The following is a 72,089-nucleotide window of genomic DNA, read 5'->3' as shown; positions in this document are numbered from 1 at the left end:
TATGCAGGATTACAGAAGAAGCCACTTATGCTGAAATACCATTACCAACATATTTAAAAAAAAAAACAAATTGGTGACAGAGTAGTAACAGTTGTTCATCTTTATTAAACATTAAATAAGATCCAGTGGTGGGTGTGAGAACTTAGAGTTATGGAAGTAATGAATATTTTAAGATGTCTACAACAATATCTAGATGATATGAAAATGTACTATCTAGCGGAACGGTTAATTCTACTGTGGTTTTCCGACCTACATTTATCACCAAAAGAAGAGCAAAGCTTCATTTCTATGTTAGTGAAAATAAATGTTTTTTTCACCCAAGTTAATAAATCGCTGCATTCTCTCCATGTGCCTTAGGTTAAGAACTTCTGCTGTAAGTGGGAATTTGAAATGACCATGACCCTCTCCAGTCACTGTGAGTGCTATAAGAAAGCATGCATTCACCTTCTAATTTAAATGTCCTATAAAAATCCCCCAGACCCTAGCCCTATCTGGAATGAAGTGACAGGAAAGGCATCAGATAGTGACAACAACTCCTGCCATCCCCAAATCCATCCAAACGAATGGTCATTCCCCCTTTCCCGGATGCCACACAGAAACCCAGAGCACACGGCTTTCTGCCTTCATTTCCTGAGCTTTCTAGCAATGTCCCCATTTAGGGGTCGGAAAGAGATGGTCACTAAGTCCACGGAGCTCACCAGTTGGACTGTGGACAACCTGTGGCTTTGGCCCGGCTTCTCTCTGTGATGTGATCAGATTGGTATTTCGGGGCAGAAACTTGGCCTTCAGAACTGAGACCAGCACTTCCATCCACCTGCTGTACTCTTGCCACAGCCACCACCCTCACCCAGGCCACCACCTGCTCCGTCTTTTCTTGTTCCCTCCCAGCTGTTATTCTCAGCGCAGTAGCCCGAGTGTTTTCTTTCTTTCTTATTTTTTGGCTGCTCTGGGTCTTCACTGATGCACTAGGGCTTTCTCAGGTTGTGGTGAGCAAGGGCTCCTCTCCAGCTGTGGTGCACAGGCTTCTCATTGCAGGGGCTTCTCTTCTTGCTGAGCACAGGCTTTAGGGTGGGCGGGCACAGTAGCTGTGGTGCACAAGCTGAGCTGCCCTGCAGCATGTGGGATCCAGTTCCATGACCAGAGATTGAACCCATGTCCCTTGCATTGGCAGGCAGATTCTTAACTACTGGACCATCAGGGAGGTCCCAGAGTAATTTTCTTAAAAGTTATCCCATCTTGTCACTCTCTTCCTGAGAATGGCTCAGTGGTTTTCCACATCACTTAAAATACGTTTCCATCTCCTCGCCACACTGCAGGGCTGGGAACCTATTTGTCTCTGGCTGAATCCACCCAGCACCTGCTTTTGTATGGCAATCATCTGCAGAAATTTGTTTTTTGTTATTACATAAATACCTACATACAAGTACCTTGATTTTTGTCTCTTGTCTCACAAGCCCTAAAATAGTTACTATCTGGCCCTTTATAGAAAAAGTTTGCTAGTTTCTGCCAGCCAGGAAATCAGAAACTAGTCTAGGCCATTCAAATGATGGGGGAGGTGTAGGTGAAGGGGGATTAATGCAGAGAAATGGTTGTTCAAGAAGCTGTAAGAGCTGAGGGCAATGCAGAGATTCCCAGCAGCCAGAAGCGGCCGTGCCCTGCAGGGGGAGGGGCCAGGGAGGAGGGATGTGACGGATCGGAGCTGGGAGCTGGAGGCATCCCGGGGGGCCCAAGGGGACACAGCTGTGCCAAGGGTGCTGCCCAAGGTAGGGCAGAGGGTGAGGCAGAAGACCTGGATTCTACTTGTCGTTTCACAACAGTACCTTCCACCGTCTAAAGCCACCTGGAGGGCTTTTGACTAAGGGTCTTGGGAAATGTAGTTCCCTAAAAGCCAAGGAAGAGAAGGAAAGTTCAGGATGTGGGTATGAGAGCTAAAAGGCACAGGAGCAGCTCCCCTGGAAAGTGAGCGTGGCACCCGGCCTGCGGAATAGCCATACGAGCTGAGGATGTCATATGCCTGGTTGTTGTTGCTGCTCACTCAGTCTTGGCTGACTCTTCGCGATCCTGTGGACTGCAGCATGCCAGGCTTCCCTGTCCTCCACCATCTCCCAGAGTTTGCTCAAACTCATGTCCATTGAGTCAGTGATGCTGCCAACCATCTCATCCTCTGTCGTCCCCTTCTCCTCTCACCCTCAATCCTTCTCAGCATCAGGGTCTTTTCCAGTGAGTCAGATCTTCGCATCAGGTGGCCAAAGTATTGTAGCTTCAGCTTCAGCATAGCTAGTATTATCCTCATTATTACTATTTTTAACTTTTCTTTTACACTTGGATTCCCGTCTTCGGTTATCCAAGCTGAGTATGCAGGTGTAGACAGGAAATAGGACCATAATTGACTTGACTTACCCCAAAATTGTGGGGAATAGGATGAAATTAGACCACATCTGGGGGTCCCGAATACACCATGGAGGTGAGCCAAGAACCCGCACCAAAACCCCCTTCTCCCAGGCAATGAAATCATTTCAAACCTCCCATTGCCAGCCAGAGCACTGGCAAGACCAGGAGTTTGCTATTGCAGAATGTACTCAGAGAGACTTAGTGCTAGTGGGGACTTTTTTTTTTCCTAGAAGTGTATATGCTGTTAGTAGAAATGCTTTTCTATCCATTCATGCGCACATCTTCCTTCCCTAGAACTGTCTACCATTGCCAACCTCTGAAACCACAAGCATAACAGCTTAGTTTAACAAGCTTCCTCTTTGAAAATGCCAGCCAGTGAGATCAACAGTGGGTGTAACAAGACAAAGTGTGTTTGTTGCCAGTAGGGAAAGTTTTGCCACCTGACACATCAGAGACGGGGATGAAAAGGTGCACAGGCTGAGTATGCATCTCTGCCTCCGGAAGGTCTTCCAAGTGAAGCAGCCAGCTCCCCCACCAGCCCTGAGGAGATGCCTGCAGTCTTCTGCAGACCTCCCTCCTCTCTTTGTCCAGCAATGGTCACCCCCACAGCCCTTCTCTGCCAGGCATGCTCATCCTCACTGGATGTTGAGGATATAGGGACACATAGAGTTAAAGGGAAAGAAGGACAAGCCAGGATGATCCCCTACCCAGGTGCCACAGGGAGGCCCCCATCCTGCTCCCCAGCAGGCCCCAAATCATTTCCAGGGAAAGCCATGGCTGGACTGACAGTCCCACCGCCAAGAAGAGCCTCCTAGAAGGAGCATCTGACTTTCACCAAAACTGCTGGATAAAGCTTCCGCCATTCAACCCCGTGACTCTCTCCAAGAAAAGCTGCTTTCACTGAGCTCCTCTTCCTGCCTCCTGAAAGCTCTCCTCCTGCTGTTTCAGTTTCCAGGGGACAGTCTGCAGTGAACATCTGCTGAGCTTGGGGGCCACGCTTTCCCCGTCCATTGAGGAGGCTGAACCAGTTTGCTTCCTGAAGTTCTTCTCTTACCAGGGACCCTCTCTGATGACCTCACCTGAATGTGATGGTTCACTAGCAGATGATTCAGGAGGAATGAATCCTTTTAAGCTTCTAAGAAGAACATACCTGGGCTTCCCAGGTAGCACTAGTGGTAAAGAACCACCTGCTGATGCAGGAGATGTAAGAGACCCAGGCTCCATCCCTGGGTTGGGAAGGTCCCCTGGAGGAGAGCATGGCAACCCACTCCAGTATTCTTGCCTAGAGAATTCCATGGACAGGAGCCTGGTGAGCTACAGTCTATAGAGTCTCAAAGAGTTGGACACGACTGAAGCCACGTAGCACGCACAAGAAGGATGAAGCCTTGGGAGAGAGGCCAGGGACATGCACGGTTCTCCCACAAGAGAGTGTCCTGGAGGGATCAAAAGAATCTAGAGGGAGATGTCAATAAACCCACTTGGTAACCAGGAGGATTCAACAATCCGGCTCTAGTTCACTGAACACGGATTGTTACGCACCTGGCTCTCCCACAATTATTAACTCTTACAACTGAGGAGGTAGGCAGTCTTCTTAGCCTTGCTGTGTACACAGGGAGACCAAGGTGGACAAAGCTGAGAGGACCTTGGTGAAGGCTCCTCGACATCAAGGGATGATTTTGGAAGAAAAAAAATAGGTGAATAATGCCCTCAAGGCTGTTAGAAAGGGAATAGATTTTCCTAGTATGGGTTCTTCCCAAAGATATAACCTAAGACAGGAAGGTGGGTGCAGGCGGTTTCTTTCTAAGGTGATCCCCAGGAACAGAGGAGGCTTGTATGGGAAAAGAGATAGAAGCAAAAAAAAAAAAAAAAAAAGTTTCTAATTGGCTGTGGACAGCAGGGCTCGAGTACACAGAATTTCTGGAGAATCCTTCCAGAGGAGCTCCCATGGGAAGGGTGTTGCAGAAACCAGTAATCGAGAAACCAAGTACCACACTCAGAGAGTTGGAGAACTCAGATTTATTATGCCGGCAGGCCCAGAGGAGTTAACACTCCAAGCTCTGAGCCCCGAACAAAGGGGTTACAGAGTTTTCATAGACAGACTATAGTGGGTAACACTAACTGTTAATAGGCTGGTTTAAACTAAGGGGTTTCACGCACACGGGAAGAGCACTCAAGATGGGGAGGGGGGTGCCTGATCTTTACACAAACAGGCATGATTAAGCAGGTTTGCAGGGGCTGGGCAGTTGCAAAGAGCAGGACAAGGGTGAGTGAGATAAGCTCCAGTTCCTAGTATTGTAAGTGCCCGATTTGGGAGACTATGTGACCTACATGATCCAGACTTTGCCAGGGAGCAAGCTGAGTTACAGAGGCAGAAAGAGCAGGGGGTTATGTAAAATTTTAACTTTTCCTCTTCGAGGGAGGGAGAAACCTGCCCCTGCTCCCTGTCCTAGGTATGTGGGCCGGCTGGGTGCCCTCAGCCATGGTTGCAACCCCAGCGGAGCCCGGGGGTGGAAAGCACAGACAGAAGACAGAAGACGTGGGTGAATGCAGATTCCGTGGGCAGAAGTGAACAGAAAGCAGGTTCTGAGCTGTCTGGTCACAGCTATCTTATCACAATAAAATCCCAGGTGATGCCATGAGGATGTGAGTCCAGGTCCCAGGTGTGCCTGCCTTCCAGGGCACAGGAGGTGGGAGGGGACACTTCAGACAGCAATCAGCAGGACCCAGACAAGCGACTGAGTGCCCACACCCTGTGTGACCCACCGAACACCTGCAAAACTTTCCACCCCTCCCGGGCCACCTCCCCAACCTGGAGCTCACAGCTCTCCCACTGCAATGAGAGAAACAAATTCTCGGTTGATGGATGAGGTAAACTGGAGTGGAACCGCCCGTGATGCAAGAGGCCAGAGGCAGCATCTCATTTTCTCTATTCCACCCGTGAAAAGCCAGCCCTCTGCCCCGGGCAGGTCTGTCACTGGGCTCTCGGTGTTTGGCAGTGGAGAACTGCAGTGGCGTGCCTAGACCTTCTCTGTGTCCTTGGGCAAGTTATTCACTTCTCTGGACCTCGGTTTGTTTCCTCTCATGAGGAGGACAAAGATGCCTGCCCAGTAGAGCAAAGTGAGGATGAGATGTTATCCTACCTGCCCTCACCCAGCACAGTATGCTGCGTGTAGGGAGCGTTTCATCAAGGATGGAAGGGCAGAGTGTATTTTTGAGTTGTTTCAATTCACTATCAAAGTGGAGAGAACCAGAGACAGTTATTTATCATTTAAGGACACAGAGTAATGTAATAGAGAGTGCTGGGCTGGCCAGGCAAAAGATTTCATTTCCCTGTTGTATAATCTTAGGTCTAGGACCCTCTCCAAATTCAGGTTTTTCTATCATTAATAGAGATCATCATGTTTGCCCAGCTCAAAATACTGCCAAGACTCCACGGAGTTCCCAGATGTAAGGATGCTCTGTGAATCCCAATGCATATAAAAATGTTGTTGTGGTGATGATATTCATGATAAAGATCCAACCTTCTCCCTTGTCATCAGGGGCACAAATGCGCCCTGCTAGGAGCAGAGGAGGCATCTCATGTTAAGGGCAATGCCATGAGGGGGACCGTGTGATTAATGTCAGAGTCTGTAACAGCTGCTTGGGGTGAGCCATTCAGACCATCCGTGTCGAGGACTCGGCTGCTAATTTATTTACATCTGAGGATGACAACCAGGGAAAGCAATTAGGACTTGGGCATCTGCCCTTTGGGGATCCTGATGGCTGGAGCTGAAGCTGTGGTGCTGCAGAAACCTTCACAGAGTCTGCTAACTGCTAACGAACTTCCTTTCGCATTGGCTCAGTCTCACCGTCTCTTAATATGTCAAACAAGTCAGGTCTGTCTCCCAGTCCGTCATCTGTTCCCAAACTGCACAGCTGCAGTGCTGAAGGGGATAAAGGTACAGGGGGCCAGGGGTCTCAAGGACTGATATTTTCAGAGTTCTTTACAGCTATCAATTAATGAGACCTGGCAACAACCTGGAAAGTAGGGCAATATTATTATCCCTGCTTTGTGGATGAGAAAGCAGGCTTCAAAAGAATGGCTCGCCCAAGGCTAAGTCATCCATCAGAAGAGCTGATGCAGCATTAGACGGAAGAGTTCCTGACTCCAAGTCCTTGGCCAAGTGTGTGCTTCCTCAGTGAGCTGATCAGTAAATGAAGGAGACTTACTGACTGCGCTCTAAAATGACGCATGAACCCCCTCCCACATGCAGTGGCAGATGCTAGGTTCAATTTAGATCCCAAAGCTGGGAGAGCTTTTAAACACAGATCCTAAAACCTGAATAGTCCAAGAAAATACCTTTGGATGCACTGCTTCCTTTGGAATACAAAGAGGTAGGTGTGTCTTAGAGTGGATGTTGTTTTGACTGCCTAGCATCTGAATAGCTTCTCGTCCAGAGGCGAAGAGAGGTTGGCAGGGCTCCCTTCCTTTCCCCACCTCCCCAGGCTACCGTACCCCAGTGTGTACAGGCTGTCACCTCAGTCTTGTCAGGTTCTTTGCAACCCTATGGATTGTAACCCACCAGGCTCCTCCATCCATGGGATTCTCCAGGTAAGAACACTGGAGTGGGTTGCCATGCCCTCCTTCAGGAGATCTTCCCAACCCAGGGATCGAGCAGGGGTCTCTTACGTCTGTCTCCTGTGTTGGCAGGAGGGTTCTGTACTATCACTCATACCTGGGAAGCCCAAAAGAAGCTTAATTAGAGCCAGTGTGTGGTACTGGGAGAGCAAAGCTGGGGGCTGGGGGCCCTGACTCCGCAGAGGTGCCCGGTGGTGCAGCGGGGTGGTTTTTCACCTCCCTCATCTTCCCAAAGCCTGTGCTCCAGTTTTCCAATCAATTCCAATAGACTTTCCTGCCTCAAGTTAACTGGACCCTCTTTCTGTTATTTGAAACCCTGGCTATAGTTTTTCACCTGGAAATGTAAGCGCTTGCCAAGGGTATGAAAACTGCCAGCTGCAGATCCCATTCATTGCTGGTGGAAGGACAAACAGGCAATAATACCAGGGAGGGCAACCTGGCAAAGCTGTCATGAATTCCTTGACCCAGCTCTCCACCTTCGAGAATTTATCCAACGTGTGTGTGCGCATGCTTAGTCGCGTTCATGGAATTTTTCAGGCAAGAATACTGGAGTGAGTTGTCATTTCCTCCTCCAGAGGATCTTCCCAACTCAGGAATTGAACCTGCATCTTCTGTGTCTCCGGCATTGCAGGCAGATTCTTTATCCACTGAACCAGTGGGGAGTCCGCATGAATACTTACACAATTGCAAAGCTACTTACGAAGTTGTTTTGCACTTGTATACCTGTGAGCAAGATTAGTCACTGTAGTAGCATTTGTAATAGCAAAATATTTGAAAGGATCTAAAGGTCCATTTCTAGCAGACTGATTAGATAAATTATGGTATATACATAGGATGGAAAGCTGCCCAACTCTTTTTTTAATGGGATATTTTTTATGTGTTGATATGAAGAATCCCCCCAATAAGCCAGTAAGTTAAAAAAGATTCATAACAGTGTATATAATATGATACCTTTTATAGTAGTAGGGCGGAGAAGGCGATGGCACCCCACTCCAGTACTCTTGCCTGGAAAATCCCATGGACAGAGGAGCCTGGTAGGCTGCAGTCCACGGGGTCGAGAAGAGTTGGACAGGACTGAGCTACTTCACTTTCACTTTTCACCTTCATGCATTGGAGATGGAAATGGCAACCCAATTCAGTGTTCTTGCCTGGAGAATCCCAGAGACAAGGGAGCCTGGTGGGCTGCCATCTATGGGGTCGCACAGAGTCGGACACGACTGAAGCAACTTAGCAGCAGCAGCAGCAGCAGCAGCATAGTAGTAGGGAAAAAATAAGAATCTGTATATGTTCTTGCTTCCATACACATAAGGAAACTCCAGAAGGAAACAAGAGAAACTAAAACCAGTAGTTTCCTGTTGGGAGGGGAGGGGGGCAAATATGAAAACAAAACGGGGGCTGAATATTTTTCACTGGGTGCCTTTTTATGTTAAGTTTTTTAGTCATGTCAATAGGAATCTATTCAAACAGCTACTTTTTAAAAGGCCACCCCAGAGAGTGAAATTCAGCAGACAAAAGACTCATTTGACGGTCTCTGCCTTCTCACCAACCTACCCGTCACCCTCAGCATGTGGACAAAGCACACCGGTAAACAGTGCCTGCGGGCTTGTCAGATTCCAGGCAGTGACTCCCTGGTGGTCCAGGAGCTAAGACTTCTCCCTCCCAGTGCAGGGGCCAGGGTTCAATCCCTGGTCAGGGAACTAGATCCCACATGCCACAGTTAAGAGTTTCATGCCACAGCTAAACCATCCAGAATGCCACAATGAAGAACGAACACCGTATGTGCATGAGCTAAGACCTGACGCAGCGAAATAAACAAATAAATGTTTTTTAGAAAAATAGTCCAGGGTATGCAGAAGCCTGCCTCTGAGACTTTTCATTGGAGGATGAATGGGAACAGAATCTGCTCCAGAGTGTTGAGGTTAAAAGGCAAAATAGGTTGCTGAAAAGCAAGAAGATGGTTTCTAGTGCAAAAGAAAAAGAAGATTCACAGCATCCTTTGATTTGTAGAATCCAGAGAAATTACATTTCAGAGACGTCCACGCTCCTAAGAAGGGTGTCTCCAAGACATACAATGCACTGGACCCTGCTGTCAAGGGACCCCCTCAGACACAGGGCAGTAGCTCATCCCCCACCAGCTGTTGGGAAATATGGGGTCCTGGCAAATTACCTGCATCAGTGGAGTATGTCTGGGGTGATGATTTTACAGATACTGCCTAATGAAGGCGTTTGAGCTTTCTCTCCTGCAGGTCCACGGATCAAACTCAAATGAAGGTCCCCAAGATAAAATGTACTTATTTATCCTCTAAGCCATCTACTTGAAAATCAATAATATTTCAAATTTAATGAGTTGTAAGACAAGTAAATTAGAGTCTGGAGTAAGCCATATTGATTAGATGGTTCTGTCAACTGGAACCCATAACTTTCCTCTGTAATTAAGTATTCCATGGCAGTGTATGATGCACTCAATACTGGTTGCTTTCATGAGGCGATCACAACTCTGGCCATTCTTGTATTGAGAGCATTGCCATGGCTAGGGAAACACCCGCGCCCACCCTGCCCGACTCTGCCACTGCCCTCTTCCCCAGCAGCAGCAGGCTTCAGTGACAAGTGGCTTTCCCAGGCACTAATCACCCTTTGCTTCAGTCACAGGGCCTCCACAAATTTGAACATCAAAGTGAAGAACAGCAATTTTTTAAAAAATTAAAAAAATAAAAAGCGTCATGGAAGAAACTGCCTTCAGTAAGAGAACATCTGTGGAATGATGTGTAACTGTTGGAAGCTCTTTCAAGCTCCCCTAGCAGTTTGCATTTCACAGAAGCTTGAGGATGGGCAGAGTCGATTTCTCACCAAGTTGACTACAGAAGGGACAGAAGGGCAGAATTTAAAACATCCACTGTCACCGTTCAACATCAAACTTCCTACTTTTCAACACTAAATCACCTTGCCTACATCAATCTTTCCTGCCCTTTCTGAAGGGAACCTTATTTCTTAGATCTGAGTAATGGTAGCTTTTCAATTAATTAATTTCATTAATGTGAGGTGGAATCTCTGACCTGGTAGGAGTCCTGGATCTTTGAAGGGAAGGGCCCCCTCACCCCCAGCCCATTTGGCTCAAGAAGAAAAATTCAGAGATTGTGTGAGACATTGAACCACAAGGCAAAGCCTCACTGGTTTGAATAGGAAAAACAGAAACATAAGCAGCACTCTCTAGGTTCTGTTACTGAGAGTATGGACCATGGTGTGGTGTGGGCGTCAACCTGGGAGCTTGTCACAGATGCAAGCTCTCCAGTCCCTCACCCAAAGCAGCAGACTCTGAATCTGCATTGCGGTAAGATTCCCAGGTGATTTTTATACTCATTTGGGTTTGCATAGCGCACCTAGATTTGCACTGTAGCTCTGCTCTTACTAATCATATGATCTTAGCCAAGTTACACAGCCTCTGTGTGTTTTTTGGCCCCATATGCAATATATGGGGCTTTCCTCGTAGCTCAGTCCATAAAGAATCTGCCTGTGGATGCCTGCAATGCCGGAGACCTGGGTTTGATTCCTGGGTTGGGAAGATCCCTTGGAGAAGGAAATGGAAATCCACTCCAGTATTCCTGCCTGGAAAATTCCATGAACAGAGGAGGCTGGTGGACTACAGTCCATGGGGTCGCAAGAATCGGACACGACTAAGTGACTAAACCACTACCATGCAATATATAATCTTGAGTGGCAAAAGCAGATTAGCAGGAGAGAAAGAAAAGAGATCTGGAGCCTGATGAGAGAGAAAGAAGCACCTTACGCTGTGCTAGAATATCTGAAGCTCAAGCAGCAGAAATGATTAGGCATCTTATTCAAGAATACAGAAATCCAGTATTATTGGTGTCGTCTATCCCATGACAAATCTCTGCTTAAAGCAATCGCACAGTTCATATGGGGGATATCTAGGGAAATAACAGAGAGAAAGACACTCAAAGAGAAAGAGCCATCAACTCTCATTTGGGTGGATACTGATATAGAAAAAGAATGTAAGCAGAGAATAAAGATTCGGTAAAAGCCAGAGATGACCGGGAGAAACACAAAGCTGTTGGAAATGGTAGAAATCGTGGGGAGAACACGGACTTCCTGAACCAGCAGTCCCCAGTCTTTTTGGCACCAGGGACCAGTTTGGTGGAAGAATTTTTCCATGGATGGTGGGAGGGGGGTGGTTTGGGGATGATCCAAAAGCATGGCATTTATTATGTTAATCATAATCGGTATTTGCAGCCACTCCCCACGCTAGCATCAGCACTTCAGCTCCACCTCAAATCATCAGGCATTCGATTCCTATAAGGAGCATGCAACCTAGATCCCTTGCACACACCGTTCACAGTCGGGTTCGGGCTCCTGTGAGAATCTAATGCTGCTGCTGTTCTGACAGGAGGTGGAGCTTGGGTGGTAATGCCAGCCATGGGGAGCAGCTGTCAATACAGATGAAGCTTCACTCATGTGCCCTCCACTCATCTCCTACTGTGCGGTCCAGTTCCTAGAGGCCACAAAACAGCACCAGTTTGTGGCCCAGGAGTTGGGGACCCCCTTCCAACCCATGAGAAATAAGGATGGGGGTCTATTTTCTCCAGAGTCTCAGAGCAAAGGTGAACTCAGCTGGTTTCAGAGTGCACATTCAGTACATGGTGAGATTATTATTAGCCCTGACAGCCTGGCATCTCAACCCCAACCACATATCTACTCTTCCCCCATGGTGGAGCCTTCGGAGTGGAAACCCCACCAACAATGGGGAAATTTCAGAGAAGCCAAGGGGCAGTCTGATACCCACCAGGTTTGCAAACAGACTTTTGCCTTAGAGGATTTCCAGCTTTTATGTTAATAAAGAAGCCTCAGCTCATGGGTCTTGAAGAGCATTTCTAAAATATAAAAGGAAAAACATGGCCTCTATCTAACACGATTGTATTAAAACCCCCAATTTTCAGAATCCTAATATGTGTGACCCAAGAGTCAAGGGATTGAAGAAGATTGTGGGCTTAGGGGGAGCCTGGAGGTGTGAGCTTGAGGCTCACACATGTGCACGTATTAATGACTCCCTCCAGCCCCTTTCAGGATTCCACAGAGCTATCAGTCAGGAGAACCTAGAGAGAACTCCAATTAAACCAAATGACTGCATCACACAACATTTAAGAATGCACAGATTTTCTCTTTTTTAGATGGCCTCTTAGAGGCGTGATGGCCGTTAACACAAAGAGTGAAATCAATTACAAAGAACCAGCACCATCCAATGTTCAGTTTTCTGGCCCCCCAGGAAAATCTTAAGCTTTCAAAGCTTAAAATGAAGGAAACATTCTTGAGAGAGACCATCAAAGTTCATTTGTCCCATTAAATATCCCTGGTTCTCTTGGCATGATTACTTTCTATAAATGTTTAAGACTCCTAATGTGTCCTCTTTTTCCATGAAATAGAGGAAAATTACTTAAGAGCCGAGAACTTATTTATCTGGCTGACTCATGTTCTTTCTTGTAGTCTCAGCTCAAGTATTTTATCCTTGGAGAAGCTTCTCCTGACACACACCCGCCCCTCCACCTGGCTGGAGGAAGTTGTCTTACTTCTGAATGCCTTTAGCAGTGTCCTCACATCACTACCTTATAACTTCTTGTTTTTTTAATTTATTACTATTTGCTAAAAATATTTACTTATTTGGCTGCATTGGGTCTTAGTTGCATGATGCGGAATCTTTCACTGAGGCGCCTGGGCACTAGAGTTGTGGCACATGGGCTTAGCTGCCCTGAGGTGTGTGGAATCTTAGTTCTCGGACCAGGGATCAAACTCGTGTCCTGTTCATTAGAAGGTGGATTCTTGACCACTGGACCACCAGGTAAGTCCCCATAACTTCTTATTTTATGTTGAGGTTATCTTTACCTGTCTGTCTCTCCTACAAGACTGTATACTGTTCACCACTGTACCCCTAACACCTGACACTGTGCCTGGCACAGGACAGAAAATCAGTATTCGTGGAACTGTTAAAATCAGCAGAAAACTAATGGAAAAGGATTCCAGTAGCCCAGAGACTGTGTTACGATAATTAGAGACTTCTGTTGCTTTCTTCCTAGGAACATTAGACTCTTCTTCCAGCTTCATGGACAATCAATCTAAAGAAGATGGTTTCCTTGAAATATGGAGACAACTAAAAATTCTCAAAAGCAGCCTATGCTGTAAGCTAAGCTGGGTGAGGGGTCTTGTCTTTCCTATTTGGCAAGCCCAGGTCTGGGTGCAGGGTCTGCCCATGGCAGCCACCAGCAGTGGAGAGAAGGACATGTCACCCAGACCGCCTTCAAGGAAGAACCTGCTGTCCTCTGCACACAGCCTTCAGTCATTGACACCTTCAGAAATTGCTTCAGCTGTGCCTTCTCTTGCCTGAGGTCATGGTCTTCCCAGGACAGCCTTCATTCCATGGATGAGCAAGGCAAGGAGACAGAGGCACAGCCATTCTGACCAAATGTGCCCACAGGACAACCCCAACAGACATCATCTGCTCCAAGTCCCCCCAGAGACTTCTGGTTTGATCATGCCATGGTGTGACTCCTCCCTCTGTCCAATAAATATTGGTTCCTAATAAATACTTTGCTGCTCAAACTCCAACTCAGTGTCTGCTCCAAGAGAACCTGACCAACAACCAACAAATGTTTGAATGAATGAATGATCAAAAAAAAAAAAAAAAGAATCTATAAATAGATTAGGGCTTCCTTGGTGGCTCAGTGGTTAAGAATATGCCTGCAACGCAGGAGAGATGTGTAGGAGATTCAATTCCTAGGTCATAAAGATCCCCTGGATAAGAAAATGGCCACTCACTCCAGTATTCTTGCCTGGGAAATCCCATAGACAGAGAAGCCTGATGGGCTACAGTCCATGGGGCTGCAAAAGAGTCGGATACAACTTAGTGACTAGAACAACAACATAAATAAATGTACAAACAAAGAAGTAAAAGATGTAACTAGAAAATATTTCAACTGCGGTAAGTGACTCCAACTGTCACCTAAAGATACAGTTGGACTACTGGGGACTGACTTCCCAGGCAGCCCCACCTGGACAGTGGAACCCAGCATCTATGCCTGACTGTGTCTTTGGTCAATTGCCATAACATCTCACATCACCCTTCCAGTATTCCTGTTGGATGGAAATTCATCAGCCTCGCATTTAAAAAAAGGAAAGGAGGCTCTCAGAGGAGAAGGAACTTGCTCAGCTATCACACAGCTAAGTGAGTTGCAAAGTTGGGATACAAAGCCTTCTGCCTGGTTCCCAGGAAAGTTACTCTGCAGTTCCTATCATCTTCCACCATTAATAGCAAATGTACTCTTTGCAATATGGTCAAACAGACTGGCTGAAAGCAAATATTCGGCTGAACATTACCTTCTATCCAGCTGGCTGCTCCAATAAGAAACTGTTACCCTTGTTCCAGACACACCAGCTCATCCCTGTGTGGGCAAACAGATGCTGCCTGGACAGTTCCAGTTTCCTTTCTGGTCACAGTGACATATGCAATGCTGCTTTTCTATGTGATGAATAATAGCAAAAGTAATATTTAATACCAGTAATGATAAAATAGTTTAAAAACCACCTTTATTAGCTTAAGAATCACAAGGAAATTTCTTATAACATTTATCTAAAATGAGGATGGAATGTCATCTAATAATTATGCAATGACATAGCATGATTTCAAACATTAAAAAATAGACTGAGGAGAAAGACTATCAGAAACCCTCATTTGCTCTGATCTTTTTGAAAAAGAAAAATCGCCGTTACCATCCTTGCATTCCTGAAATAAATTCCACCTGACCATTACAAGATTATGAGTCAGGAATGAAATGGATCACTTATAGAGACGTGGATGGACCTAGAGACTGTCATACAGAATGAAGTAGGTCAGAAAGAGAAAAACAAATATCGTGTATTAATACATATATGTGGAATCTAGAAAAACGGTGTAAGTTGATTTTATTTGCAAAACAGAAATTGAGACAAGACGCAGATATAGAGAACAAACGTATGGACACCAAGTGGGGAAAAGGAGGAGAGGGGTGAATTGGGAGCCTGGGACTGACACATACACACTGCTATGTGTAAAATAGCTAACTAGTGAGAACCTAGTGTGCAGCACAGGGAACTCCACTCAGTGCTCTGTGGTGACCTACATGGAAAGGAAATCCAAACACGAGGGCATGTAAGTATGCATATAGCTGATTCACTCTGCTGTATAGTAGAAACAGGTGGCTCAGTGGTAAAAAATCTGCCTGCCAATATAGGAGACCTAGGTTCGATCCCTGGGTCAGGAAGATCCCCTGGAGAAGAAAATGGTGACTCACTCCAGTATTCTTGCCTGGAGAATCCCATGAACAGAGGAGCCTGGTGGGCTACAACCCATGGAGTCACAAAGAGTCAGACACAACTGAGTGACTAAACCACCATCACCAGAAACTAACACTACATTGTAAAGCAACTATATGCCAATAAAAATTAATTTAAAAAAATACCAAGATGATGAGTGCAGTTCTGATCTGAGCTAGGCTACCTCCTGTGTCTGCGGCTGGGTCCACCTGACCGATCTCCACAGAGTTCACCGTCCATCGTGCCAGCTCTATCTATTGGCAATAGCTGGGTTTGAAAGAGAGAGTGGACACATGTGCGCTTGCCAGCCTGTGCTGGCATCGAGTTAGCCACTGTCGCATGGATCAACACAATTCACGTGACTGAGCCAGAGCCCAGAGGGAGAGGACCTTCCAGTTACTGGGCAAGAAAGGTGGACACAGGAGGCCAGTTAGTGAAGCCATCGTGTGACCATTCTGGTCAACACCTTCCAGCCACAGAGCACCAGGAATACAACGGAACAAGTTGGGATTATTACCCATTTCGATGAGGATGAGCCCAGCCTGGAAACCCTTGAGGCATCTTAGTAAAGGAGTATCAGAAAGGGGTTGTGATAGGATTTGAGCTCGTCTTAGTGATCTGGGGATACAGGGCTTTGCTTGGAATTAATGCTCCCAGAAAGCAGAGGTAATGCTAAGCTTGGGCATCTTAATACATCTTATCTAGAAGGAGGGAAGACTAGACAAAGGCTAACGCTGTCCCTGACACACACACTGCTACATTTAAGATAGATAATCAATAAGGACCTACAGCATAGCACAGGGAACTCTACTCAGCATTCTGTGATGATCTTTATGGAAAAAGAATCTGAAAAAGAAGAGATATATGCACGTGTGCTCAGTTGCTCAGTCGTGTCTGACTCTTTGTGGCCCCTGGACTGTAGCCCATGACACTCCTCTGCTCATGGAATTTCCTAGGCAAGAATACTGGAGTGGGCTGCCATTTTCTTCTCCAGGGATCTTACCCATCCAGGGATTGAACCCGTGTGTCTTGCGTCTCCTGCATCGGCAGGTGGATCCTTTATCACTAGCACCACCGGGGAAGCCCCAGATATACGCATAAGTATGACTGAATCACTCTGCTGCACACCTGAAACTAACACAACATTGTAAATCCACTCGCCAACAATAAAATTAAGTTTTTTGAAAAGCAGGGGTCATTCATATTAGCCACGGTATGCAGATGCTCAGTCACTGTAGTTTGGACAGTGGCCACGTTTGGTCAGCATTCAGACATGGTCATGCAGTGGTCTCGTTTGTCATGAGCTATCACAGTCGCTGAGCAGCCGGGGCTGATACTGATCTACACAGTCATCTACGACCAACAGGAGGGCACTAAAGTCCCCTCTGATGCTGGCTGGGTCAGGGAGGTCACGGTGCCTTTTCTTCTTATATCACACACACAACCAGTTATCATTGGACTTAATGCTTTCACCATTCATCCCAGGAGGTGATCAAAATAACTCAATACAGAAAAAAAGCTTTGATATAAAAGCACCAATAGTAAGCACTGAAGAATAGAACACCGAGCTCTCTCCAAATACATGTTATAAATGTGCTTCCACAATATCAAAAACAATTACCAAATGAGACATATAAGCAATATAACAAGGACCTATTCATAATAAATATAAGAATAGAAAACCTCATATTAGCAAAAGTCAAGAAGGAAAAAATAGAGGGTGGGAAGGAGTTAAAATGTATGACCTTTTTCATTTTAAAGAAGTCAAAACTCAGCAGTTCTTTTTGTTGTTGTTGTTTGGACAAATAGACATGCCAAAGATTGTTGCTAAACTTAATGAAAACTACTTACAGTGTGAACAAAAGCAGAATATTTACCTTCCACATGATTGGGGGAAAGAAAAGCCAAAAAAGAAAATTGTAGCCTAAAATGGAAAACAAAATAAGCAAATATTTTGCTTATTTGCTCACAAATTTGCTAGCAACTATTTGGCTTATTTGCCAGTGCAGGAGATGCAAGAGACATGGATTCAGTCCCTGGATGGGTAACAGCCCTGGAGAAGAAAACGGCGTTTTTGTCATAAACAAAATGCCTGCAGACCAGACACCCCTCCTTTTTGCACCCCACCCCTGCCTCCAGGGTGCCCGGGTTTACCCACTATTTCTCACAGCATCACAAGCAGTCCACTGCTTGGTCTTGGCCCCTCTGAGTGACTCTCTGCAGAGCGGAGGGCTCCACCTGGGTGGGTCTCAGCACCAGAGATTATTTCTAAGAACAAAACTATGGAGTTGTGCCTGGGTTTGGGGCTTCCCAGGTGGCACTAGTGGTAAAGAACCCAACTGCCAGTGCAGGAGACATAAGAGACTCAGGCTCGACCCTTGGGTTGGGGAACATCCCTGGAGGAGGGCATGACAACTCACTCCAGTATTCTTGCCTGGAGAATCCCATGGACAGAGGATCTTGGCAGGTTACAGCCCATAGGGTCGCATAGAGTCGGACATGACTGAAGCAACTTAACAGCAGCAGTAGCATGGGTTTATCTATAAAATTATTAAATTCATAGTAACGAGAGGCTGGTTAAATAATTAAGTTCCACCCTTACAATAGAATAATATATAGCTATTAAAAATGATGAACTAAATAACATTGAAATAGGTTTTCAGGACACTATGGAATATACAAGTGGACTGTAAAACAAGATGTATGGGCATATCAGGGGATGATATTGTTATTAAAATACCGATAGACATGAGCATAATATGAACCCAGGTTCACATAAAGGTGTAGACATAGGTGGAGTCAGGTACAAAGATACTCATAGATGTGGACACAGACCAAATGTTAAGAATGGTTACCTCTGTGTTGTGGAGTTATACACTGTCTTTATTTTTCTTTTTTCCTATCTCTATTTTATTTTTACCAGAAACATAATTTTTTCAATAAGGAAGGATTAATTGTCGCCCAGGTGTGTTGCCATGGAGCTCTGCACCTCTATGAGTGGATGCCCAGCTCACCTCTGATTGTCTGCTGAGTGGGCTGTCTCTGGATCATGGTCCTGGGAGGCAGGACCACCCTCTGCTCAGTACAGACGCAGTGCCACATGCTGAGCTGTCAGTGAGGACATATTTGCAGAGCTCAACTGAATGCACTGAATTGTCAAAAGACAGACGCTGAGCAAATAGACATCTAAGCCATTCCCCGGGAAAGAGAAAATGTAATTGATTCTAATTGACCGTAGTTGTTAAGGGCTTCCCCAATGGCTCAGTGGTAAAGAATCCACTTGGCAAAGCAGGAGACCCTGTTCCATTCTGGGGTTGGGAAGATCCCCTGGAGAAAAAAATGGCAACCCAATCTAGTATTCTTGCCTGGGAAATCCCATGGACAGAACAGCCTGGCAAGCTACAGACCATGGGGTGGCAAAGAGTCAGACACGACTAAGCACATATTCACATATAATTGACCAGCTTTCAATCTGACCGGAGGACAGAGACTTCAGAACTCATTTGTCCAATGAAGCAGGAATTGCGGGTGTTAAGGAAAAGATGAACAAACCCTTGGAAGCGTTCATGAGGCTTGATGGCCACTTCTCCAGGAGGTCCTCCTAGCCTATTGGTGCAGGTGTAGCCCTGATGCTTTATCCAGCTGGCATCAATTCCTTTCAGGCAATTCAGAGGGAGGGTTTTTCATGAAACTGTTTGGGGAATGGAGCAAGTCCCCAGATGGGCATATCAGCAGAATTTATTTTTCATTTTATCCCCACGTGTTCGTGTCTTTCTATAATACTACTACTCTCTGAAACGTATGCACTGGTTTTTCCCTGAAGACACATAGTTCTTTCACACATACTGAGCCTAGTTTTCCCATTTTTCAAGTTTCTCTCTGAGAGTGAGATCTTTGAAAGACATGTTAGTTCTGTAAAGCGTCTAGACGTTTATTTACTTACAGATGGCTATTGCTGAAGGAACGAAGGCACCTTAGCACCATCTGACTGTTTGGGCTTCCAGAAGCACACAGCCTCCCGGTGACTCACCTCATCCTTATAAAACATGTGCGAAAGAGCAAGTAGCAAGTGGAGCATCACCCCGATGTAGAAACTGAGGGTTGTGAACTGCAATTCCTGCCTAGCACCATAAGCTTAGGTAGTGTGTTGAATGGTGACCTCCAAAACGTACCTCCACCCGAACCTCCCATGTGTCCTCATTAGGAATAAGGTCTTTGCCAATGGAATTCAGGTAAGAATTTCAAGACCAGACTGCCTTGGATTCGAGTGGGCACTAAATCCAATGACAAGCTCTTAGATGAGAAGGGAAAGGGAGATTGACCGAGAAACACTCCGGAAGAAAGTCGTGGGAAGATAGAGGCAGAGACTGGAGATGCGCTGCCACAAGCCAAGGGATGAAGGAGCCACCAGAAGCCAGAAGAGGCCAGGAAGGATTCTCCCCAGAGAACCCTGGAAGGAGCAGGGCCCTGCTGACAACTAGATTCTGGTCTCCAAAATTGTGAGAGAATCAATTCTGTTATTTTAAGCTACCAAGTTTATGGTAATTTGTTGTAGCAGCCCTGGGAAATGAATATTTTCCTAAAATCACAATTCTAGGACACAGCAGACAGATTTGAACCAGTCATAGGAGCTGACGGGACTGTGTGTTTGTTCACAAGCAAGTATGCGCTTAAGTTTTCTGCCCTGGCTTTTCCCTGTGTAGCCCCCAAATTGGTGACATGTGCAAGACAAGGCTGAAAATGTGAAAAGCAGGGTTTAAGTTTGGAAAGCATGCTTCTTTCTCTTCTAACCCATCTCACCCTGAGACACTACCCAATATTTAACCACATCACCAATCTCGGAAGATAGGAATGTATAAGAGTTAAGAACGTGGGCTACAGAGTGGACCAGACCTATCATCTTAGAACTGCGTGACTTTGGCCAAGTTGCTTCACTTCCCTGAGCTTCAGTTTGTCTGTAAATTTGAACAGTACATGAAATAAACTTAGCAGAGGGCCAGGCACACAGTACTCAAGGTTGAAAGTGTTTAGTCAGCGTTGAAGTGGATATATAAAGACCAAGAGGTAAATACAGGGATTGAAAGCAATAAGTAGCAGATAGAAGAAAAGTACAATGCAACTTTGACCACCACTCTCCATTTCCCATTTTATTCATCATTGAGGCTGAAGGTGAGTGATCAAATTAGGGAAGATAAAAATTAGGACTTCCTTGACAATCCAGTGGTTAAGACTCTGTGTTTCCAATGCAGAGGGGGAGGGTTCGAGCCCTGATTGGAAGTTAAGATCCCACATGCCACACAGTGTGGCAAAAAAATTTTTGTACATTTTTTTAAAAATTGGAAAGTTGGAAGAGTGGATAAATTTGATGGGAAAAACAGGAAGAACCACTACCAAGAAGAGAATCCCAAGGAAAGGCATCTAATGATCCTTAGCTATTATCATTGGTGCTGTTGAATCAAGATATACCATTGCTGACCTTGGCTTCAACAAAGAAACTCTGGCACAACTCAATAAGCAGCTCGGTCCAGAGACAGAGCTATGAAAAGGGAATAAATTGAAGAGCAAACGAAACTTATTTTTAACATAGTATCTTAAAGATGATGACAGAAAGGACTAGACTTTGAGAGCCACCCTTGGTGCCAGTTAGTAATATGACCTTGGACAAAGTCATAGCTCCTGATTTAGTTCTGTCTGTGAAAGGGGGGGAATTTATTCTCTCCCTCCCTCTCTCCCTGGAGGGATGGGAGCAGATCCGAGACAGAACTTTGTGTGACAGGAGCTCTCTTTGAGAGGAAAATGCTCTCACAATGGCAGGTAATCTGCACCTTTCTGATGGCGCATCTTCTCCACAATGAGAAAGCCTCCCTCTAAAGTGCTGCCGGCTGCGGATTATCACAGAGCTGGGTTTTCAGGTCATTTCTCCCTCCTGGTATCAGGCGCTGATCAGCAAATGGGTTTATGAAGAGGGACTGCTTGCCTGCTACTGTTCATAATTTCCCAGGCAGGAACGGCAGCCAGAAGTGACAGCCAAGCCTCCCAGGAGAATTGCTGAATTTGCCAAGGAGCTAAAATGCACTTCATAGTTTACGGATTAAACCATTATGCTCCCTGCTATCACTGTCTCCATTTACAGACCCTCAGAGCCACTGAATGTTAAGATCTTCTGAGGATCCTGCAGGCTCTAAACCCTCAGCAGCCCCTCCCCTCCCTCCTTCCCCTCCACCCACAGTGTAACCACCATCAATACATGGAAAATTTACAGTGGGGCAGTCACTCTAGCTCTTCCCCTTTCAAATGTGGGCCCCAGGGTCCGGAGACGTGAAAACCTCCAGCAAGATCACAGGGAAGATTAAAGGCAACAGTGGGTCCTAGGACCCCTCAGCCGATGCCTTCCTTCCCTTGGACACTCACAGAAAACGACGTGTGTTATTGAGTCTGATCTCCCATCCCCACCCCACTCACACTCACAACCTGAATCCATGCAAGGAACTCCGAGCTCCAGGAAAGACCAAGACTTCACAGACACCTGGGTGATCCCAAAGAGAGGCTGCTTTCCTGTGACTGATTATTTGGTTCTGGCTTCTGGTTGCGCAGCAAAATTCATCTTAATTACATTCCCTTCAGCCTTCCCTCTCCCCTGGAGTGAAGGTGAACGTACAGACCTTCCATAGCTCCTTCCTCATGAAATATGCTCATGGGCAGCAAGGGTACAATGATATACTCTGGTGAAGTATTATTTGTTGAAGAAATATCAAACTGAACTGGAAGAAATGAGGGCCATCTGTGACCCCAAACTTTTTCCCCAGTGGGCTCTTCCACAAGAGTGGAGGTTATGGTATCTTTCTGGGGTCTACTTCCCGGTAACCCTACCAGTCACCACCTCCACCCTCTCTTCTAGCATCTGTCTTGTGTTCCGTGGAGCTTAGTCCTTCACCTTGAAACGCACAGGCCTGCCACCTGCTTTAAGGCCAACAAGAGGACTGTGTTCTGCCTTGCTTTACCCACAGCCTCTCTCTGGATTCCTCTGTCCTGTTCTTCCCAATCAGCCTCTCAACCTCCTCCTGCTCCCAAAGCTCCCACCCCTAGGGCACTAATGCCAGCATTGTGATTCACTCTGAGATTCACCTCAAACATCTTTTATTCAAGTAACCAAGAAACAGCGATCGTTTGCTATATTAGGTGTTCAACTAGAGAGTATTCAAGGGCAAGCAAAATAGACATGGTCCCCATAACCTCTTTCTGCGCCTCCACTTCCTCATCTGTAAAACAGGGGCAGAGGACAATTATATCAATCGCACCCAGTCCCTGAGATGATCATATGAGTTAATTTGGCCTTAAAAGAGGGCCCGGCACAAAGAAAGTGTCTAATATATGTCAGCTGTCATTGTGATTGTTCTTATTGTTGTCTATAAGGACAGAGGTTTATCAAGGCATCATAGAAGCAAAGGTAAAATTCTAAGTGATTCTACACCATGCTAGGAGGGTGTCTGCCAGGGGAGGTAAGCTGCTCAGGGACATCAGAGTAGACTGTCTGGAGAAAGTGACCTGTAAGCTAAGATCCGAAGGAAGAACGGAAAATGGTGAGCACAGAGAGGGGAGGAAAGGCCTTGAGACAATAGATGATGCAAAGGTCCTGACATGGGAAAGTACATGATGAGTTCAAAGGCCTCCAGGAAGGCACGTGGGGCTACTAGAGACAGGATGCAACGTGCAATAGGGGAGTCACACAGGGTCAGAGCAAGCAGAGGCCCTTGGAACATCTTTACCCCAAGTAACACTAGGACATATTGTGATATTTAAGGGGTAGGGGTGACACGGTCAGATTTGCACGTTGGAGAAAAATCAGTCTGTTAGGACTCCTTTCCAGCATCGATCTTAGAGGCTCTCCTCAACCATGACTTCTCCTGGCCAAGGCTGCTATGGACGATTATGCAGGCTGGCCCCTGTACCATTTCAGACTGCCGGGGAGACACCACGCTCACAGACACTTCCGCAGACCTAGACGTGTGCAGTGTCCACTCTGTGCGTCATGTGCAGCAGCCTTCCATTTATGCTCTTGGATTTAGTTTCTCCCCAGAGTTCTAGTTACACCTTGCAGCCATCAGACCTGGGGTGGGAAACGCTGTTCAACACCTGGGTGAGGGACTTTAAATGAAGGAGCTGTTTACAGAGGTGCTGGCGGGCTGGCAAGCCCACGTGTGGCGCTGCGGTTCTCGGAGACCAGCATCAGCTGGGTGGGGTTGGTCATCGCACCAGCCTTGCTCTCAGGGCTCCGACACCCCGTGAGAAACTCTGCCTGCACCCTCCCTTCATGCTCTCCTCCCTGTCTCCTCCTCCCTACCAAGAGCCAGCATTTTGATCTCATTTCACGAAGGCAAGATTCTCTGATGCCCTACCCCGTATCCTTTCATACTCCAGTGTTAATTCTCAGATCTGAGTCCTCTGGCTCAAACTAAGCGTATTTCAAGCTGTGCCTTTTTGGAGACACAGAATAAAAGTCCTTTTTATCTCAAGTGCCTGGTTCACAGCAATCAAAATCAACTAGGCTTTCGGACTATTGTTGCAGGCGTGGACTCGCAAAACCCTTAAAAGTCAGAAATAACAATGATCTCTTTGTTCTATCCTGTATCCAGCCGTCCTCCTAAAGCAAAGAATACTATTCACTTGGATGGAGAGTGCGGGGAGAAGTGAAGGATAACCAGAAGCATCTGGGGATTCCTGAAGTGAAAATACCTCCTTTAAAAAACCCCAACTTGCTCTGTTTGCAAGTCTGAAAGGCGCCACTTGATAGGGAAGCAGGAGGGGCTGAGAGGCTCACACTAACCCTCTTCCTGGGACTGTTTGCTTCTTAAGAAGGACAAGACACATGACCCTGTTTAAGCTCCCTTAAGTACAGTCGCAGTCTAGCCCTGCTTCCTAAAGAGGAATTATCAGCCACCACCTCGGCTCAATCGGAACATCCCCAGAACTTCTCAGCAAAAAGTTTTGCAAGTGGTGTCCTGAATTACTTTTAGAGCTGGATAACTCCTCCAAGATTTTTTAATGTTACTTATTTATTTCATGGAGGGGTCACTTTTCCTGGTCTGCTGGGAATCTGTGATGCAGATGGCTTCGAAGTTAGCCAGAGACATTCAGGGCATGGGAAACAACTTACCTGGTTAGCCTTAATCCTGCAACCAGGGACGCGAACGCCACCTTCTGGGCCCCAGCCCTCTATGAAAGGCGTGAGTCGTGTTCACTGGATGCAGAGAACAAGGGAGAAAGAACTAAAACTGCTCACCCTTATCCATCTCTCATTTGCACTCCTGGCCACATGGGAGAGGATCTCACCATTTGGGTCCAAGGTAGTGGACCTTGGAGATACATTTAATGAAGCATCTTGGGCAACGACCATTGTGTTGGCCCCCTTAGGAGGTTATTCTAGCAACTCATGGTTCACAAAAGCTCACACTGGTCCACTTCCCCAAAGGCTGTTGTACCAGAATGAGAGACTTATTTCTCATTGACTAATTAGCTCCTAAGACCCACTCTATGGAAGTAGATGCCTAATTACTACTGGCTCAACTGCCTTACTCCAGTACTCTTGCCTGGAGAATCCCATGGATGGAGAAGCCTTGTAGGCTGCAGTCCATGAGGTCTCTAAGAGTTGGACACAACTGAGCGACTTCACTTTCACTTTTCACTTTCATGCATTGGAGAAGGAAATGGCAACCCACTCCAGTGTTCTTGCCTGGAGAATCCCAGGGACAGGGGAGCCTGGTGGGCTGCCGTCTATGGAGTTGCACAGGGTCAGACATGACTGAGGCAACTTAGCAGCAGCAGCACCAAACTGCCTTATCTTATTCAGGGAGACACAGTGTAATAACTCCAGGAATTAAAAGAGTATCAGCCTCTCTCTTTGATGTCCATGGGGCTTTTGTGTATAGAAAGGAAAAGGCACTGTATTTGTATTTTGTTTAATGCTCAATTCATTAAACTCATATACCTAATGAAGGACATTTTGAAAGCCTTCTATTCTTAAGCATTTACTCATTGATTACAAGTTTGAAGAATTTAATTCCCTCATACAGTTTAAACTGCAATTACCAATGTTGTATGGATGATTCTTCTAAAAGCTTTTAATGCGTTGAAGAACAGACAAAACAAAGTACAATTATTTCAAAACTATTTAAAACTCTTTCATCAAAAAGAAGCTCCCAAGTGCAAAACTCATGAATTTAATCTTTTTTTTCCCCTTGCATATACTATCCTTTTCAGGGGTTTCAAATTCCATAGCTTCCTAGGGCTTCAGTAATCCTAACAGATACCATTTCAAAAGTTTCCTAGAGTTTTCATGACTTTACTGGACCCAGAAAGAAATGAGCTCCATCTCAAACAAGCTTAGAAAGCAAGTGTGGGGTTGATAACCTGGTGGCTTTTAGCCAGAACATATCCTGTCTGGCAGTCCTCTGATGATCAGGCCAGATACATTTTCCCCATTTTCACTTATGGGAAACTTACACCCATGCTTTTCATTTCTGAGGTTAGGAGTCCTCTCCCAAAGTGAGAGTTTCTTTAAGTCTCGACTTAACAGCCAACTATTTTCATTGCCCTATCACTATGAAATATTGACTGAGATTGTTGGTGATGCTGAAAATATATTTCCCCCATTTTGGAAATTTAGTTGGGATTTCTCATAGAGTTAAACCCACACGCACAATGTAACTCGGCAATTCACACTCCTAATTATTTAGCCAAGAAAATAAAACCAGGCTCACAACAAGACTTGAATAAGCATGTCCACAGCAGTTTTATTTATGACAGCCAAAAACCAAAAACACTATCCATCAATAAGAAAATGGAATAGCAAATTGTGGTGTTTTCATATAAGAAAATATTACTCAATAATTAGAAAGAATAAACTGCTATATGTATCTATCTGAATTAATCCTCCAAATACTATGTTAAAAAAAAAACAGGGGTATAGTTGTTTACAATGTTGTTAGTTTCTGGTGTACAACAAAGTCAATCAGCCACTTAAAGTGAAAGTCGCTCAGTCGTGTCTGACTCTTTGCAACCCCCATGGACTGTAGCCCACCAGGCTCCTCTGTCCATGGGATTCTCCAGGCAAGAATGCTGGAGGAGATAGCCATTCCCTTCTCCAGGGGATCTTCCCAACCCAAGGATGGAACCCAAGTCTCCCACATTGCAGGCGGATTCTTTGCTGTCTAAGCCACCAGGGAAGCATATCCCCCCCATCTTGGACCTCCTTCCCACCCACTCCCATCCCCCTCTGCCCAGGTCATCACAGAGCACTGAGCTGAGCTCCCTGTGTTATACAGCAAGTTCTCACTAGCTACCAACTCGGGAGCTCATCTTCTGGTGTCCTATCTTTTTGCCTTTCATACTGTTCATGGGGTTCTTGGGGCAAGAATACCGTAGTGGTTTGCCATTCCCTTCTCCAGTGGACCATGTTTTGTCAGAACTCTCCACTATAATCTGTCCATCCTGGGTGGTTCTTGAATGGCGTGGCTCATAGCTTCACTGAGTTACACAAGACTGTGATCCATGTTATCACTTTAACTAGCTTTCTGTGACTGTGGTTTTCATTCTGGAGGCTGTGGAATTGTAGTTCTTGCTTCTTCTGTCTTCCCACTAACTATGTTTTACACATTGTAGTGTATATATGTCAATCCCAATCTTCCATTTCACCCCACTTCTCCATCACAGAGCACCACACACTACATGCTAAGACAGTGACTTTTAGCCAGGGCTGAGTTTCCTGCCAAGGGATATAATGGTATTGTCTGGACACATGTGTGGTTGTCACAGCTAAGTGGGAGCAGATTTGGGGGGTGGGAGCAAGGAGGAAGTGAGCGGGTGACAGGGGGCTGCTGGCATCTTGAGGGGTGAGGTCAAGGATGCTGTAAACATCATACAATACCAGGACCACTCCCCACCAATGGACGCTTGGCCTCAAATGTCAGTAGTGTGGAGGCTGAGAAACTCTGATCTGAGACATGTAATCAAAATCCAAAATAAAAAAAAAATCCAAAAGAACAAGATCTTTTGGAAGGTGTAAGAGTTCTAGCCCCTTCGTGGATCACAGTCTTGTCATGGCCAAGGGGTTTATGTAACTCAGTGAAGCTATGAGCCAGGCAGGGCCACCCAAGATGGGCGGGTCATAGTGGAGAATTCTGACAACACGTGGTCCACCGGAGGAGGGAATGGCAAACCACTCCGGTATTCTTGGCTCAAGAACCCCATGAACACGGGGTCACAAAGAGTTGGAAATGACTTAGAGACTGAACAACAGCAAAGAGTTTTACAGTTGCCAGTGGGTGAGCGCCCTACCGCCACTGTTCTGAGGCTGACACAAAAGAATAAGGTCAAGTTCAAATTTATAGTAGACAAGGGACATCTTGTTGTCCCTTTCTTATAATATGTAGTTTTCTCAACCACTGAGACTTTCTCCTACATTGGCTGAAACATTTTTGGTTTTGAGTCAAGGGTGACCTCTTTGAGGTAGATTTCATGTAACAGTTCTAATGGTTCTCGTGAAGACAACCTTTGTTCTCCTTCCTTCATCCTTCAAGGAAAAATAATTACAAAGAGAACTCAAAGAACTTTCAGAAAACTCTATTGATAATCTTTCCACAGATTAATCATAGTACTTGGATACCGGGTTTCTTGGTCAGCGGACAGCACTTTTTCTTCAAGAAAATGTCATGTATCAACAAATTCCTACCTTTCCAATTCTGACAAAAAGGAAAGAAATATGGCCTTTCCTAGCCTTCTGAAAGACAGTTCTAACTGGGAGAATCAGGAAAGTTGAAAGCCTTTTTGTGGTACAATAATCTTTCAGTCAAACCAGTAAACTCAATCTCCACCCAAAATAAGTGTGCCTGCCTTTCTCAAAGTGCACAAATATTCATTCACACCTGCAAACATCCCTCCCCATCTCAACCACACTTAGAGACACCCGCAGGCACACACACATGCACAGTCCACGTGCATTTCCAGTCTTTAAAGTTTTTGAGTCAAACATTCTACAGAACAGATATATTTTCAGTCTTCCCTAAGTTAAAGAGGCAGCAAGAAACCCAGTTCAATTCAAATTCACTATTGAAAACCTATTTCAAGCCAATTGACTTGGTAACCAAGCCACTGTTACAGTTTAGAGCTCTGCCCTGAAAAGATGAGTGGATGGAATAAACCTCTGATAAGCATCAGGATTGTTCCTTCAGGCAGCAGGTTACAATTTGAAGTGTGAAGTCTGTGTTCTTTTACTTCCTTCAGATTTGCATTTTTCCATCAGAAAACTGAAACCAATGTTTGTCAGCTGCACCTTCAGCATTGAGATGGAAGAAGCAAAGGCTGCAGATGAAAGGGACCTGGCATCCTGCCGCAGATAAACATGACAGTCAGTATTCACCCATGGAGATTTCCCTGGTGGTCTAGTGGTTAGGGGACATGGGTTCGATTCCTGGTCCAGGATGATCCCACATGACTCAGGGCAAGTAAGCCTGTGAGTGGCAACTACTGAGCCCATGTGTTGCAACTGCCGAAGCCCTGGAGACTAGAACCTGTGCTTTGCAACAAGAGAAGCCACCTTATTGAGAAGCCCATGCACCACAACAAAGAATAGCTCCTGCTCACTGTAACTAGAGAATATCCACATGCAGCATCAAAGATCCAGCACAGCCAAAATAAATAAATAAATGAAATGAAAATAAATAAACAGAACCAGCAGTATTAAAAAAACAATATTGACCTATGACTTAGGGCCAAGATCACTTCTAAAAACCATACCCACAGAGTGGTAAAAAACATTAAGAGCAGGAAACAAATCTAAGCTACCTTTTTTTTTTTTTTGGCCTCGCAGCTTGTGGCATCTTAGTTTCCCAACCAGAGACTGAACCCTCACCCACAGCAGTACGGAGTCCTAACCACTGGACTGCCAGGGAATTCCCAAACCTAAGCTACCCTTTGTCAGTTACATACCATGGCGGAATGTACTCAGTCATGGCTGTTTGCACAGAAAACAACCTCGATTCAAAGTGTGAGTTAGATATTAGATAATTAGGATGAGAGGGATGCATTTTCAAAGGTCATCAACTCCAACTATGGAAAGGGCAGTGAAACCATTTATTAAGCAGTTACATATGTGCCCTGGAGGATGATGTCAAACTGTCTGATGGAGAGAATCTCATGGAATTCTTACAGAGACTGTGTAAGGTAAGTTTTCGTATCCAGACTTTAAAGATGGGAAAGCTGATACTAAGAATTAGGATAACTTGGGTCAGAGCTTAAATTCAAACCCCTATTACTCTGACTGTAAAGCCATAAGCCTATTACTATGTCAGGAATCCACAGCAGAAATCTCAGTGGGCATGGGGAGTTCAACCTGGTGTTCTGTGATGACCTAGAAGGGTGGGATGGGGTAGGGGGTGGGAGAGAGGTTCAAGAGGGAGGGGATGTACGCGACCTTGTGGCTGATTTACAGCGTTGTATGGCAGAAGCCAACACAATACTGGAAAGCAATTATTCTCCAATTAACAATAAATTTTAAAAAAGAAATCCAGATGAAAAGTAAACATTCTGGAGCAGATATGTGTATACTGACATGGATATAACATGTGCAAAAGGCATAAGAGCCTGTGTTCATAATGAAGATACTTCCAAAGGGAAACAACATTGGCAAATACCACCTCTTTTTGTTTACATAACTGAATTTTGAATATTAGAATTAATCAAAGTGAATAGAGAGAGGAAATGGTAGATTTCATATGGAATTGACAATAGACTTCATGTTGTAGAGATAATATAATTGCATAGAAATTGAACCAGTTCCTAATTTTAATGGAATAGGTTTCATCAATGCTCTAGAAATCCAAGTACTATATGAGAGTGACATTTGTGGGAAAAGACACTTTCAGTGTTAAATTTTAGTCACTGATACCATATATCTACACCAACATTTCTCAAATTGTACTTCATGGACCTTTCCTCTTAAAATAGACTCCAGGATTCAAAACCATTTGAAGAAAGACCAGTTTAACAACACAGGGAATTTCTTACTCTCCAAGAAAGAGGCAAAGTAGGCTAGGATGACCAAATGTCCTTGTCCATGGGATGTTCGTTTCACTGAACACATAGCAGAGCATGTTTTCTATAAGGAAAAATTTGGGAAATGTTTGTCTATACACAGTTATGGGCTAAGAAAAAAGTTTGGAGGGAGTTGAGAAAATGAAAGTTGAAACATTTCACTGTTCAATAACCTTCACAAATCGTTACCTTACTTTATTCTTCCACCTTCGGGCCTGAGAGGACCTGCATCATCCTCAACAGCCATTAACATGAAATTCCCATTTCCTTCCACGTCTGTGACTTTACTTCCTTGACCTTCATTAGAATGAAAAGCATTCAAACTCAGGACGATTGACCTTGTGATTACACGTGGCTTAATGTTTCCGTTTCCCCTCAAATTAAAGTAGCAGGCCATTTCTTCTACCTAATTTCATTTTAACAACTTCCTATTGATCTTTGGGGAGGTCTGAGGAAATCATGGGGAAAGGATTTTGAAGCTCAGTTGGCAGAAGTGTAGATTTAAATCTGTTCATCATGGTGGTTTGGGGGCAGGTTTTTTTAAACATATATAATTTTAATTAATCTATTTATTTTTGGCTAAGCTAGGTCTTCGTTGCTGCATTGACATTTCTCTAGTTGCAGGGAATGTGGTCTACTCTCCAGTTGCTTCTCACTGTGTTGGCGTCTCTTATTGCAGAGGACGGGCTCTAGGGCGCGTGGACTTCGGTAGTTGAGGCTTGTGGGCTCATTGGTTGTGGCTCCCAGTCTCTACAGCACAGGCTCAAGAGTTGTGGCTCACAGGTTTGGTTGCTCTGCAGTTTGTGGAATCTTCCTAGATCAGGGATCGAACCCGTGTCTCCTGCAATAGCAGGCAGTTTCTTTACCACTAAGCCACCCGGGAAGCCCTGGGGGCATGTTTTATGCATGTGATTTCAGTTCATGGCTGCTGCTGCCGCTAAGTCACGTCAGTCGTGTCCAACTCTGTGCAACCCCATAGACGGCAGCCCACCAGGCTCCCGTCCCTGGGAGTCTCCAGGCAAGGATACTGGAGTGGACGCCCCCCAAAGTGTCCAATAAATGATTTGGGGCGACATAAGGTAGACAGATAAAACATCGCTGAAGAAGTGCGTGCAGAGGTATGGAAAGATAGAATTTTGCCTTCAGATTTCTCTCCTCTCATCATAATCTTGAAAGGATTCTTTATCCTTCATGACGAATGTTGGTAATTCTCAGAGAGCAGCTGGGAGTTGTTTTCTGCATTACACAGGCAAGATAATGAGCCTGATTTCAGAGTGGAAGTGTCCATACAATTGGGTGGTGGCCTATGAAGCTGCAGGGGAGCGCCACTTCCTGGAAATTCAGTCATGTCACCAAGCATGTTGATGCTGATTGTGGAAACAAAATAGGCGAGAGAATCTGCACTGATTGTGCACCTACTGGATACTAGGCTCATATACCAACTGCCTCTCCAACATTAGAAGTTTAATCCATGTCACAAGACAACAAAGTAAATATCACTGACCTCACTTAGACCCAGAGGCAAAACAATGGTCTGAGCTACGAAGCTGGGAGTGGCAGATTGCCATCTCTAAACTGTGCAATTCTGGAAGTCCACATTCCTCTAATGTAAAACACTGCCTTCAGTGAAAGGGGCGGGGGGTTTCACCCTCCATCTTATTTTATACATGATCAGACCAAGAGCATTTTGGGCAGCCCCATCCTTTTCTTGATGCTGTAAGAAGAACACAATCTGAGAAATAAAACTATTCATTTTCTAAAAAGAAGGAACATGGCAAAAGTCAACTTCTCTTCAGCCCAGGTACCCAACAAGAGCAGAAGTCAGGGCTAAATATTTAGCCAAGGGCTTCAGTGGGCACATCACATGTTAAGATATTGAGGATTCAGACATGAAATTTAATACTCCCAGCCTCAAATGCTCATAGCACTATGGGACCACACGGGGAAGTCTCCTTTTCCCAGAAAACACCAATAGATTCAATTTGCAGTCATCTAAAGCCAGATGGGTTTTTTTTTTTTTTCTTTTTGATTGACAGTAAGCACAAACGTAAAGTATAAAACTTAATAACTCTTACATATGCTTACCCATGTGTAACCACCACTTCAGTTGAGATGCAGATCCTTTCCAACATCCCAGAAGGCTCCCTCATGCCTCTCCGAATCAGTACCATTCTCCCAAAGCAACCACAGGCCTTATTTCTAGCAGCACAGATTCACTCTGCTTATTTCTGAACTTCGTATAATAAGTCGCACAATACAAGCTCTCCTGAATCTGGCCGGCTTTACTCAACATTCCATTTGATAGGGTCGTCCATACTGTTGCATATGGCAGTGCTTTGTTTTTTCCTATCGTTATGTGGTGTGTAAATGTATTGCAATTCATTGAACATTTATACTGTGAATGGGCATTTGGGTTATTTCCTGTTCGGGCTGTTAAGAATAAAGATGATATGAACAGCCTTACACATGCCTTTAGTGGAACTGCTTAGGCCATAGGCTAAGCCTGTGTTTAACTTTAATACACCTAAAGGCGATATTCCAAGAAAATCTGTGCAAAGTCACTTTTAACCAGTGTGGACTCCTCTCAACTCTGAAGGAGAGTTCCCATGGCTCCACATCCTCACCCACATTTGGCACGGTTAGTCCTCTTCATTTTAGCCATGCTAAAGGGGAAGGAAATGGCAACCACTGCAGTGTTCTTGCCAGAGAAATCCCATGGACAGAGGAACCTGGTGGGCTGTAGTCCATGGGGTCACACAAGAGTTGGATATAACTCAGCATCCAAACAGCAACAATAGGGATGAAAGAGTAGCTTTTGTCATTTAAATTTCCATTTCCCAGTGGTAGGCACCTTTAATTATGGTAGGCACCTTTTCATAATCTCATTGTTTATTTGGAGTTCCTTTCTTGTGTAGTGCTTGCAGGAGTTTTTGGAAATGAGTTTGATGCAGCTTGTGACGGGCCAACTCGATTTCCAACTGCACACTGCATAAGAGTTACAAAAAGGAGGGCTTCCCTGATGGTCCACTGGCTAAGACTCCACGCTCCCAATGCAAGGGGCTCAGGTTTGCTCTCAGTCAGGGAACTACAGCCTACATACAACAATTAAGAGTTTGCAAGCCACACTGAAGATCAAAGATCTACATGCTGCAGTCAGATAAATGCATGAATAATGTTTTAAAATCTAATGTTTAAAAAAAAAGATTTACTAAAAGACACTTTCTTCTCTCCAGCCCTTCCCCTCTCTCCAGTCCCCCCCTCTTTCTCCTCCACACTTGCTCCCCCTCCCCACCCACCCACCATGGAGAGCTTGTGTTAGCTAGAGATGGGAAACTCTATTTTAAGCTCAATGGGAAAACCCAATTTCATTTAGAAAACTGAAAGAGATGATGACACTTTGGAAGTGTTCATCTCTGCCTGCTTGTTTTCTGCTCAGTGCCCATTTCACATCTCTATTACGGCTCTGTGATTTACCGTATTTCGTCAGGAAGAGCCCAGCACACGCTCTGTCTCCCAGCATGCTAGAAATACGGCATTACATATATTTAAAAAACCTAAATCACTGTGAGGCCTGCAAAAGATAACCCAGGTATTGATTTAAACATGTCTTTTTGCAACATGCCCTCTGCACACTCCAGGGAACATAAAGTGACATAAAGCTTCCAGAAGGGCCACTCATCTTCTCTTCTGCTGTCACCCTCGGCCACAGAACCATTCCTTCCTGAGTGCTCCCTAGAGGTGAAATCAAGGGGCAGGGTGGCTGAGAGAAGAAAGCTCTGGCTGCAGTAGATTGCTGCAGGCCGTCTGCAGACGGTGCTGTCTGATCTCCCTTTAGGCTATTTTTAAAAATAATAAGCCGTGGTTTCTCTTTCATATCACCTTTCTCCCACAGTGGAGAGTTCAAAGAGGTTCTAGCTTAATTCATTCACTCCCCAGCACCTTCCGAGGTAAGGAAAAATTTGCTCTCCCAGGTTTTGAGAAGGATTTTAGGGTCTGGGTGTATGTATGTTCCAGGTTCTAGAGGAAAAACAAACAAGCAGGAAAAAAAAAAAACACAGATGGAGATTGGCTTCCTAAAATCCATCATCACTGACCTACGGAGCCAGGAGACTTTGGAGCCCGAAGGAGCATCTAATAGAAACAACTACACTCAACCCTGCTCAGGGGCCATACTAATCCCTATCGTTCCAGTTTCAGTATATGTGCTGCTGGAGTGAGCACTAGACATGAAGGAGCTCAGACCCGAGGGGCCTGGGGCTGCCCGAGGTCACACAGAGAAGAGGTTGGAGGTTCCGCCCAAGATGACAGAAACGCTTCATGACTGAAAAGGATAAGGCCCACTTTTCTGACTTTCAATCCAATGATCCAAGAGATTAAACATCAACAACATTAAGAAGAATGAGCCCGAGGAAAAGAAGGGGAACTATTTTCATCCTCAAGATTCCGAAGAAGTGAAACCAAAGTTTAGCTCAAGATTTTAGAGGAAATTTGCCTCTGGTGGGGTCAAACAGGGAATAAGCAGTGGGTTAGAGCCCAGATCTGACTGATGCCAAAGTCCTCTCTGAACCACCCTCTCCCTACTGGAAGGTAAATATTTGAAGTACTTTATAACGTTCTAAGAAAGTACTTGGGAATTTTCTTTAAAAGATGCTAGAAAACTAGGCAAGTGGTGTAAGGGCAAAGTGGAACAGAAAACCTTTTTCATTTCATACCCTTTTTTGCTGTTTCAATACTTGTTAACCATTATGCATTTATTACTGTCATTGTCTGAAAAAAGAGAAGTGGTTGACATATTTTAAGGATTTTCCTGAACTATCAAATATCATTTAATTAAACAAAAAGAAAAAATTATTCTCCTTGTTCAGAATGTGTGCCCCCATTAAAGCATTATTTTATCTTCTTTCTACCCACAGTCCTCTCACCCCCTTTTCTCTAACTATATTTTTCATGTATCCTGTGGGTTTGTTACTTGACAATTACAGCTAAAAATATGCTTGCTTCTGCCCACTCCCAATTTATTATTTTTGTGAGCTCTCACTGCATACAATCTCTCATTATGAAGACTTAGCGTAGGGCTTTACAGTCCTTGTTAACTCAAGAGACACTTACTGGCCACCTTCTGTATGCTGAGCAACTGTGACCCTGCCAGCCAAGAAGTCTGACCCTTGAGCAAAGTGCTACCATGGCATCAGGAGAACACAGAGGTAAGCTAAGATAAGCTCAGCTAAATTAATCAGCTAAGATATTCTTAGAGGACAGAGAAGAAAGGAAGGTGAGTCTGTGGAGAGAGGCAGGGAAGGGCAAATAGAAGTGACCTCTGGGACTTTCCTGGTGGCCCAGGGGCTAAGACTCTGTTCTCCCAATGCAGGGGGCCCGGGTTCAATCCCTGGTCAGGGAACTAGATCCCACATGTCACAAGTAAAGAGCCTGTGTGCTGTAACAAAGACTGAAGATCCCACATGCCAAAACTGAGGCTTGGTACAGCCAGATTAATAAAAATAAATGTTAAAAAAAAAAAAGTGACCTTGGACTTAGGTCTTAAAGGAGGCAATGAATTTTCCAGAAATCAAAGAAGAAACAAGTTACTCCAGGTGTGTACAGGGGAAGGAGGTGGAGAAATTGACTCAACAGAATGTCCAAGGGCTGCTCCCTAGAAGGAACCAGGCAGTCAGGAATGGGAATGCAGAGAACGCCAGCCAGGAGGCTGTGGGAGAAGGGAATCATAGGGCAGCATAGAGCACGAAAGCAGAAGCATAAAAAGAGGCCAGGCGAGGGCAGGTGAGGACAGAGAAAGGAGGCAGGGCTGCAGGATATATCCACCGGGGGTCTGGATAAATCCCAACACCATCCTCCAAAAGGGAAATCTGTTACCAGCCCAGGGACACCCCCTTTGGTGACAAATCCACATAAAGTCACTCAAGGACGTGATGCATACAAGGGGGAGAGAGGACACTTTGGTGGCACGAGGGGTAGCGATGGATGAGGGGACGTGGGAGCTTCTGGGATGGTCAGCGTGTCCTGTTGGTTTTCCTGGGCAGGGGTGTTTGTCCTTATTAGGCTGTTTGGTAGTTTTCGTGTTTATGTTTATTTTACAGTGTGAAAGGTGACAGACACCTGAATTAAAGATGTGTCTCCCTTCTTGGGGCCTCAGGATGGAATGTGGGTGCAGGGGAGGTGAGGGCAAGCCTGGGGGGGCCTGGCCACGCCCCAGTCACAGGTGCGCATGGTTCTCAGAAAGGCACTGAGGCAGGGGTGGGGCTATAAAGAGGCCCAGACTTGTGACAGAGGAGGGAGGGGCCCGTGGGGAGCCTAAGGAGACCCAGGGAAAATGGGTCTGTCCGAGCCCGCATCACAGCCTCCCAAAGCTCAGGTGACAACGATGGGGCCCTGTGCTCAGGGGCAGGGAATTCTGACCCACGGGAGAACTCAGCCCCTGCCCCCTCTCCCCACTTCAGCATGACCCAGGGGTACCTCCCCAACCCACGGCTGGTCCTCTTTCCAAAAGGAAGCAGGAGACGAGATCCACCCCATCTGATCTTCCTTTGCGGCTGGGACAGGGTGTCCGTTCCAGCTCTCTGGCTCAGAACCCTGGAGCCAGATGGCTGGGGGAGGGAGGTACACACAGTCCTGCGTGGGGAGACAGCAGACACCCCCATCCCCTAGAGGCTGCCCTAAGGGCACAGCTGGATTCAGAACACCCTCCTGTTCTGCTCAGGATCCCACTTCCCTACTTCATCCTGACCCTGCGGGGTCAGTACCACAGGGCAGGGAAATGAGCACTTGCATCTGGCATCACACTGAATGGATCCGAGGCAACCAGGGTCTCGCCACTGAGGACTTCCCTCTGCAGCCTCCACCACACCCAGTCTCTCTGGTCTTCCCCAGAGTGGTGAGGACATGCCTGGACCCAAGGGCTCATTTATGGACTGAATGAAGTATTCTCTACCTGACTCAGGGTCTGGCACTTACTAGATACTCTGTGTTCATTGATTTTAGAAGTGGGTAGAATTCACAAGCAATTGTTTTAAAAGCCAGAATGAGAACCTCCAGAAATGATCAGCAACGTCAAAGGGCAGGAAGGATGGGGAGGATCCAGGACTGTTATATGACCTGGTGGGAGGGTGAAGTGGTCCCATGACCCTGGGAAGCTGGTCACCAGAATCTACCAAGGGTAGAACTCAGCACTTCCATCCCTAAGTGTCTACACACCCAACACAACAGAGAGTACGCGTCCTGAGAGATAAGATGGCCATTGTAGCATCTTTCATAGCAGCCAGAAACTGGAAATTACCCACATATGCAGCATCTGCAGAACAGATAGATACATAGTGGTGTATACCCACAATGGACTATTGCCCAGTTGTGAGGTTAAATAGATTCTGATTTGACTCAGCAACATTAATGAACCACCTTAGCCAAGGGTGGAGCTAAAGAAGTGCACACACGAAGGGGCACATCTCCAGTGTCCACTTATGCGTGTCTTTCAAGAAAATAGACAAAACTCACTTGGAGGTTAGGAGTCAGGAAAGTTGTCACTCCTGGGGCTGACACAATGGGTTGGTGATGGGAATGGGCAGGCCAGACATCTCTGGAGTTCTGGAAGATTCCATTTCTTGCTCTGGGTGGTGATTCCTAGGTGGTCTCTGGGTGTGTTCACTTCATGATAATTCAATAAGCTATACACCAGTTGCATGCGTGCATGTGAGCTAAGTTACTTCAACTGTGTCCAACTCTTTGCAACACCATGAACTGTAGCCCACCAGGCTCCTCTGTCCATGGGATTCTCCAAGCAACAATACTGGAGTGGGTTGCCATTTCCTCCTCCAAGGGATCTTCCTGACCCAGGGATTGAACCTGCCTCTCCTGTGGCCCCTGCATTGCAGGTGGATTCTTTACTGCTGAGCCACCAGCGAAGCCCTATACACTGGTTATATGTCTGTTTTTCTAAGAATGTTATATGTCAATTTTTTTAAAGGTTAAAAAGGAAAGAAGTGTAAAAAAAATCAGGCCATTAAATCCTGGTGCACCCCAAGTTATAACCTCCATCCCATATAATCAACTGTCCATCTTTTCTCAGAGTCTTCAGAAAGCTTGCGTCTTCTCAGGAATAGCTGGCCATCACTGAGCACTGACTGTGTCAGCATGCCTTTCGGGGAGTTACATGCATTCACTTCTTCAGTATTCATCGGAAGGACTGATGCTGAAGCTGAAGCTCCAATACTTTGGCCACCTGTTGCAAAGAACTGACTTATTGGAAAAGACCCTGGTGCTGGGAAAGACGAAGGCAGGAGGAGAAGGGCATGACACATGAATGTGGTGGCAGAAGATGAGATGGTTAGATAGCATCCAACTCAGTGGACGTGAATCTGAGCAAACTCCAGGCAATAGTGGAGCACAGAGGAGCCTGGCATGCTGCAGTCCACGGGGTTTCAGAGTTGGACACGAATTAGCAACTGAACAACAATTTCTTTAACTCTTGTAATGCTTTATGAGTACAATGACCACACTTCTCTAGATTCTGGGTCGGGGCCCAGGTTATTCCTGTCACCCAAACAAAATTATTAACAGCACCCCACCCCCTCTTTTACTACCCAAAGTGCCTGGGTTTAATGGGTAAATTGCATAGCCATCCTGCCCATGAAGTGGGTCACATCATTCTCATCTTTTGTTTGTTTGTTTTAGCAACACACAGATAAGTTTGGTAGTTTTCCCAAGGACACAGAGCTAATAAGTAGTAAAGTCAGAATTGAACCCAGGGTCTGGCTCCTCATCACTAGGATATATTGTCTTTTTGGTTCAAATATCATTTTCCCTGAGATTCAGAAATTTCTTGATATCTACACTTTCTTCTGTTGCTACAGTTTTAACCTATTCTCTGTGGCCAGGGATTTCTTGAAAATAGGAGGAGAGCTGCCCATTTCCCACAGTGAGCCCCATGGCTGGTCCACCTCAAATACAGTGGCCTTTCCAGATGCCTGAAAAATGAGAGGAACTCATTTTCCTCCATTAAAAAATTTTTTTTCATCTTTTTTTAAATGATATGAATATACTTCTTTTCACGTTTCCAATGCTTTAGCTGTGTCTGTAAATCTGTTTCCCACTTTTCCATTCATTCATCCAGCAAATTATTCAATGAGCCCTGCTCTGTGTCAGGCAACTGCCAGCCTAACTGGCAACAAAATGGTCATAACCAAGATGAGGGTAGCCTGTGTTCCAAGGAGCCTGTGGCCCAGTAGGGAAAATGACACTAAAGAAATGATGACACGAACAGTTATTCACTAAAACCACAATAAGGGCAGTGAAGGGTGTTCTGGGGGATTTGACCTGATGGAGTTAAACATCAGCAAAGGCTTCTAGAGGGAATAACATTTGGGTCAAGTCCTACAGGATAATTATGGGCCCTGGCCTGGGAAAGGAAGCAGGGAAAGGATTCCAGGCAAAGGGGAAAGAATGAGCAGAGACCCTTGAGGATGGAAGGAGTGTGGACTGTTCAAGGAATCCAGGGTCAGTCTGAGAGCCTGGAAAACCTTTAACATGTATTATTTGACCATTTGCCTTCGTCTCCTCTGTCCTCACCTGTTCTTTGGAAAATACAATAAACCGCACATGAAGTGGACAACTGGATAAGTACAGCCTATGTAACTGTATCACAGCACAGAGGAGCACTCCCCCAGGGAGGCAGGTATAACCGGCAGGGGAAGCTGGCTCTCACAGCACCTGAGACCAGCGAGTTCTCGCTCAGTGGGAAGCATTTGGACCCATTCAGCAGAGACGCCCAGCCCTGCCTGCCCACCGTGCTTCAGGTCCCGGCTTTCAAATCACTGATTCCAACTAAATGAGCAGGGAGGCCACCTGCACTCACCCACGTATCCCGAGAGCAAAGACTATTTTTAGAATGTTTTTGAGGACAGTTTTACAAATGAAAAGCCTACCCCCAAATGCCCTTGGTTACCAGAAACTTTCTCTTTTCCAGAAACACATCGCCAACTGATCCGCAGAGACTATGTGTGTCAGGAGCCCTGGATCACTGATCCCAGTGGCCTGATTCCGTCTCCCCTTCTGGTCTATCATTGTGCTCAAAGACCACGATCTCCACAAACAACGAGGGTAGAAGCCCCTGTGGTTGGGTGATGTGACCAACAGATGCCTAGATACAGCATCTGTCTCTAAGACTTGGGTATCTACTTGTCTTAATATTTGCATCTTTATTTACGAGTCTATGTGCCTACCTTATTCTAAAAATGATTTAAAGAGGCTTATAAGGATAGAGAAAATAGTACAAGATTACAGAAAGAGGACATAAATTCAAACAAGGAGGAAAATAAAAGGAAGAACTAGACGAGGGCCATAGAAATGATTCAGGAATGAGATTATTACAAAAATGCATTCTTAGAGCTCTGTACATTTGCTGCTGAGCTTTCTTTTTCTTAATCATTTTTTAAAAATTTATCTACTTATTTATTTTTGGCTGCACTGGGTCTTGGATGTGGGGCATGAGTGCTTCATTGCTGTTCACAGGCTTTCTCAAGTCGCAAAGAGCAGGGGCTACTCTCTGGTTGCAGTGGCTTCTCTGGTTACAGGACACCGGCTTTAGCACAGGCAGTCTTCAGCTGCAGCTCACGGGCTCTAGAGGGAGGGCTCAGTGGTTCTGGCACACAGGCTTAGTTGCCCCTTAGCATGTGAGATTCCCAGACCAGGGATTGAACCCGTATCCCCTGCGTTAGCAGGTGAATTCTTAACTACTGGACCACCAGGGAAGTCCCGGCTCTTGAGTTTTCTAACAGCCAATATTGTTGGAATTTGAGGGCACTAATTAATCAGATCCTTCTTTAGAAGATTCAGAGCTAATTAAACAAATAGAGCTGAGACAAAGCATTATTGCTGTTTTCATGCTGGAATACCTGGATTGGAAAACTGGATTTGGGTCTGAGGTCCAAATAGTCTTCCCCCTGAAGCATATTGACCAGGGTCCACTGTCCCAGATATAGTTGTGGACAAATGCTGACTCCCCCTCCCCAAGGAGCAGAACCTGCCTGGACCACCCACGACCTGGAGAGGATGAGAACAGCCTTGCCCTTGCCCTGAGGGTGGGCCCCAAGGGCGCACGGAGACGATGTCAGCGGCAGCCATGGTCCCAACGTCACCACTTGGTTCAACTGTCCTCCATCGCAGGAAGGAGGTTATAAAAGGCAGAGAGATGGACAAAAACAAATTTGCAGCCAGACCTTTTCAGTCCTGTTCAAGAACACAGTTCTCTGTTGCTTTGACCTCACTAAACATCTGTTTTGCATGGCTTGTCAAATTTCTGTGTGCACACAGATAGCTCAAAGATTTCTGTTGAAATGTGGATTCGGATACTTGGGTCTGGTGTGGGGTTGAGATCCTGGATGCTGTTGATGCTGTGATGCCAGTGCTGCCGGTCCACATCAAGAGCACCCCGAACCGGGGCCCCTGACCTGGGTCCACATAGAATTCTTCAACTCATGGAGTCAGTGAATTTGGATGATAAAAAATACGTACATCTGCGTTTTTACTATCTTCTGAACTTACCAATCCTGGGACTTCCCTGGTGATCCAGTGTTTAAGACTCTGAGCTTCCACTGCATTGGGTGTGGGTGGGATCTCTGGTTGGGGAACTAAGAGCCTGCTCAACCAAACTAAGCTCCTGTGCCTGTGTGGCACAACCGAAAAAAGAGAAACGTATCACTCCCTTCTATTATGAACGTAGATGACAACTACCCTTAGGAGGAGCACCTGTAATTTTGTCCCAAATAGAAACCTCAGGTCTCTTCAATATCCCTCCATCGCTCCAAATTTCCCTTTATGATCTCTCCAAATACCACTGATGACTGTTTGGGAATTACAGTAGAGATTAGGCCCACCGCTAGCTCTTATTGTTTCATATGCTAATAAAGAGCCACGTACTTTATCATAACACAAATGAACACCCTAGGATATTTTTAATATTGCAATAGCCATATTTCAGTAAAATTGTTTTTTTTTTTGTAATCCTATGCAATTTTTTTCATGTGCAATTGGAAGTATTATTCCAGAAAACAAACAAGCAAACAAAAAATATTATTCCAGGAAAAAGTTCATAGACATCCCCAGAATTCTAGAGGCACGTGGTAATGTAAGAATCCCAGATTTCAGGACTTCCCTGGCAGTTCAGTGGTTATGATTCTGAGCTTCCACTGAAGAGGGCGTGGTTTCGATTCCTGGTCAGGGAACTAAGATTCCATATGCCCTGTGGCACAGACAAAAAAAAAAAAAATCCTTGATTTGGAAGGGAGGTTCTACCAGGAGGGGCCTCTACCCAATGGTGCGTGCACGTGACTCAGTTGCTCAGTTTTGTCTGACTCTTTGCAACCCCAAGGACTATAGCCTGCGAGGCTCCTCTGCCCATGGGATTCTCCAGGAAAGAATACTGGAGTGGGTAGATAGCTACTCCCTTCTCCAGGGGATCTTCCTGACCCAGGGATTGAACCCACATCTCCTGCGTCTTCCACATTGGCAGGTGGATTCTTTACTACTGCACCCCCTGGGAAGCCCCCTCCCCCAATGGTGGTGGGGACATATTCTTAGGATGGATTCTGAGCTGACAGCGTCGATCTGAATCCTCCCTCCTACGAGGTGTAAGATCCCAGGAAAGTGTTTACCCTTCCTGTGCCCTGAGAGCATGTAATTCAAAAAAGGATGTCAAAGAATTAAAGGAGCGGGGAATGGAATGAATTGGGAGATTGAGATAGACATATACACACTATTGATACTCTGTATAAAATAGATAACTAATGAGAACCGACTGTATAACACAGGGAATTCTATTCAGTGCTCTGTGGTGACCTAAATGGGGAGGAAATCCAAAAAAAGAGGATATAGGTATACATATAACTGATTCACTTTGCTGTACAGCAGAAAGTAACACAACATTGTAAAGCAACTATACTCTAAAAATATTTTAAAACAATAATTAAAGAAGTTACTGTTTTCAAGGTGTAGGAACAGTCCCTGGCTGAAAGTGAGTACCTTACAAGTGTTGGCTAAACAGAGTGTAGGAGTGCTATTTTCAGAATCTCAGCTGAACAAGCATTTCTTGAGCACTCACCAAGGAGACAGAAATGGAGACTGCAAACTCCCTGATCTCATGTAGCCCATGAGTTCAGGAGAGAGGGCAAGCCAGAAAACTGAACATGCAGCTCAGCAAGCAGCTCATCTCCAAGCAGAGCTGGAGGGTGTGCTTAACTGACATGTACCCCTCTACCCTCACCTCAACCTCCAGTCCCAGAAGCCCCAGTGACCCCAGGCTCCCCTCAACACTCAGTTTAAAAACCACTGTTGGAAGCCATGCATAAGCTGGATTAATCCTGGATGGATCTGTTTTGCTCTTTAACAGCTTTACTGAAATATGAATGCAATACGACAAATGGAAAAGGCGATGGCACCCCACTCCAGCACTCTTGCCTGGAAAACCCCATGGATGGAGGAGCCTGGAAGGCTGCAGTCCATGGGGTCGCTGAGGGTCGGACACGACTGAGCAACTTCACTTTCACTTTTCACTTTCATGCATTGGAGAAGGAAATGACAACCCACTCCAGTGTTCTTGCCTGGAGAATCCCAGGGATGGGGGAGCCTCGTGGGATGCCATCTATGGGGTCGCACAGAGTCGGACACGACTGAAGTGACTCAGCAGCAGCACATCAGGACAACTGGATAAGCACACACCTATGCAACTAGCACCACACTTAGAGAATAAATACAGCCGTCACACCCAGGGTTGCCTCATCCCTTTGTAACCCTCTCTCGTCCCTCTCTGCCCTTCCCGTTACCCACTCCTCCACCCCCATTCCCATCCCAAGGCAACCACTGTTTGGCTATTTAAATGAATTACAATGAAATAAAATTAAAAGTCACTTCTCCTGGAGCACTAGTCATGTGTCAAGTGTTCAGTGGCCACGTGTGGTACCATATTGTACGGTGTTGGTAGAGGACATTTCTGTCGTCACAGTGCTCAGTTGGACAGCACTGCTCTGAATACTGGATCTTTTCCTGTTAAGAGCACTAGATAAAAGTGATCCAGACTTCTTCCGAGGCTCCCATTTCTTTTATAAAAGTTTCTTTTCTAAAGTATATTTATTTATTTGTTGCTGCGCTGTATCCTCCTTGCTGTGTGCGGGCTTTCTCTGGTTATGCAGAGCAGGAGCTACTGTTGTGTTGCAGAGCTCAGGCTCTAGGGTGTGCGGCCTTCAGCAGGCCCAGCTGCCCTGTGGCGTGTGGGATCTTACTCCTGGACCAGGGTTCAAACCCATGTCCCCTGCACTGGCAGGCAGACTGTTACCCACTAGACCACCAGGGAAGTCCCCAGGCTCACATTTTAAAAGATGCATGCATGCTAAGTCCCTTCAGTCATGTCTGACTCTTTGCAACCCTATGGATTATAGCCCACCAGGCTCCTCTGTCCATGGGAGTCTCCAGCCCAGAATAATACTGGAGTGGGTTGCTGTGTCCTCCTCCAGGGGATCTTCCTGACTCAGGGATAGAACCCAAGTCCCTTATGTCTCCTGCATGGGCAGGAGGGTTCTTTACCACTAGCGCCACCTGGGAAGACCTTTTTAAAGATGTTTACAGCTAAAGATACGTAGGGCTATTGGGAGCTTATTTAATGAAATGAATAATCACAGTGGCCCTATGAGGTAGGAACACTGAATGTGCCCATCCTCTAAACGGGAAAACCAAGGCTCAGCGAGGTTAAACAGATGGGACAGCTGGGCCAGCCTCTACAATTTGCCCTTGCGCTTGCCCTTGCCTTATTTCTGAGCCAGCACACTTCAGTGGTTAAGAGCACAGACTCAGGAGTCTGCCTGCACAGGACTCAGCCTGGCTCCATCACCAGCTGTGTGATCCTGGGCGAGTCATCGGTTAGCTTTGCTTCTGTGTCCTCCTCTGCAAAACAAAGATAAGGATAAAGCGTTCCCCTAGGGTTGTTGTGAGGATCAAATGAGTCAAAATATATAAAGCCTTTAGGAGGGTGCCTGGCACACAGGAGGGTCTCTATAAGTGTTTCCTATTTTAAACCCTGTTCCTCACTTCCATCCTGAACTCTTTTGTACAACACACCAGTTTCTCAGAAATAGAAGCACATACTCTGAACAATTGGCCATTTACTCCTCCCGCTATTCCCTCGCTTGATGTCCCCACGAAATTAAGTCCCCACAAGGCTCAAGGCTCTATGGGGTCTGCACTGTCACACATAATGATGAATGAGGTCCCTATGGCTTCAGACTTGATACTTCTGCTCAGACTTCCCCCCAGCGATCCGTAAGTCACTTTATTTCCTTTTTAAAGTACACACAAGGTGATCTGAGGAAACAGTAGCACAGAATCATTTTCCCACTTCACTGGTTTTTCGAAAGAGTTAAGTGGTGTTAGGTTCCTGATTTGTACCTATTCTTTTCTTACTTTTTTTTTCCTTCCCTTTGACTGCCTCACATCTCAGCCAGAGCAAGAACATAGGTGCTTTCTCAAGGAAACTCAAATAACATATTATCACCATAAGAATCCTCCTGACAGATTATCATTGCAAGAATCATTAAGTCTCAGTATAGAAGTCCATTAAGGGAAACTTCATTTGGGAAACAGAGACTTAAACAGAAATGCAGATTTGCAAACAAGAGACTGCCTTTTCTAACAGATAAGACAGAAACACCCATTCACAAGGTTTTTTCTCCTTTAGTGAACAATTCTCGTTTCAGTCTCTATTCTCAGCTCCCTGCCTGCGTTCAACATTTGACTCCCAAGAAAAGACTTTCACCTGATGAAGATGGAAAACGGTGGTCCACCTCATTCCACTCTCCAGCAGTACCAGTGTCCCCAGTACAAATGTCCACTGGTCACGGGACTGAATTAGGAGTCCTTCTGGACTCAAAACAACTCTGGACAGTTGACTGCAGCCATGAAATTAAAAGATGCTTACTCCTTGGAAGAAAAGCTATGACAAACCCAGATGGTATATTAAAAAGCAGAGATATCACTTTGCTGACCAGAAAAAGCTCTAACAACATACAAACACATGCACAAACACACACAGATGCACACACACAAACATTTCTTCAGCTCACTTTCAGATGATGTCATTTACATTTGAAAGTGACAAAATTTGTATCCAACCTAAAAGTGTTAAAAATTTCTTCCTAATTACTGAAACCAACATTTTTTAAATGGATAGAGTTTAGATTAGGAAACCATGAATCTATCCCATGAGCATGCAGAAGTTCTCCTTGGGTACATATTGATCCTTAGAAACACAATTTTATTTTCTTGGACAATTAAAGGGAGATTATACCACTGGGTATAAGAAGATGCTATCACTTCTTATCTCCTGGCATCCAGCCGATTGCTATCTTAATTTAAAAAACCCCAAAGGTCAATGCTTATTTAGTTCCTTGCAATAATCTATTTTGCCATAATTTTGCTTTTCTATTTAATTCCCTTATCTAGAGCAGCATTTTCCAACTCTAGTTTTTCAGAAAAGAGATCCATGAGGTGTTTATAAGTATCCCTGATGAAAAATAAATGGTTGTATAAGCAAATACATTTGGCAAAAGCTGACTCATTGGAAAAGACTCTGATGCTGGGAGGGATTGGGGGCAGGAGGACAAGGGGACGACAGAGGATGAGATGGCTGGATGGCATCACCGACTCGATGGACGTGAGTCTGAGTGAACTCCGGGAGTTGGTGAGGGACAGGGAGGCCTGGCATGCTGCGATTCATGGGGTCGCAAAGAGTCGGACACGACTGAGCGACTGATCTGATCTGATCTGGGCTGAAAAAAGCAGGTTTCTTTCATGCAGGACTTGTCAGAGCCTTTAATATGCTAATGGGTAGAGTGAACAGGATCAAAGAGAGCAGTTTGTAATCTGCAGGTAATTTAACAACAATCCATGTTAGCTTTTATAATTATTATCTATGACAAATTCGAGGCTTTCTAAACATACATGTTAAGAGTACCCTTTTCCCACAGAACAGCTCTCTGGATTTTTTTTTTCTTAAGTAAAAATTCAGTTTATTCACAAGTAGGACCTGATTAAACTTAAAAACTTTTGCACAGCAAAGGAAACTATAAGCAAGGTGAAAAGACAACCCTCAGAATGGGGGAAAATAATAGCAAATGAAACAACTGACAAAGGATTAATTTCCAAAATATATAAGCAACTCATACAACTCAATACCAGAAAAACAAACAACCCAATCAAAAAGTGAGAAAAAGACCTAAACAGACATTTCTCCAAAGAAGACATACAGATGGCTAACAAACACATGAAAAGATGCTCAAAATCGCTCATTATTAGAGAAATGGAAATCAAAACTACAATGAGATTTCACCTCACACCAGTCAGAATGGCCTTCATCAAAAAGCCTACAAACAATAAATGCTGGAGAGGGTGTGGAGAAAAGGGAACGCTCTTGCACTGTTGGTGGGAATGTAAATACATATAGCCACTATGGATGACGGTATGGAGATGCCTTAAAAAATTAGGAATAAAACAACCCTATGACCCAGCAATCCCACTCCTAGGCATATACCCTGAGGACACAAAAAATGAAAAAGACACATGCAATCCCATTGTTCATTGCAGCACTATTTACAACAGCTAGAACATGGAAGCGACCTAGATGTCCAGCGACAGATGAATGGATGGAGAAGTTGTGGTATATATACACAATGGAATACTACTCAGCCATAAAAAGGAATGCATTTGAGTAAGTTCCAATGAGGTGGATGAACATAGAGCCTATTATACAGTGAAGTAAGTCATAAAGAGAAAGATAAATATCATATACTAATGCATATATACAGAATCTAGAAAAATGGTACTGAAGAGTTTATCTGTGGGGCAGCAATGGAGAAACAGACATAGAGAATAGACTTATGGACATGGGGAGAGGGGAGGACAGGGTGAGAAGTATGGAGACAGTAACATGGAAACTTACCACACATAAAACAGATAACCAACAGGAATTTGCTGTATGTCTCAGGAAACTCAAACAGGGGCTCTGTATCAATCTAGAGGGGTGGGATGGGAAGGGAGATGGGAGGGAGGTTCAGAAGGAAGGGGAGATATGTGTCCCTGTGGCTGACTCATGCTCAGGTTTGACAGAAAACAACAAAATTCTGTAAAGCAATTATCCGTCAACTAAAAAATAAATAAATTAAAAAAAAATTCAGTTTATTCATCTGTTTATGACACAGTACTCAAGAGACACAGTGTTCACATCATAGATTTCACTTCCAAATCCTTGGCATGTTCATTTCTTTGGCTATAAAGAGGGACTAGATGGGAAAGTCAGGTGATGTGGAGGCAACTAAACTAACAAAAGAGTGGGTGGGGCAGGCAGCACTAACGTCACCCTCCCAAGGATGGGCACAGGGGCTGTTAGCCCAAGCCGACTGTGTGGAACTGTTAGCTGGAGCACGGAGCAGCCACCCTGGATGCTCAGGCTGTTGTGGGGTTCAGTCACCCCCACCACGCAGGTTCAGCAGCGCTTTCTAGTAGTCGCTCTTGGTGTCTTGCTGAATGTAGTAGTACAGGGACTTGCCGAACTTTACTTGAAATCAGATCTTATTTTCAACATGTCCATGCCACTATGGGGGATTCTAATCAGGACTTTACCACGAGTGCCCTAGCCATTCATGGAGACGTACAGTCTGTCAGCAAAATACAGGGGCTTGTTCTGAGTGCACTGGACCAGGTTCAGGAAAACATTTTCCAGGTCACCTTTGACCTCCTTCTTGATGCTCTCCAGCATGTCATCAGGGCTGTAGCTCTGCTACCTTTCAAATACTTTCAGGAAGTGACACCCGCTCCACTCAATCATGATGCTGATACACTAGGGAACATTAGTTTCTTTCCTCTTCACACCAGCATCATAGAGATAGCGGGAGTCCTGGTCAGTCAGTTCATAATCAACAACAGAGCCATTCTCTGCTCTTCCACCCTTTGTGAGGGCAACCATCAGCTTGTGGAAGTCGCCAGATGTGTTAGAAACAATGTCCCTCTCCAGACCGGTCTTGTACACTTCCATGTAGACTCTGTTGATTTCCTGCAGCTCCTGGTTGGTCCTTAAGCAGATGATCTCAATGAGAGAGTCCTCATCAACCCCCAGTCCCTTCATGGATGCATTCAGCTCAGGAGCAGCATACAGAGCAGGTATTTTCAATAGGCCCAAAATCACCGCCTCCAGGTGGCAGAGACAAGGCTGACTTCAGTGCTGATGCAAGTTCCTTCTTGGTCCTTCACTGGTAGGCGAAGGTGATATCCTGGCTCTGTTCATTGCTGCGGTTGGTCAGGATGTTGACAATGGTGACCTCATCCACACCTTTGGTCTTGATGGTTGTCTCAATGTTCAGAGCATCCCACTCAGCATGAAAGTTGGTGTATGCTTTGACTAACTCATGTGCACTTGGAGGTGTGAAGTGATCACCCTATAAGGTGAGCTTGGGCAGAATTTCAAGAATGGTAGACATTTTGAAAGAAACTGGGCTGGGTGCAGTGCACTCGGTGTCCCCAGATGCAGAGCGCACTCTCTAGATTTAATGTTCAATGAAGCATACTTGGGGGAAGGTTAACCCAGCTCACTCCCTATTGCTGTAAAATAAGTATTTTATTCATGTCTGTGAGCAAAGAATTAAGGTAAAATATAGTGCAGTGTAAAAAAGCACAGTTATATGAAAGAACCTTATCCAGGATTTACAATCTCCAAACAAAGCTAGATCCTGAAAAAAATAAAAATAAAAACTAGATCCTGTTTGGATAGGAAGTCATTTATTCTGCCTCTCTCACCAGAACTAATGATCCTATAGTTTTTTATGGTCCCAATGACTTTCTATCTACCTAAAAAAGGATGCATCCATGCACGTGAACCATTTATTAAGAGAAAAACTTATGGGACATAGAGAAAATCCACAGGTTATTTTGATCAGTCATGAATTCACCCACTCATTCACCGAAATATACACATGTACACACACACACACACATATTGAGTTAGCCAAAAGGCTCATTCACGTTTTTCTGTAAGATAATATGGAAAATCCCAAATGAACTTTCTGTCCAACCCTATGTATATTATAGATATATGTAGATATATATACATAGACACCCATATGTATATATGTGTATATGGACTCGTTATGTATAAAATAACAGGTCTTGGAGATAAAATTTTAAATTTAATGTTCTAATTTAATCTTAAATTAAATGTTGTAGGTCCTGGAGATAAAATTTTAAATCAAGTAGATTACTTCCTTGCCCTCCTGGAGTTTTACATTCTAGTGGACAAGTGCGATAATACATGGATAAATAAGGAAATATACAGTATGTTAGTATAAGTGCACTGGGGAAAAATACATCAGGATGAGAGGCTCAGAGAGTGACAGAGTAGTAGGGGAGGGTGTTGTTTTAAGTAAAGGAGTTGGGAAGGCTTCACTGACAAGGTGATATTTGAACAGAGACCTGAAAGCAGCAAAGGCCGAATCTTGCAGAGGGTGGAAAGGCCTTGACTGATGAGTGTGAGTACTGTGCGGTAGAATGTAGCCACCGTGGAGCCCGCAGCGAGGAGAGTGATGAAGCTGCGAGAGCAGTGGGTGGATCTGCAGCAATACGGATGGACCTAGGGGCGATCACACCGGGCAAAGTCAGACAGAGGAAGACAAATATCATATGCTATCACTTATATGCAGACTCTAAAAAAAATGATACAAATGAACTTATTTACAAAACAGAAAGAGCATCACAGACTTAGAAAACAAATTTATGGTTACCACAGGGAAAAGGAGGGCTTCCCTTATGGCTCAGGTGGTAAAGAGTCTGCCTGCAATGCAAGAGATCAGGGTTTGACCTCTGGGTCAGGTAGATCCCCTGTAGAAGGGAATGGTTACCCACTCCAGAATCCCATGGACAGAAGAGCCTAGTGATCTATAGTCCTTGGGTCTCAAAGAGTCGGACCCGAATGAGTGATTAACACACACAGGGAAAAGGTGGGGGGAATAAATTAGGAACTTGGGATTAACATATACACACTACTATATATAAAATAGGTAACCTACTGTATAGCACAGAGAACTATACTCAATATCTTGTAATAATCTATAATGGAAAAAATCTGAAAAAAAAAATCTCACCTGAATCACTTTGCTGTATAACTGAAACTAACACAATATTGTAAAAATAAAGTAAAATTTAAAAATCAAAAATGAGGAATGAGTTGAAGAAGCTGTCAGATCATCTGGACCTTATAGGTATTTGTCAAGACTTTGGCTTTTACTCTGGGGAACTGCCTCAGGATCTTGAGCAAAGATCAAGCTTCATTTTGGTTTCAAAGGATCACATTTTCTGCTTGATTGAGATGAAATATGGTGGACATGGAGGGCAGAGGTGGGATCAGGGAGAGCCATCTAGGTACAAAGGCCATGGTGCCTAGGACCTTAGAAGCAGTGATGGATGGACCTCCAGGAGTGAAGTTCCTTATGGGAGAAGTAACACCTGTCAAATTGCTCATCACTCAACAGACCCCTCAGGAGCTCGGCTGACATGTGGAGCAAGGCTCTATGTCTTTCTGAGACTGGGGTGTCCAGCCACCACGGTTAATCTTGCTCAGTGAGTAAATTAGCTTGTTAGAAACCTGTCATCTTCTTCCTCTCCCAGAGATTCTTAAATCAAGATCTAAATTGAGATATCTGGCAGATTACCATAGCTACAGGTGCCTGGCAACCAGGACTAGACTGATGGCCATTGATCTATGGGTTCCGGATTCTTCCCAGGGATGGAATGCACTGAAAAGGGCATCCAAGTTCCTGAAATAGTCCAAAGCAGAGAGAAAACCACACAGTCGTTGCCCTGTTCTATCTGACTGGCCTTTGTCTCACACAGACAAGGGGGCCAGCTCCCATCCCATCATGGGTTCACTCAGATATGGGGCCATCCAAACTACTCCCACCAGAAGACATGTAAAGATCTAAAGGCAGAGACAAAGACACTAGTCATGAGAACAGAGGAGATGAAGACAATCAAACAAATACTTAACCGTTCAGTGTTGGAAAGGAGGGAGCAGAGAGGGAGCAGGAGAGAGGGTAAGAGGGAGTCAAGGTTGGAGACTAGGAGCCTTGGGCCAGATTGGCCCAAGCCTATTTTTTTTTTTTTTTTGTAAATAATGTTTTATTGGAAAACAGCCATACTGTAATCATTTACATATTGTCTATGGCTGCTATCACGGTGCAAAGACAGAACTGATTAGTTATGATCCACAAAACCTTTTGTCACCCAGGTGGTGCCAAAGTGGTAAAGAACCCACCTGCTAATGCCAGAGACTGAAGAGACATGGGTTCGATCCCTGGGTTGGCAAGATCCCCTGAAGGAGTGCATGGCAACCTATTCTGATATTCGTGCCTGGAGAATCCCATGGACAGAGGAGCCTGGTAGGCTACAGTCTATAGGATTGCAGAGTCAGACATGACTGAAGTGACTTAGCATGCACATATGCACACAAAATGTTTAATATGTATTACTTGATCATTTGCCAAGAAAAAAAATTGTTCTCTTCTGGTCCAGTGGTTCCTAAGATGGGCTGGAGGACCTGGTCATCTTGTTCACCAGAGAGACTGGCTTGGTTCAAGGCACAGAACCATGGTGGGCCATGAGGCATACTAAAGAAACAGTGACAACTTACAAAATTAGAGCCAACATTGCTTTTATGATGAGGAGATCTGCCACCACTGCAGCTGCTTGTCTCAGCTGGCAGGGTACCGAAGAGTATTTCCCCCTCAGGGCTTACCCTGCATGTGGGGAGCCAAGACATGGTGGGCATAGAGACAGGACAGGAGGAGGAGCAAGGCCCCCAAAGGAGAATGATTGATACATCAGGACTTCAACGCTGTTTTCATCAACTTCACTGCTGTGGACTGTGAAATTGTGTCCCATCCCTGAAAAAATTTCATGTTGAATTCGTGCTGAAGCCCTAACCCCCAGTGTGTTAGTATTTGGAGGTGGGGCCTTAGGGAGGTAATTAGGTTAAATGAGATCATGAGGGTGGGGCCTCATGATGGGATTAGTGCCCTTAAAGAAGAGACACATCAAGCCCTCCCTCCTCCCTCTCCCTCTCTCTGTCTCCCTCCCCTCCCCCTCTCCCTCTCTCTCTCTCTGTCTCTGTATCTCTCTCTCCCTCCCTCTCTCCTTTCTTCCCTCCTCTCTCTCATTCCTTCTCTTCCTCCCTCCCTCCCTCTATCTCTGTCTCTCTCTCTCTCTCCCTCCCCTCCCCACTCTCCTGCTCTCTCTCTCTGTCTCTCTCTCCCCACCTCCCTCTCTTCCTCCGTCTCTCCCCTCGACCTCTCACTTCCAAGTGGGGCACGGTGAGAAGATGGCTATCAAACACGAAAGGGGGCTCTCATGGGAACCCAACCATGCTGGCACTCTGACCTTGGACTTCTAGCCTCCATAATAGTGAGAAAATAAATTCCCATTGTTTAAGCCACAATTCCCATTGTTTGTTATGGCAGCCACAATCAACAAAGACATTCACTAAACTGTTTGACCCAACACAGTGTGGCTTGGGGAGCAGCTGAACAGGCATGACTGCAGAGAGAAGATCACAGAAATATCCTATTCCTTCTTCCTTAAGTGATAGGGACTCTCCTGCTCTAGGAAAACCAAATTTTAATTTTATCTCTTCCAAGCACCCAACCAGAAATCAAGCAGAAAAATGTACCTGGTACAAGATGCTGGCTCCATTTTTCCAAGAAACTGTTCCTCGTTAATGGTCCATGGACACCGCCCAGTGTTCCCCAGGTTTCCCTGCAGTACTTCCATTTGCTGCTAATTATTTTCTGGAACAAGAGCTCATGGAAACAGGCTACAGAAAGCTTCTAAAATAGCCAAGGATTCTGGTTTCTTTCTTGCAACCTTAATTTATTAGAGAGTACTACTGCCTGGAGAATTCCATGGACAGAGAAGCCTGGCAGGCTACAGCCCATGGGATCGCAGAGCTGTACCTGACTGAGTGACTAACGCTTCCACTTCACTTCCACTTCACTAGTGTTCACCAAAGTGATCATCTATGTTGGGTTGGGAGAATTTTGAAAGATTTGGGAATTTCAAAGACTTTGTGGGGCAAAAGGTAAAATAAGAACAATGGTGAGGCTTCTCCCACCCACCCCTCATATCATATTGACCGAACCAAGGGAAGACAGTGAGTGAGTTTTTATTCCCTTGACCTTCCATTACATAAGCCTCAGAAATTCTCTGAAGGTAAGAAATGGTGAGAGGAACAGACATTTTGTTTTACAGGATTCTTCAAACCCGAGGTCTCCTTGGTAAAGCTCTGTAGCCACACAGCTCTTCTATCCTCTGTTGAGAGCCGGAACTGAGTTTGCTTTGATGACAAAATAATTTAAGACCTTTCTCTAAAAATGTTGAGTCGGGCCCTGAGAATGCTGTTGACTGTGCTGGAGTTGTTTCCTGACGCCTTGTGTTGTGTGCTGTGTGAGCTTAGTCGCTCAGTCGTGTCTGACTCTGCGACCCCGTGGCCTGTAGCCCGCCAGGCTCCTCTGTCCATGGGGAGTCTCCAGGCAAGAACACTGAGTGGGTTGCTTTCCTTCTCCAGGGGATCTTCCCAACCCAGGGATTGAACCCAGGTCTTCTGCATTGCAGGTAGATTCTTTACCATTTAAGCCACCAGGGAAACTCCTTGATGCCTTGCTGGATGCGAGGGGTACAAATAGCTTACACTTAAAAGGTGGAAGAAATTGTCTCTGGGGTCCTACCCTTTCTGCAGAATGACGGGAATCCATCGCTTTCTTCTCCGGGAGCCACATGGCAACAAAACGGGCCCATCTTCCATGCAACTCATTTTCCCTTCTTGAAGATCTGTGGTGGTTTTGCCTTTTTTCTTCAGCATTTTTTGTCCTTGACTGTTGATTTCTTCTACCTCCTGTTGTTTTGTTAAACCTGAAAAGAGTCTAGAGGGAAAGGAATGAACACAGGCTCTGATTTCCCTGTGGGAAGGGGAAGTCTGGGGCTCCCCAGGTTGCTTTTCTACTGAGCTGGAAGTCAGTGCTATTCTGAACTGTGTCTCTTCTTTTGAAGCCTGGGGAACATTAAAACACACAGTTAAATTTAACTGGCCTGAGAGGCTAATGGAAAAATTGGAGACCATGAAGAGGTCAAGAGCAAGGGAGAAATATCAATGGTCAATAAACATGCTAATAAATGTTACATTTTACAATAATCAAAGTTGCTAATGCAACTCAAATGACAAGATTTCATTTTCTGCCCGTCACATTAGCAAACAGTATTAAAAATATATATGTAATGGCCTCTGACCTGTATGTTTTCACCCATGAGGTTCTGAGGGAGGTGCACAGACACCTCAGCACTCTCTCCTGAGTAGGTGCTCAGGTGGGGTTTGTACCCCCTTGCAAGTCCTGCTTAGGTGGCCTTACTAGCGCCTCACTCTGGGGTGCCGGAGCCACCAGCACCACCTCCACGAAGCGCTGCCAGGACTTCTCGCTTGCACACTCTGTACCACCCCCGGTGCAAGAAGGCTGCATCCCTGGCGCACAGAGGTCGAAAGTTAAGTCTTTGGTAGATGAATGGATAAAGAAGCTGTGGTACATTTACCAAATGGAGTGTTACTCTGCCGTGAAAAGGAATGAGATGCTGCCATTTTTAGTAACGAGGATGGACCTAGAGATTATCATACTGCAGTAAGTGAAGTAAGTCAGAGGGAGAAAGACAAACATCATATGACATCGTTTATATACGGAATCTAAAAAAAATGATACAGATGAACTTACTTACAAAACAAAAAGAGATTCACAGACTTAGAAGACAAGCTTATGGTTATCAAAGGGGAAAGGGTAAGGGGAGATAAATTAGGAGTTTGGGATCAGCAGATACACACTAACTATATATAAAATAGATAAATGACAGGGCCTATTCTGTAGCACAGGGAACTATATTCAAGATCTTGTAATAACCTAGAATGGAAAAGAATCTGAAAAAGAGTATATATATATATATATATATATATATATATACACATATACATATATACACACATATATGCATGCACACATATATGCATATACACATGTGTGTGTGTGTGTGTGTGTGTGTTACATTGCTCTACACCTGAACACTTGAAACTGATAGGGACAGAGTAAAGACACAAAGTAGGTGATTAAATAGCTAATTTCACTAGGGAATTGTAAGTAGAGAAAAAAGTATGGGAGAGCCCTCTAAGTTAAACATCACTCAAAGCAAGTTTGCTTAACCACAAAACCAAGCGGGCTTACTTAGCAACAAACCCATGCAATGGAAACATGAGACATGCCCCCGAGACAGTGCTACATCCTGCCCACTGATGTCAGTAAGTTACTGATTCCTAGGACATGCTCCTCTATTCACACTAAAGACAAAAATATAAGCAAAAGTGACATTATACTAAAACCTGAGGTGCTTTACCATACTTTAGTATACATTACTGCCTTTTGGGTTGTTTCCATTGCGCTGTGACAATCCCAACCTGACCACCTGCCATGGAGGAGGAGTTGATGATGGAAGCGTGACATCTACGCAAGGAGGAAGAAGCTGTCTTCTTCCCCTCCCCATGTCCTTTGATTATAGAAGTGTAGCCCACTAAGTTCTTGGCAAGGTACTTCTGTGCCACCTGCTTGTAAGCCTCACAAGCATCCTATTCTAATAAATCACTTCTTATCTATCACTTGCCTCTTGGTCTGATGAGACATAAACAACTGGATTCCCCCGAGATACATTTCTGAGATTTTACAACTAACACAACACTATAAATCTATTGTAGATCAATTTTTTTTAAAGTTTCCAGGAAACTTCTTACACTTTCTAAGATCACACAACCAGTCTACAGCAGAGCATGGATCTGAACCAACAAATGTTTGTCTCCACGTCAAGGTCTTGGTGCTCCACTGCTTAATGAAAGGGCTTTCAAGAGGTTTGGACTTAAAATGAACCCCATCACCTCCCAAGGTATTCCTTTAGGTAACTGATCCACAATATGGGGCCAGGTGTATTTCTCCCCCCTCCCACCCCCATGAGCCACACCTCCCTGAGGTCGTGTTGCCTGGGCCTAGAAGGACAGACTGTGTGCTCTGTAGGAATTTTGGGCCAGCAGATAGATCTCCAGCACACCCAGAACCCTGCACCTCAGCTGCTCCCCATCATCTCAAGAGTGGGGAACAGCAGAGTCCATATGCCTCACCCTCCTGATGGATGTAAGGAAAGCACATTGTCAGCACCAAACATCACTCTGTGTCTGTAAAACTCATTATAAACATCACCAGGAATGAGAAAAAAACAAAGCATCTCTATTTACAGTGTGAGAAAGAGAAAAACAGAAACCTTCCAAGCATATGCTTGATCATATTTCTGTACTGGGAGGGGAAAATTACCTGTAAATCTTTCCTTTGTGGTTGATGCAAAGCTGATGGATCTTCCCTCTGGAGATAGATGTTTATGACTCCCTGATGGCTGGGGCAGAAAGCAGGCCCCCTCTTTCCCGTGCCAGCCCACTGGGACCCACATCAAAGCTGTTTTGTTTAAACTGGGCCACGCCTGCCCAACCGACCCCACCCCATGCCTTTTTGGATCCTCTTTCTCTCTTTGTGGAATCTGCAGTAAGCTCTGCAGCTGACCTCAGGGGTCACCCACAAGAGCTTTCCTGTTTGAAACTTGTTCCGCAGGCTGCGTTCCCACCGCCTTTGAGTCATTGTCCTCCAGCCCTGACATTCACACCCCCAAAAGATGAAAGAGCTCCACCATCTCCGCCGTCCTGAACACAAAGGCGGCAGGACTTCTTGTTGTTGTTTAGATTTGCTCTTGGTTTTTAAAAATAAAAACCTATGTTGCACTTGTTCCTTACTACAAAAGCAATACCTATTTATCATAAAAATATTCAAACAGTGCAGACAAACAGAATGGAGAAATAAAAAGCACCCATTATTGCACCAAAGAGTAAGCACAGGGAGCATGTTGGAATACATCTTTCTGACTTTTCCCTCGGCAGAGATCTATCTACCTAGTGCTATGAAAGGAGATCACACTGAAAATCCAGGAATGAACCTGCTTTTTCATGAGGCCCTATGTGGGGAACATCTTTCCATGTCATTAGATATTCTGTATGTTTTATTATATTTTACAACACGAACCGGGTTTAGTAGTTTTCATCTGAATATAAAAGCAATTCACACTTAAAAATTTCATCTCCTTTGCTCAGGCCGTTGCTTTCCTGGGGCTGTTGAGGAAATACTGTGGGTCACTCAGAAGAAGGCAAGCTAGATTTTTTTTTTTTTCCTTCTGAAAAATGAGGACATTGCTAATGTTCTCTTAACTCCTAGGGGCTTTGACTACCTGCTTTGGAGAGCTTGACGACACTCTTGTGCAAAGATGTTCCCTCTCCCTTACATCCTCAGGTCAAGTCAGAAGAGGCCCAGGCTCTTGCCCCACTTCCTGTTTCCTCCCCACCTGCTGCCATATTGGAAGTGATACCAGTTATCTTCCCCCTGGGGAACCTGCCTCCCCAGGAACTATTACACAAAATGCAAACCTCAAAATCACAACTCTTTGGAGGAAAAAGTCAGCCCAACTTCCCCATTGACTAGGAGACCACTGGGATCTACCCTGCCTTCTAGTACCACTGCTGTCTTTGCTCCGTTCATGGCCTTTTGGTGCTCTAGGGCCAATGATGTTTCTGGGTCATTGGTGGTGATGCCAACCCCAGGCCCAGTCCAGCTCCGCACATGGCAGCCACTGTGCTGGGAGACAAGGATATCTCCACTCTTTGTACTGCAAGGCCAGCTCCAGGTGCCTCTCACTTAGTATCCAGGGCCTGATGCTTCTGGTCCTGTCCCTCCTAGAAGAGCTATTTCTACTGGGACTTCAGCCAGGGGAATCAGATCAGAAATGGGTTCAGGAACCCAGGTCTTGCCAAGCAGAACCACTATTTATCCCATTTTCCTCTTATGTGGATCCACAGCCATACACCTGGCATCGTCACCTCCCTTTTCAGCACTGTATGTATTAAAGAGCTCCTTTATCCCCCTTTCTGGTCAGTAGGACACTGGGGCAGTGATGGAAGGATTCAGACCCTCAAAACAGTGAGCCCCCCCCGGCAGCTTCACCACGTTGACCCTAGATAGCATTGCTGGCTTTCTGCTTTCAAAACAATAGGAAATAGTAACATCGAAAGGGAGACCAGACCCCCACCAAGAGGCCGGGGAAGAAAGAGGACATTTTATTCGTGATGGAGGAGGAATAATTTCCCTTCCTCACCTTTTATTCTCTAACCCAAACATAAGCCAGGGAAACATTCAATGTGTTTTGCGGTAAAAAGTAAAATCCAAGCTAGGTTTTAAGTGGGTCACCCTGCTAAACAGCAAAATTAATCTTCAATGGATCATTCCCTCTGTCTTTAAATGAACAATTATTGTTTCTAGAGAAACAGCGTGGTGCCGTGAAAAACCCCTGGGGTTGGAGTCATGAAATCCAAGTTGTTCTACCCCTCCCTCTTACCACCTTGTGACTCTCAGACAAGTATTAGGCTCCCTGAAGCCTTTCTGTCTCTGCCTAAGTTTGGACTTGACTGCTGCTGAATCACTTCAGTTGTGTCCGACTCTGTACAATCCTATAGATGGCAGCCCACTAGGCTCCTCTGTCCCTAGGATTCTCCAGGCAAGAATACTGGAGTGGGTTGCCATTTCCTTCTCCAATGCATGAAAGTGAAAAGTGAAAATGAAGTTGCTCAGTCGTCCCCGACTCTTAGCAACACCAAGGACTGCAGCCTACCAGGCTCCTCCGTCCATGGGATTTTCCAGGCAAGAGTACTGGAGTGGGGTGCCATTGCCTTCTCTGTTGGACTTGACAGTGGAACCTTAATACCCAATGTCTGTTAACCAAGAGTCCGTGCATCCTTGAACAGTGCTGAACAGTTCACCATCAACATTTGCCAAGGCAGCTTATTTTGCTGTGCATCATGATGATTTTATGATTTCCAGGGGAAAAAAACAAAAACCCTGAAAATCCAAATACTTTCTCAATATGTGGGAATCATTAAAGTATCCTAGCAAGGTCAGTTCAGTTCAGTTCAGTTCATTTCAGTCGCTCAGTCGTGTCCGACTCTTTGCCACCCCATGAATCGCAGCACGCCAGGCCTCCCTGTCCATCACCAACTCCCAGAGTCTACCCAAATCCACGTCCATCGAGTCAATGATGCCATCCAACCATCTCATCCTCTGTCATCCCCTTCTCCTCCTGCCCTCAATCTTTCCCAGCATCAGGGTCTTTTCAAATGAGTCAGCTCTTCACATCAGGTGGCCAAAAGACTGGAGTTTCAGCTTCAACATCAGTCCTTCCAATGAACACCCAGGACTGATCTCCTGGTTGGATCTCCTTGCAGTCCAAGGGACTCTCAAGAGTCTTCTCCAACACCACAGTTCAAAAGCATCACTTCTTCGGTGCTCAGCTTTCTTTATAGTCCAACTCTCACATCCATTCATGACCACTGGAAAAACCATAGCCTTGACTAGACAGACCTTTGTTGGCAAAGTAATGTCTCTGCTTTTGAATATGCTATCTAGGTTGGTCATAACTTTCCTTCCAAGGAGTAAGCGTCTTTCAATTTCATGGATGAAATCACCATCTGCAGCAATCTTGGAGCCAGAAAAATAAAGTCAGTCACTGTTTCCACTGTTTCCCCATCTATCTGCCATGAAGTGATGGGACCGGATGCCATGATCTTCGTTTTCTGAATGTTGAGCTTTAAGCCAACTTTTTCACTCTCCTCTTTCACTTTCATCAAGAGGCTCTTTAGTTCTTCTTCACTTTCTGCCATACAGGGTGGTGTCATCTGAATATCTGAGGTTGTTGATATTTCTTCTGGCAATCTTGATTCCAGCTTGTGCTTCTTCCAGCCCAGTGTTTCTCATGATGTACTCTGCATATAAGTTAAATAAGTAGGGTGACAATATACATCCTTGACGTAATCCTTTTCCTATTTGGAACCAGTCTGTTGTTCCATGTCCAGTTCTAACTGTTGCTTCCTGACCTGCACACAGCAAGGTATCATAGTTGGTTTACTATAATTTATTACCCTCCCTGAAATTCAGTTTCCTCAACTACTATGATATCTAACATCAATTCTATAGGCCAGACACTAGTCTAAATGTTTAGGTATATTAACTTATTATAATTTCATAGCTGCAACTCTATAAGGTAGATCCTATTATTATGATCATCCTTACAGGTGAGGAAACTGAGTCAAAAGCTTTTCAGTGATTTTCCCAAGGTCACAGCTCAGAAGTGGCAGAACCAGGATTTGAACCCTGCAGGCTGGCTCCAGTGTCCATAGTCTTCAGTGTATGTCATGACACCTCTAGCTCTGAGATGATGGAATGGTGAATGAGATTCACCTCCCAGGACTGTTGAAAGGACTAAATGTACACAAGACACTCTACCTGACACACAAAGTCCCCAAGATATGAAAAAATATTACTATGCTATTATTTCCTAAATAAATCTGATTAAGCATTCTGTTACTAGTTGAAAACTATCAAAACTTCATGACAACATAGAGAAACCCAGCTATCATATACATAATGAATTAAAGCGAAATACAGTTCTGGTTGTGCCTATGTACAAATTACATTCACATTGTATAAGTGCATCAGTCAGTTATTGCTGCATAACAAACAACAAGTACTTATTCCCCCTATGTCTGCTGGTGACTTTGCTGTGGTTCAGCTGGGTTTTTGCCCCTGAAGTAGGTTGAACTCAGGTCTGCTCCACACATGTCTGTCCTGGGGCCCAGGCTGAAGGAGCTTTTTCCATGGCAATGACAGTGGTACAAGAGGGCAAGTCCAGCAGCACAAGTATACTCTAAGCCTCTGCTCACATCATCCCATTGTCAAAGCAAATCAGGGACTTCTCTGGAAGTCCAGTGGTTAAGACTCCACGCAACCACTGGAGGGAGCAGGAGTTTGGTCTCTAGTTAGGGAACTAAGATCTCACATGGCACAGCCAAAATGAAAGCAAAGTAAATCACATGCCTGAGCAAAATACGGGGATAAGAAAGTACACTTCACACCCCACGAGACCAGTGTAAGTCATAGGGCCAAGCATACTTCTCCCCGTGGGAGTGGAGGTGAGCGGGGACGTGCTCTTGAAGGACCAGATATAAATAGAAAAAAAAAAAAAAATGAGAAGTATGATAATTTGGTGAGATTGAGGGTATTTTTGTCTTCCTTTCTTCCCAAAATAACACTTACTATATTGTCTTTGAGATTGAAAGAGAAAAACAAAACAAAAGGAAACCTCAAGAATCAGTCCTAAAAAAACAAGCTGGGGATTAGCAGATACACCCTGCTGCCGCCGCTGCTGCTAAGTCGCTTCAGTCGTGTCCGACTCTGTGCGACCCCAGAGATGACAGCCCACCAGGCTCCCCCGTCCCTGGGATTCTTCAGGCAAGAACATTGGAGTGGGTTGCCATTTCCTTCTCTAAGATACACACTACTACCTATAAAATAGATAAAACAACAAGGACCTACTGTATAGCACAGGAAACTATTCAATATCTTGTAATAACCTAAGTAGAAAAGAATAATCTATAGTAAAGAAAAGAACCTTTCAGGAAAAAATCTGAAAAAGAATATATAATGTAATGTAACATATGTATATAACTGAATCACTTTGCTATACATCTCAACATTGTAAATCAACCATACTTCAATTTTTTTAATTTAAAAATAAATAAACAAATGCAAACAAATTTTTTTAAAAAGGAATAATTTGAAAAGAAAGATTGACACTGAAAAATGTGAAAGTGTTAGTCGCTCAGTCATGTCCAACTCTGCAACTCCATGAACTGTGTAGGCTGCCAGGCTCCTCTGTCCACGAAATTCTCCAGGCAAGAACACTGGAGTGGGTTGCCATTTCCTTCTATAGGGGATCATCCCAACCCAGGGATCAAATCTGCATCTCCTGCATTGCAGGCAGATTCTTGACCATCTGAGCCACCAAGGAAGCCCAAGCCTGACACTAAGTAACCTTTGTTCACTCATTCAGCAAACACTTGCTGAGTCCTCCTCCCGCTGCTGCTGCTGCTAAGTCACTTCAGTCATGTCTGACTCTGTGCGACCCCATAGACGGCAGCCCACCAGGCTTCCCCGTCCCTGGGATTCTCCAGGAAAGAACACTAGAGTGTTGCCATTTCCTTCTCCAGTGCATGAAAGTAAAAAGTGAAAGTGAAGTCTCTCAGTTGTGTCCGACTCTTAGCGACCCCATGGACTGCAGCCTACCAGGTTCCTCCGTTCATGGGTTTTCCAGGCAAGAGTACTAGAATGGGGTGCCATTGCCTTCTCCGGCTGAGTCCTCCTACGCACAGTTAAATCCAGTCCCTGTCCTCAAGCAGCTCACAGTCTAGCAAATGAGCAATCATGATCATGACAATGGTGATGACGATGACAATGATCATGGTGAGAGACGAAATTAAGTGGCCCATATCCAGGTGCTGTGTAAGCCATTTACATGGTATAATCTGTAATTCTATTACAAAGCTCCATAAAGGAGGTTCTGTTACAATCCTATTTCATAGGAAAGAATCAGACTCAGCCCACATGTGGCAGAATTGGAGTTCCTACCAGGCAGTCTAGCTTTAGACCCTGCACTCTTTAGCACTTCACTCCCCATACACTCGGACCCTTAACCTGTCCCACCCCTATATCTTCACAACAACCTCTCTCCATGTACCTGAGTTAAAAGATTACTTACACAACATGCCCTCCTCTGGGAGGTTTCGCAAACACAAAGTCTGTGCATTTAACCAATTAGATTCCATAGACAGGTGTGGGCAAAGAGTGCCAGCCTTCAGTAAAGAAACTGACTTTTTGATCGGCTTGGAGAAGACGTGAAGAAAGGGAGACACAATTGTGTTCATTTCCTAGGTTGATGGTGGCTGAGGATCCACTGAGGGTGTCAACTGGCTTTTCTCCGCCTTGTATAGAAGCAGTAAAGAGTAGGCCTTGCACACAGCATCAAGGGAAATGGGCGAAGCCAAAGGGGACATTTCCAGATTACAAGGACCTTTTTTTTAGAAAGAGACCCCTAAGCAGAGGGCAGATCCCTTTTCCAGAGGCAGAGTGTTGAAGCAGGTCAAGCAGGGAGCGAGGTACAGATGGACGAGATGGCTTCACAGGACACCCTAGAATTCAGCAATTCCTCCATCAGGTTCTTTTTTCTACCTCCTTTTCTGTAGATGGTTGTTGGTTGTTTTTTTTGTTTTTGTTTTTTTTTTTTTTTAATGTGAACCATCTTTAAAGTCTTTACCAGGCTTGTTACAGTATTGCTTTTGTTTACTATTTCAGTTTTTTGGCTGGTAGGCATGTGAGGCCTTAGTTCCCCAACCAGGGATCGAATCAGCACCCCTGCATTGGAAGGCAAAGTCTTAACCACTAGACCACCAGCGAAGTCCCCTACCTCCCTTTCTGGAGGCTGTTTTCAGAATGTGCCAAGCAGCAGAGGTTTGGTCAGATACCAAGGTCCAGTTCCATCCTGATGATGGCAACCACTCCAGTATTCTTGCCTGGAGAATTCCATGGACAGAGGAGCCTGGCAGGCTACAGTCCACAGGATCACAGAGTCGGACACAACTTAGTGACTACCTTACCTACCTGGATTTCCTCACCTTCCCAGATCACCCTGGGTTCTGCTCTTGTGCATCCTTCCTCTGGGAGGTCAGTGAAGGGGAAACTAGCCCCCACTTACCCCCACCAAAAGACAACAGAACAGGGGAGCCCTGTAAACACTGGCACAGAACTCAGCTCTTTCAGCTACAGTCACGGTATCTCATACTCAGTAGCTAACACTAAGAGTACCAATGAAAAACAACAGCCAGCACGAGGCCATTTGCTGAATCAAGTGGGAAAGAACTTATCTGTCTGTCCGTGTCCGATCCAACCCATCACGAATGACCTGACGAAAGGGCTGAATGAAAGCGGCAGCGGCCCTGCCAGAGAAATCCGACACGGAGGCTGCCGGCAGTTCGCTTTTCTTAGAAATAACGGCCAGTCGCCTTAAGTACAGTAACAGAAAAATCAGAGTCCGACTCTCCCATTAAAACTGGGTCACCCCGCACCAGAGTGGGCCTGGGTTAATAGATAGCTCCCAGCCAGCTCACCTGATTAACAAGCTGTGAGGTTTTCACCAATGGGTTTCCAGATTTATCAGCCCTCACCTGACCGACAGGAAGGAAATTAAGAGATTAAAGAGGCACTATTTTTAATAGGGTTTTATAACGCATTCCTTCCAGCCACCTTCTGCTGCTGTCCCAGCCCTCGCGCTGTTATCACGTAAAGATGTCAGGAAGTGCACGCGTATCTGTCGAGCCCCTGCCACCGCCCCGCTCTGGTTCTGCTGTTCCATGATGTGGGACCCAGGACAATCCTCCAAAGCTGGGCAAGGAACAGTCCGGGGAGGGGGCCGCCCCGCCCTCACTCTCCTTCCCCTCCCCGTCTGAAGACGGTAGACAAGGGGCGTTGCCCATGGCGTCCGGCTGCCTGTAAGTCACGGGACACGCTGTGAACATACCCTCCCATCCCCTGGCCTCTTCTTTCATTGCTGCCTTGGTTCTTTCTCGATAATCTTATCATAACTCCTGTCAGGAGGTGACCTTAAAATAAATTCTCACTAAGATATCACTTTTATTTCATTTATTTATGTTTTATTGAAGTATAGTTGGCTTACACTATTGTGTTAGTTTCAGGTAAACAGCAAACTGACTCAGTTACATATACACACACACATACATTCTTTTTCAGATTCTTTCCGTTATGTTATTACAAAATACCGAATATAGTTTCCTTGTTGGTTACCTATTTTATATATAGTAGTGTGTATCTATTAATCCCTAATTACTTAATTTATGCACCCCTGCCTTTCCTCTTTGATAACCATAAGTTTGCTTTTTATACCTATGAATCTATTTCTGTTTTACAAATATATTCACTTGTATCATTTTTTAAAATTAGATTCCACATATGAGTGATATCATATGACATTTGTCTCTCTCGGTCTGACTTACTTCACTTAGTAAAATAACCTCTAGGTCCATTCATATTTCTGCAAATGGCATGGTCTTATTCCCTTTTGATGGCTGAGTCATATTTTATTGTATATACATATATCATATCTTCTTTATCCATTCATCTGTTAATGGACATTTAGGTTGCCTCCATGTCTCGGCTATTGTAAATAGTGCTGCTTTGAGCATGGCGGGGGGTGCGTGTGTCATTTCAAATTATACTTTTCTCCAGATATATGCCCCTACAGTGAGATCACTGGAGCATATGGCCATTCTACTTTTAGTTTTCTGAGGAATTTACATGCTATTTTTGAGGAACCTCAAAACTGTTAGTTCTCTGAGGAACCTCCATATCACACATAGAGACTGTACCAATTCACATTCCCACCAACAGTGTAAGAGGGCTCCCTTTTCTCTGCAGCAACGGCACCACTTTTACAGAATGTGATCTGGGGCCCCACTGTAGGTGGAGTGCCTGGTGGAAGATGGAGGCCCTATTCTGTGACTAGTTGAAGGATCAGAAGGGGGGCCCCAGAGAAAACAGGGACTAGGACACGGGGGAGTGAGGCAGCGGTGAGGGGAGAAGGCAGCACAGAGCCTGTGGGGAAGGGGACAGAAACTAAAGGCAGACAGGAGCCAGGACAGCATGGGTGAGCCTTGAAAAGTGACATGAGCCAGTGCCGAAGGAATCATCTGTGCGGCCCCACTCATAAGAGGTACCCAGGGAAGCCAAGTTCACAGAGGCAGCAAATAGAATGTGGTTTCCAAGGGCTAGGGGTGGGGGTGGGGAGTTAACTGCTTTATGGATACAGAACTTCAGTTTGGAAGATGAAAAGCTCTGGATGGTGGTGATGGTTGTGCAATTATGTCAATGCACTTAATGGACTATATATTTAAAAGTGGTTTAAATGGTTCATTTTGTTATATATATATATATATATATATTCATGATAAAAAACGTTCAGGGCATCGGGCTGAGGTTAGTTTAGTTTTGTGTGGAAGACCTAGTCTGGTAAGAAGCAGATTCACTGTTCCTCTGAAATTCAGGGGCAGAGGGCAGAGTCGGGGGCAGGGGCAGCTGGACCACTAGGCCTCTCCAGGAAATGCCCTCTCGATAGCATCTGAACTTGGGAACCTGGGGTCTTTCCACCGGCCGAGGGGAGGTGGAATCCTTCACTGGGAATCATCTCAAATGTACAGCCGACATTCCTGATTCCTGCTCGCCCGGGAGGCAGCCCAGGGGTCTGGCAGTGAATGGGACTGCCCTCCCCTTCCTTAGGCCTCTCTGGGAAGGCTGACGGATTAAAATGGAAAGGTGTGAAGGGTGACTTGTGTATAAGCTCTGACTTTCAGATTGGGATGAAAACCCTAGCAAATCTGACCACATGGAGGTCACAAAACTGTACAAGAAACTGGAAGAGACTGTGGTACCCAGAAGCCCCGCTGCAGCTGGGGTAAATTAGGTCAGCGTGTTCTTTGCACATCCACTGGGTCTGCCCCGAGTCTGGTCTCGTGCAAGAGGGGAGACTTCCTAGACAGTTTGGGAGCTTCTGCTGGGGGAGGCTGGGCCTCCTGAAAGTCTGGGCTGGCGGTCACACTAGCATCCTGTTTTGCTGCAGGCAAGCATCTTTTTTCTCTGTTATTTTTGTCTCTGGCCTTGGCTTGTTTTTCCCAGTGCCGCTCCTTGGCTCCTAACATTTCTTCCCTGGTTTATTAAGAACTGAGATAAATCACCTAATAAATCTTGGCTAAGCCTTTTTTTTTTTCCCCAAACCTCCTCAACAATTGCCAAAGTCACAAAGTTGCATCTTTCCCGCAGTGGGAGGCTAACAAAATAGCTGGTGTGCTCAGAAAAATGTATAGATGAAGAAAACAAAGGGAAAATCTTTAATTATTCAGAAGCCTCCCACTTCTGGTACTAAATTTACTCACCCGGGTTTGATTTAAAGATGCAGAGCTGTATGTACCTGAGCAGCAAGCAGGCAATGCCACGCCCATCAGCAGAGGAAGCAGCCTGCCTCCCTCTGCAGCACAAAGAAGACGTGCATAAATTAACTGTCTTTCCCTGTTGATGGGATGGTTCCTGGGAGTGCTCCTAGCATTTAATTATTAAAGGTCTCCCTCCCCCACTCACATAGATGCAAACCTCTGCTCCTTCGATTTCTTAAAACCATTGAATCACACAGTTCTGGCATTTGAAAGGAATTCAGACATCTTCTAATGTCACCTCTAATTGTCACAGAAGCACAAGATTCTATGGATATTAAAAGTTACCTATTCTGGACTTCCCTGGTGATCCAGTGGTTAAGAATCCGCCCGTCAAGGGAGAGGACACAGGTTGGAGCCCTGCTCTAGGAAGATCCTACATGCCTTGGGGCAACCACTGAAGCCCACATGCTCCAGAGCCTGTGCTCCTCAACAAGAGAAGCCACAGCAATGAGAAGCCCAAGTGCGGGGACTAGAGAGGAGCCCCCACTGACTGCGGCTAGAGAAAGCCCGCATGTACCAACGGAGACCCTGCGCAGCCAAAAATAAACACATAAGTAAACGTTACCTATTCTGACACCAATTCTCCCTATGATTGACTGAACTGATAATTAGAATACACAAATCTACTTAGCACTCCAATAGCACTTTATACAATACACACTTCGTTCATACTTTGCTCATTCAATGTAAATAGTTCTTTTTTAAAAGTTTAAACTTTACTTTTTGAAAAGTAATATGTTCACACAATTGGTCATTTGAAAGGTAAAAGAATTAAAAACCCTAACCCTACAGACACCTAGTTCTCCTCCATAGAGGCAACTAACAACAATGCTTTCAGTGTCCTTCCTGAGATATTCTATGTCTATACACTTAACTATGTCATTTTCTTCCCTCCTTTTTACACAAATCTTTTCACACTGGTCTGCATTTATACTTTATTCTGGAGATTTTTCTGTTTCAAGCTTCATTCTTGTAGAGAGTTCTGTGACATTTCATTACATGGAGGGGCCATAATCTAGGAACATTATGGTTGCCTCCAATCTTTTGTTTTATAAATTATGCTACAATAAATAATCTCCTGCTTCTGATATTTTCTACCATTATTTCCTTCAGAGAGACTCCCTGAAGTGTAATCACTGGGTCCATAGGTATGTACATTTGCAATTTTGATTGTTTTTGTTGTTCAGTCACTCAGTCGTGTCCAATTCTTTGTGACTCCATGAACTGTAGTCCGCCAGGCTCCTCTGTCCACGGGATTCTCCAGGCAAGAATTCTGCAGTGGGTTGCCATTCTCTTCTCCAGGGGATCTTCCCTACCCAGGGATCAAACCTAAGTCTCCTGCATTGTCAGGTGGACTCTTTACCATAGAGCCACCAGGGAAGCCCCACAATTTTGATAAATCTTGCCAAATGTCCTCCCCTAATTTCAGTTCTCACCAACAATAGATGGTGTGTGGCTTTACCAACAGTGTGTCAGGAAGCGTTTGACTTTTGCTATAATTAATCATTAACCCGCCTCTCCCCTTGGCCCCCTTCCCTCATTAGAATGTGAGCCCACCAAGCTTCGTCAGAAACTAACATGGTACCTGGTACATGACAGATTCCCAAGGAACACTAGAAAGCGCTTGTTTCGCTGCCACGTGTACTAAAACTAGAACAACGCGGAGAAGACAGCACGGCCCCTGCGCCAGGATGATACACAAATTCCCCAGGCGCACCATAATTTTAGAAAGTAGATCTTAAGAGTTCTCAACACACCAACAAGTAATAGGTAAGGTGATCATTTCTCCACATATACGTGCATTAAAGCAGCACAGTGTACACATTAAACTTACATAATGTCAATTGTATCTCAATAAAACTGGAAGGGGGGGTGGACAGGGAGGAAAGTGAATCTCTCCCCAAAGTAAATTAATATACTTTAATAATGTACATAAATGGATGGGTGAATTGATGAATTATAGGGTTCTTTAAATCAGAGCTAGAAATGATGACTCTCATTTTCTCCATTCTGTGAGTCTGGGTATGCTGCATTTCATTTTATTTAAGTGCCATTCATTGGTATAAATGTACCAATGGTATAAATGGTATAATTTGAAACCAGGATGATCTGTCCTCCAAATTCAGACTCAGCCTGAATTTCCAATGTTATACTATTTCCAAACATCACATTTCCCTCTGAGGACTGTGCATCATGATATTGGCATGTTAGAGCATAAGAATCTGTGGAAGAGACAGCAAATTTGCCTCCATCCTTTCCTACTAACAGGACCCCAATTCTGTTTGGGGTGACAATATGCTCAGGTAGAAAGGCAGTTTTAGCCCCCTCCATTAAGCAATGAGATGCAAGCAGAAGTCTCTAGAAAGTATTTTCTGAGAAAGTCTTTAAAGGGGAATACCCTCTCCTGCCTGAGATACAGACATAATGGCTGGTGCCTTGGCAGCTACTTTGAGTGGTTATGAAGAAAAGGATCACACTACACTACTCAGCCATAAATAATAATGAAATCACGCCATTTGCAGCAACAGGGATGGACCTAGAGATTATCATACTAAGTGAGGTAAGTCAGAAGGAGAAAGACAAAAATCATATAAGTTATAAGAAGAATCTTTAAAAATATATGCAAATGAACTTAGTTACAAAACCAAAAGAGACTCACAGACATAGAAAATAAATTCATGGTCACCAAATGGGAAAGGTGGGGGAGGGATAAATGAGTAGTTTGGGATTAACCTATACACATGAATACACATAAAACAGATAAACAACAAGAACCTACTGTATAGCACAGGGAACTATATTAAATGCCTTGTAATAAATTATAATGAAAAATAATCTGAAAAATTATATATATATATATATATATATATATATATACATACAACTGTGTGTGTGTATATATATATACACACACATCACTTTGCTGTGCACTAGAAACCAATATAATGTTGTAAATCAACTATACTTCAATTTTTTAAGTTTAAATAATAAATAAAATGCAAAAAGAGGGATCACACCATAAGAAGAGAGTAGATTTCTAGAAGTCTGAGTCTGTTCATGGAGCTACTACATCTGTCCTCAATTGCCCACATTAGGACTTCTCTTTAGGTGAGAAAATAAAATCTTGAATAATGGTGTTAGCCACTACATTCTAGGTCCTTACTAGTCATGATCAAAACTGATTCTTCTCTGACACAAGCCCTCTAACGCTCACTCCGCTACTAAACTTAGAGAACTCACTCTCTCCCAGTCTTCTTGCTTAAGAAGAATCAGAGCACCATGCTAGCTGGTGTTACCCTGCCCTGTGCCCTGACACATGCCATAATGAAACCTCCTCATTCCTGTCTGCCAGCCTAGCATGGTCAGGTCTGCGGCTCCTGGTTCCATACCAGGACTAGGAATTTACCAGTAACTACCAGGACACTGACGGCAGACTCCTGGCCTGTCTGACTTCTCATCTCCTTATGGCCTCTCTAGAGAAGTGAACCTGGGGTC

At 44.9% G+C, this 72,089-nt stretch overlaps 1 long non-coding RNA gene, 1 other non-coding gene and 1 pseudogene across 2 annotated transcripts; 1 reads left to right on the top strand and 2 right to left on the bottom strand.

The window, feature by feature from the left end:
* Window positions 1-48,677: 48,677 nt before the first annotated feature.
* Window positions 48,678-50,554, bottom strand: LOC113880603 (annotated as a pseudogene).
* Window positions 50,555-50,653: 99 nt separating this feature from the next.
* Window positions 50,654-58,044, bottom strand: LOC113880687. Its single transcript, XR_003507800.1, has 3 exons — window positions 57,928-58,044; window positions 55,264-55,458; window positions 50,654-51,119 (listed from the first exon to the last, which is right to left on the bottom strand). It is a non-coding gene; the product is annotated as an uncharacterized LOC113880687 (long non-coding RNA).
* A 12,170-nt stretch (window positions 58,045-70,214) lies between these two features.
* Window positions 70,215-70,320, top strand: LOC113881089. Its single transcript, XR_003507941.1, has one exon. It is a non-coding gene; the product is annotated as a U6 spliceosomal RNA (small nuclear RNA).
* The last annotated feature ends 1,769 nt before the right edge of the window (window positions 70,321-72,089 follow it).

This window comes from Bos indicus x Bos taurus, chromosome 22 (genome assembly GCF_003369695.1).
Source record: "Bos indicus x Bos taurus breed Angus x Brahman F1 hybrid chromosome 22, Bos_hybrid_MaternalHap_v2.0, whole genome shotgun sequence".
In the NCBI taxonomy this organism is placed as follows: domain Eukaryota; kingdom Metazoa; phylum Chordata; class Mammalia; order Artiodactyla; family Bovidae; genus Bos; species Bos indicus x Bos taurus.
The sequence above is the reverse complement of the archived record's forward strand: the minus strand, read 5'-3'. Positions and strand labels throughout refer to the sequence as shown.